Source organism: Podarcis melisellensis, assembly GCF_964234715.1.
Source record: "Podarcis melisellensis genome assembly, chromosome: 3".
Classification (NCBI taxonomy): Eukaryota; Metazoa; Chordata; class Lepidosauria; order Squamata; family Lacertidae; genus Podarcis; species Podarcis melisellensis.
In genome coordinates this window covers 17,395,845-17,459,243 of record NC_138530.1, presented here as the reverse complement: position 1 = coordinate 17,459,243, position 63,399 = coordinate 17,395,845, and the positions used below count along the sequence as shown (strand labels likewise).

Below are 63,399 nucleotides of genomic sequence, written 5' to 3'. Positions count from 1 at the left end.
AACGGCTAAGGGAGCTGGGCATGTTTAGCCTGGAGAAGAGGCGGTTAAGGGGTGATATGATAGCCATGTTCGAATATATAAAAGGATGTCACATAGAGGAGGGAGAAAGGTTGTTTTCTGCTGCTCCAGAGAAGCGGACACGGAGCAATGGTTCCAAACTACAAGAATGAAGATTCCACCTAAACATTAGGAAGAACTTCCTGACAGTAAGAGCTGTTCGACAGGGGAATTTGCTGCCAAGGAGTGTGGTGGAGTCTCCTTCTTTGGAGGTCTTTAAGCAGAGGCTTGACAACCATATGTCAGGAGTGCTCTGATGGTGTTTCCTGCTTGGCAGGGGGTTGGACTCGATGGCCCTTGTGGTCTCTTCCAACTCTATGATTCTATGATTCTATGATTCTATGCTTTTTGCCCCTGGGCAATTTGGCTCCAGGGACCATGCATTCGCCTCGTAAGACGCACAGACATTTCCCCTTACTTTTTAGGAAGAAAAAAGTGTGTCTTATGGAGCGAAAAATACGGTAAGTATATAAATAATTTTCACAAAAGTTATGCTGACAAATAATTTTATTTCTAGGCTTGAACCGTATCTGCATATAAAGACAAAACAGAAAACATAGATATACAATAGTGCTTTTAAAAAATACATAGAGAATGTATGCTGACTGAGGCCCCCTTTGGAATTGGAGACCCGAGCCAAGTGGCCCATATGACCCCCCCCTCTGTCCTCCCTGTACCCATATATTTTTAAAATCTGCTTTGGCAAGTACAGTAGCCGCCATTACATGCTGCCGGAATGATTTCTTCAGGAGCTGAGCTCTATAAAGAGGTGCTTCATTTCTGTTTGTTTTAAACTTTCAGATCGGTCACCTCAAATATTTTATCATGGAAGACACAAAATTGTAGACATGCTCTAACCAGCTAAGCTATATCATTTCGTATGAGTTGATGGCTAGAACTCAACCTGCTTTACAGATGTCTGCATGGAGAAACTCCAATGGGAAAAGGCAGCAGCGTCTGCACCAATTGTTTCTTATTCTTTCTTGAGATCTAATTATTTCTTCCTGGAGTGTGGGCTGCTGCTTGAAACCTTCAGCAGCAGCAATTAAAACAAATACAAAACGCAGTTCCCCCACTAATTTGTTTAAAGTAATTAGCTGAACATAATACGGAGTGGGTTTAAAAATAAAAATTAAAAATCCTAGGTACAACGACTCAGCATGACCTTTTGCACATCACTGATTCCGAACTGCGCCTTTCCTCCTATTCAGAGTCATTTCCACAATTCCCATGCAATGCTGCTAGAGCCATGATCTCAGTGGCAAAATCTGATAAGAGCCTCGGCAACAGGAACAGGACCAACAAAACATTTTATGTGAGAATGTGGCAGTGGCACACCCATTAAAAACAAATGGAATTAATTTATCCTCTCGATTATTTTTAAGGAATTCCCAAGGAAGTAACCAATTACTTGACGGACAATGCAACCCCAAGGTTGCGCATGGATGCAAGGGATAGCGAAGAAAGTTTTATCCAGTGCACGCCAGGCTCAGTGGCCTCTGAACTGAATCACTTTTAATTGCAAGTTGGAGCAAATTTCAAGTTTGAATGTTCTTCACACCACTGCAGCTAGCAAACTCCACCATCTCAACCCCATGGCATAGAGGAGGGGGGCACAGGGATGGTTGCCCTGGGTGCAAAATTGTTAGGGGATACAAAATTCCAACACCCAGCGCTGCCTCAATAGAGCGGCATGCTTCCATTGCTGGGCTCCATTGAAAATGGCTTCTCCTCATGAACCAGGAAGTGACCTCTCTGGACAACAGAACTCTTTTTTCTCTTGCAATATCTTGGGTGACGCAGACACCAATAGGCAGCTGAATGCTCATGTGTACTCAGTCTGTTTCCCACTCTCCTCTGTACAGCTCTGGGTGCTTTCAACCCACACTATGCCACTGTCTCAACCCACTGCCTTAGAGAGTTTAAAGGTTTCATTGGAAACGGAGTTGTTAGATACTAATGTTAAGAATATGTCTAAGATGTATAGTTTGTTACTGGAGTGGCATACAAAAGATGAGCAAGTAAAGTCGGTTATGATTGATTGGGCACAAGATGTGGGACATAATATAACGATGGAGGACTGGGAGAGACTTTGGAAGAAAGGGGTTAAGTTTACAGCATGTACAATGTTAAAGGAAAATATTATGAAAATGATGTATAGATGGTACTGTTAAACTGGCGAAGATTTACCATAACTGTGATAATTCATGCTGGAAATGTAAAGAAAAGGAAGGTACCTTCTATCATATGTGGTGGACTTGTTCCAAGGTAAAAGACTTCTGGGAAAATAATTATAATGAACTAAAAAAAATGATGAAATATACATTTATGAAGGAACCAGAGGCCTTTCTCCTTGGAATAACAGGTTGTGAATTGCCAAAAAAAAGATGTAAAAGTATTTTTGTATGCCACAACTGCTGCACGGATTTTACTAGCCAAAAAATGGAAAACACAAGAACTACCAACGGTAGAAGAATGGCAGATGAAGATGATGGAGTTTATGGAGCTGGCTGATCTCACCGGGAGAATCCGCGACCAGAAAGAAGAGGAACACCAAGAAGACTGGAAGAAATTTAAAGACTATTTGAATAAATATTCCAATATTAAAGATATGTAACCACTTGAAAGAACTAATTAGGCCGAGGATTAAATTAGGATTAAATAAATAAATAAATAAATGTACGATAAGAAAAGTCAGGAAATTTGATTATGACCGCAATATTGTTTTATGAAATAATGATATTGGAAACTGCTACATTTAATTACAAGGAAATTCAGATGTAAGAGATTAGAGGAAGACAAGTAATATGTTTATGAAGATGGATTTTAATTAACTAATTAAGTTTTAGTGTATGTGGTGGTATATGGGATGTTTGAAGTATTTTATGTTCTTTAATCTTTCTTTTTCTTTTATTATTGTTTATTCTCTTTTTTGTTATGTTATGCTTCTGTACGAAAATTAATAAATATTATTGGGGGGGGAATAGAGAGTTTAAAGGTTTCAGAGAAGCCAAGGATGATGAATTTTTGGCTCTGCAGATGTTGCTCAACTTTAGCTCCACCATCCCTGATCATTGCCCACGCTGCCCGACTGGGGTGATAGGAGATGGAGTCCAACAATATCTGGGCCCCATGTTTGAAGTGTGTTGGCTTCCCATCCCTGAATAAGCCATGTTCCTCAGTTCAGTAGCTTTTTATCTATGACCTCTGGAACAAAATCTTTCCCCTGCCTTTTGTCAAGGGGACAATGGAGTACAGTACAGAGAAGAGCGCCACCTGGTGGCTGTCGTGTGTCCTAAAGGAAACTGCAGCTCTTCTGGTCATCCATTTATTAAACCAGTCTAATCAATGGTTTGGCAGGGTGGTAATCCAGCAATATGTGGAGGGGCATGAAAAAGACCTCTAAGCTGCCTTTCAAAATATATTTCCAAAATGTCGCATAAAATACAGCACACAAACGAAAATCAAGATTCACAACTGAAATAGTAAAATTGGCCTATCGCTTCAAACCGTCCATTCCACCGTAAGCACTAAAACCCGACTTCGCAAGCCTTTGAAAGCAAGATCCAGAAATCTGTTGGGAGAACACAGAGGAGTGTCTCTTTCTCGCTGTTGTTCATTAGGCTGCCGGTGGAGCTTCTTCTTCTTGGAAATATTACCAAGATGGGTCAATATGACACACGGTTTGTGGGCAGAAGTCTGTGGACTCTTGCAATCACCCCCTCCCCCCAAAAAAAAATCTCTTCAAGGCTGGGCAGTAAATCGATGCTGGTTCATGATGCCACAGAAGAATGAAGGACTAGATAGAACACAAAAACACAAAGAACAAGTGTATCATTTTTATTTTTATTTTAAGTTCTGTACAGGAAAAACAAAGTACCTGCGGTTAGTGGTTGGCTCAGAACTTTTTTATATAAATTTATTTACTTGGTTTTTCAGATTAAAATTTTAGTCATACATCCAACATACAAACAAGATTCCAAAGAATCTCCTGGACTTCCTTCCTCCCCGTTGTGGCTCCTATTGTCAATCATTTCCTCCCGCATATTTTATAATACAGTGGTACCTCGGGTTACAGATGCTTCAGGTTACAGACTCCACAAACTCAGAAATAGTACCTCAGGTTAAGAACTTTGCTTCAGGATGAGAACAGAAATTGTACCACAGCGGCAGCAGCAGGAGGCCCCATTAGCTCAAGTGGTGCTTCAGGTTAAGAACAGTTTCAGGTTAAGAACGGACCTCCAGAATGAATTAAGTTCTTAACCCGAGGTAGCACTGTAATCCAAATCTTTTACCTCTCCACTGTGTCCAAAATTCACCATTAAACTACAAGTGTTATTCCAATCCTACTAACGATTTTAACTGTTTGCAATGGTTTTTAAGATAAATTATAGTATTTCCCCCATTCCTTATTAAAATTATGGTCTTCCTGATTTCTGATTCTTCCGGTCATTTTAGCCATTTCGGCATAATCCATCAACTTGATTTCTGGGACTTACCTACCAGGCTCAGAACTTCTTTAGCTTTTCCCTCCTGGATGATGTGCCGGTCATTCAGGGTAGCTCCTGAAAGGCTGCTTTGTGCTGAAGCACAGCTGAAGTTCAAAGCACACACATAGGCACACGCTCTGCAATGGCCACACACAGACCCTAAACTGTGAAACTCCCTCCCCAAAGGGGTACATGCAGCACCTTTGTTGTTTGCAGCATTCTGAAGGCGTACCTTTTTATCCTGGCCTTTGACAGTTAAAAGGTTTTTGCTTTGCAGGACGTGGAGGTATCATGGAGGGGCGGTGGTGGTCGGATCCCAAGGAGAGGAGAGGAGCTCAGGGAGTTGGGAGCTGGATGATCCTGGAAGTGTCAAGAGTCCAGGGAAATTGTTGGTCGTGTGGCGGATGGCAAGCTGGATCTCAGAGAAGAAGAAGAGTTTGGATTTGATATCCCGCTTTATCACTACCTTAAGGAGTCTCAAAGCGGCTAACATTCTCCTTTCCCTTCCTCCCCCACAACAAACACTCTGTGAGGTGAGTGGGGCTGAGAGACTTCAGAGAAGTGTGACTGGCCCAAGGTCACCCAGCAGCTGCAGGTGGAGGAGCAGGGAAGCGAACCCAGTTCACCAGATTATGAGTCTACCGCTCTTAACCACTACACCACACTGGTACCAAGTGAGTTCGCAGAGAACGAGTTCTGCTCCGGTGATAGCAGACATCCCTAGTGTCTGTTAGTTGGGGATACCTTTTCATCAGAGGGCATGGGGGGCTGGGAAGTGGCCACTCCAGCTGCATAGCCAATGAAGAGTTTCCAAACCACAAAAGCATTGCCAGACTGTGTTCCTGTTCTCATACCAAGTGTGTGGGTTTCTCTATCAATGCTGTTGTTGGGGCTTCTTGAGACCAATTGTCTATTAAGTTCGTGCGCCTATCCCAGGGGTCAGCAAACTTTTTCAGCAGGGGGCCGGTCCACTGTCCCTCAAACCTTGTGGGGGGCCAGATTATCTATCTGTCTGCCTGCCTGCCTGTCTATCTCTATCTATCATCTATCTATCTATCTATCTATCTATCTATCTATCTATCTATCTATCTAATCTATCTCTATCTATCATCTATCTATCTATCTATCATCTATCTATCATCTATCTATCTATCTATCTATCTATCTATCTATCTATCTATCTATCTATCTATATCTATCTATCTCTATCTATCTATCTATATCTATATCTATCTATCTATCTATCTATCTATCTATCTATCTATCTATCTATCTATCTATCTTCTATCTATCTATCTATCTCTATCTATCATCTATCTATATCTATATCTATATCTATATCTATCTATCTATCTATCTATCTATCTATCTATCTATCTATCTATCTATCTATCTATCTATCTATCTCTATCTATCTATCTATCTATCTATCTATCTATCTATCTATCTATCATCTATCTATCTATATCTATCTATCTATCTATCTATCTATCTATCTATCTATCTATCTATCTATCTATCTATCATCATCATCATCTATCTATCATCATCTATCTATCTATCTATCTATCTATCTATCTATCTATCTATCATCTATCAATCTATCTATTTTGGGGGAAATGAATGAATTCCTATGCCCCACAAATAACCCAGAGATGTATTTTAAATAAAAGCACACATTCTACTCATGTAAAAACATGCTGATTCCCGGACTGTCCGTGGGCTGGATTTAGGCGGCAATTGGGCTGGATCCGGCCCCTGGGCCTTAGTTTGCCTACCCATGACCTATCCCCCTCAAAAACCCACTGTTGGCTCCTCTTGCTCAGTTCTCGTTTGTGTCTCAGCAACTCCGATATCGAAAATGCCCCGCTCCCTATTGGATGCCGGGTTTTTACTCCCACCTTCCCTGCCATTTTGAACAGAGAAGAGGCGCAAGGAGCTTTTTTGTGAGCGAGGGCAGCCACAGCTAATGGAGGTGACTCCCCCCCCCCCCCGCTGATGGGGCATCCCATTTTATGGTCCTCTCTCCCTCTCCCCCTTGCCCCAGTATCTGTTGGATACAGCACAGCACACATTTTTTTGTTAGGGGCGCTTTATCATCGAAATTCCACTGGCCCCGAAAAGGTTGGCAACCCTTGATCCCCTGCCGCTGCTGCTTTAATGGGGGAAGCCATAAAAACAGCTATTATTCTCATTCATCTTAATCCAGAAGCACAGTGCAGCGCAGGCTGCATGCCTACAGGAACATCTGTGAAGACCTTCTGCCTCTATTGAAATTAATGAGGCTTCCACCGCGGATGGGAAAGCTCCCAATATACATGGTTCAAATCACCTGCATTTATAAGAGTTTGCTGGATCGTGGTGGATGCATTTTGGAACGACTATTACAACTGTAGCCCAACCTCTCTCTTAACAATAGGTCTTGTTTTTTGTTTGTTTGTTTGAAATGAATTCCTTCAAGAGCAGACTTTCAGGTGTTTTCTATCTCCCCTTTCTTACACCGCTAACAGGACTGGGTAGCGCTTTTCTTGAGTACAAGGCATAAAATTTATTACGGTCAGAGACCAGCTTGAGAAACACAAATAGAACTACAATCCCAATAGCAAAACATTTAAAAGAAAAGACATGTTTCTGGCAAGCTTGTGGATTTTATTTCTTTAAAATAGTGGTGCCTTGAAGCAAAATCTGGGTTGCCTCCAACACTGTGCAAGGAGACAAATAGTTTTTTTAGTGTGGCAGCGCCTAAACTATGGAACTCCCTGCTGACTGACAGGAGACGGGGGGCTTTGCTGTGTTTTCTTTGGTGCTGGCTTAAAACATTTTTGTTCAGTCAATTGACGTAGAATGCCGACTTCTGTTTTAACCTTTTAATGCTAACTTTTGACTTTAATTATCTTGCAAACGTCTTCAATGCCTGTCATTAAGCATCTTTTTAGCGACAGTTTTAAATTTTGTGCGTGGCCCGCTTAGAGGCTTTATTAACAATCAGACAGTATATAAATGCTGTGAAACAAATAAGTAGGCAGGACAGGATTTTGTCACAACTTTATTTTTGCCATGTTGTTTGACAGTTCACCCCCACCCCAAGTTACGCAAGAAAACAACCTGTTGGTTGCAGGCTCTCTCACCCCTCCACGGCCCGGTTCAATTGCAATAAAGCAGATGCAGTTATGAAATTGCAACCTTAGTGTATCCATCACTTGCACTCAACAGAGAGAGAGTGCCCACTGGAGAGAGGCAGCCAAGCTGTTTTGAGCCCCTAAGTTAGAACGAAACCTTCACACAGCATTTATCTTGGAAATGAATTCTAGGACTCTGTGTTGATGGTACATCTTCCTCGGCTTTTGGGCATCTAAATACGGACCCGGTCTACGAAGCTGTTCTTCTCACATTTGCCCAGACGTTCTTCTTCATTCCTTGCGCTGCCTTCACTTCACTGAACTCCAATTTGACATTGAGAGCTTCATCCTCAGGCTCCGGATCTTCTCTGATCGCCCCCTGTGGCTTTGCGACGACGACAGGAAGCGGGCCGCGTTCTTCACAGAATTCTACGACGTAGAGGCCTTTCTTATTGGCTAGGTTTTGGTGAGTTTCCTAGTTGGGGAGGGGAGAGGAAAGACAAACATTTAAGCCACAAGTAGAAGAAGTAGAAGAAGAGTTTGGATTTGATATCCCACTTTATCACTACCCGAAGGAGTCTCAAAGTGGCCAACATTCTCCTTTTCCTTCCCCCCCTACAACAAACGCTCTGTGAGGTGAGTGAGGCTGAGAGACTTCAAAGAAGTGTGATAGCCCAAGGTCACCCAGCAGCTGCATGTGGAGGAGCGGAGACGCGAACCTGGTTCACCAGATTACGAGTCCACCGCTCTTAACCACTACACCACACTGGCTGATCCATCCAATTTCAAACCGTAACCATGAAGATATTCTGCATAGTTGGCTCTAAGGCTTTAGTGACGAGATTGGCAAGTCACCTTTTTCTTCTAAACAAAGGAAGGGACGCTTTAGGATCTAGTAACTCAGAAACTGTTTTGGAAAGAAAATAGGCACCTGCTAGACACAGATAACCTCACATTTTATTATTATTTTAATATATATAAATATATATGTTGCTAGCCTTCATGGATGCAACAATGAGCTAAAAAATATCCAGGTGATATGAAACCAGAAAGAAAGCAAAGAAACTCAAAATCATTCAGTCTCCCCCCCTCCCCCAAGTCTCGTGATCAGCTCAATTAGCATGAATAAAGATTAAGGCTGATGTCCTAATACTGAAGAAATTGCAACTAAAGAATCATGGCAAGAAAAACTGATGGACTATGCAGAACTGGCAAAACTGACACATAAGCTATGGGACATGGATAACTGTGACTTTAAAGATGAATGGGAACCCTTTACAAAGTACAGAGAAACGAAAGACTGGAAACTGAGGGAAGCTGGGGGTGGGGTGGGGGTGAGTGGGTTTTATGTGGGAGGGTTGGGGGAGGGAGGAAAAATGGGGGAAAATTAAGGATGATATGTTTTTGGATAATATGTTTTGTTTAAATTTTCAATAAAATTATTTTTAAAAAAGAAAAAGAAACAAAGGCTGATGTCCTAATAAGCCTTAACTGTGAGAGTCTGTGTTCTCAGGAAGGAATGAGTGCATGATCCCTTGGACCCTGGACTGGTTTGCACACAACACTAAGCTAAACCATGGCTTAGTGCAAACCCAGAGAGGCGACTGCAGCTGCTTTGCTCCCCTCTTGCCAGGCTGTTGCACTAACAGTTTATTATAGAATGACGCAATGTATGATCCCAACCCCCAGTGCATCATCTCTTAACCATGGATAGCAAACTTTTGGGCAGAGGGCAAGTTAGAATGCAAAGTGGCAGTCTTAGCCTCTCCAATTGACATGCATAGGACTGTACTGTAACAAAACATGAGCCACCCTGGATAAGACCGGGCATGCCTTACCTGTTTTGCTAATCCCTTGAAGAGCGCTCGGGTGACATTGAGTAAATTCCTGGATCCATAAAGCTTGGCGTACATGTCTTGAATCCCAATAAGTTTGCACATGGTAATGATAGCTCGGTGGCAGTGAAGACCGTATCCTGGGGGAAGCAGTTAGTGAGCATTAAAGCAGTCCAGTAAAATAATTACTAAACAATTGCTTTCGGCATGGAATTACATTACAAATCACACCAGTTTGAACCATCGCAATCTGCACCTGAGCCTGAGATGGGTACAGATTGGACAGGGGTTCAAAAACTTGATGAAACCGCCCAGTCAATCCTAATTTACCTTCTCTCCTCCTCTGCTGTCACTAAATGCTTTCGCACAAATGTTTAAACTGCGGGCCGGAACATCAGTTAAGTGAATCATACTTTATTTATACCTGAGTGCACACTGAACCACCGCCTGCCCAAATATAGTTTGCAGAGCTCCGGAGACTAGACCTTCTTACATATCAGAGAATCAGACCCTAATCAGAGATGCACACAGCCCTGGGCTGTGATGTTGAGCAGATCTGAGACAGGGAAAGAACAAGAACCACAGGAACTGAGAAACTATGTATTCTTCCTTAAGGCCTGTTAGAGGTTTTAATTCAAGCCAGAAGGCTATGGCAAGGTGCAGTATCACCTGTGTTATTTTGGAGGTGTAGGAGAGAAGGAAGAGAGAAAGCGAGAGTAAAGTCCTATCCAAATATTGCACAGCATGGAGATTAAGTGCATGTCTTTCTCTCATCCGAAGACATTTATACCAACTGCACAACATGAGATTTATAGCGAGGTTTTCATAGGCCTCCAATTAAGGGCACTACTTAAAGGCATCGGCCACAAGTGATGCAAAGGGAGGACTGCCCTTCTGAAATAACTGTGCTTTGGCGGAGGAAACACTCCCATTGAGCTGATCTCGGTAACAGTCTGGGTAGCTAGAAATGAGAAGCAGAACAGTGCAGGCTGTGAGAATAGGTCTGAGGAGCAGCCAGAGCTTTCAAGAAGCTTAAAATGGGAAGCTTGCTACCAAAGCGACAGGATTTTGAGTGGCAATCATTTCATTGGGAGGCAACGTGCTTGTTAACGGGAGCAAGGCGATTTATTATTGAAAGCGCTGGTCACTGCTCTGTTGCTAAGCAAACTCCCTGCGCTGCTTTCATTTGTCATCTGAAAATGCCACTTGCTCAAAGCTTTTTATTCTGAAAAACTGGTCCTACAGGAGGCTGAGGGAATCGCCATCAGACCCGGATCCTTTGGCAATTCATTTTCACCTTTGGGGGGGGGGAGCTCTAAGCCTCTCTCCCCATCACTTTGAAGCCAACAGAGATAGGTATAACATAGGCCCTGTTTTGTACATTGCTGCCACTATTTCACGCTGAAGCGCTGCGGGATGTGCGTTAGGTACCATAATGCCGGTGATATGAAGATTGCTTTTCAAGGCATGATTTGGTTATGGGACAGAAGAATGCAGCACAGCTGCTGGAGGGAAGCAGGCAGATACGAGCTGGGTATCTTTAGCCTAAAGAAAATAAGAAATTAAAAGATGACAGTCCTCTTCAAATATCTGAAGGGCTGTCATGCAGAAGATGGGGTGGACTTGGTCTCTGTTGCTCCAGAAAGAAGGACTAGAACCAGTTTGGAAATTGCAGAGAAGCAGAACTCAGTTCAAGGCACACAGAGATGAATAGAGATCAGTGGCAGAGCACACACAGGAAGTCTCAAGCCCAGGACTTAGAATCTCTTGTTGAAAGGGTATTGGGTAGCAAACCTTGTCTGGAGTCTCTCAAAAGCTGTACTGGGGACAATACTAGGGAGGTGGACCAAGCAGCCTGGCCTGGCATAAGAACCTATCTATTCTTCCTTAAGGATCGTAATTCTTCTTCAATTCTTCTTAGGATCCTAACTCATTTCAAAAGTAACTCTTTGCCAGGCTGTGAAAACAGCCCGGTCCTTTAAAGGACACCTGAAGATCTCATTAAAACGATGCATCCTGGGCACAAATCTCAGCTAGGCTCTCTGCTGTGCACAACTGATCCCTACATGAGTGAAGGCTGCATTGCTCTCTTCATTTGAAAAATGTTATGAATGGAAAATAGGACACCCCTAGTGGCCCACACAGAGCACGCTCAGTGTAAACGGGACACCGAAGCCCCCATTCCAAGAGGGGGGGATCTGTGGCCTTGCAGATGTTCTTGAACTCTGCCATCTCCTACCAATTGACCATACTGTGACTGGTTAGGGCTGGGAATGTGAGAACATCTGGAGGGCCACCTCCCATTCCTGCCACACCTGTACAAAGTGGCAAATGCACAAATTTGGGTCCGTGTCTCCGGTGCTGAATGGGACGCGGGTGGCGCAGTGGGTTAAACCACAGAGCCTAGGACTTGCCGATCAGAAGGTCAGCGATTCGAATCCCCGCCATGGGGTGAGCTCCCGTTGCTCAGTCCCTGCTCCTGCCAACCTAGCAGTTCGAAAGCACGTCAAAGTGCAAGTAGATAAATAGGTACCGCTCCGGTGGGAAGGTAAATGGTGTTTCTGTGCACTGCTCTGGTTCGCCAGAAGCGGCTTCGTCATGCTGGCCACATGACCCGGAAGCTGTACACCAGCTCCCTTGGCCAGTAAAGCGAGATGAGCGCCGCAACCCCAGAGTCAGTAACGACTGGACCTAATGGTCAGGGGTCTCTTTACCTTTTTACCTCTGGTGCTGAGGAAAGAAAAGAATTTTCCGTAACCTCTAGCTCCACCCCTGCCTGCGGTCAGGTGCAAATATTTAGCTCCTATCGCAAAGTAACCTGGGGCAGCAGCTGACCGTTTACCATGCAAGCTGGCCAATTCACACCTGCTACAAAGTAACCTGCAGAAATGCAGTTTTTGAGTCCAAGGATGGAAAACGCGGCGCTTCCGAAATGGCAAATGTGGGACCGCTACCAAATGAAACTCTTGATAAATAGCTTTTCAGATATCGCTCAGACGTAATTATGTCGAAAACCTGATTCCATCTCCAAGCATGAAATTGATACTTTCTCAAAACAGCAGAGCAAATGGCTTTAGATGGCTATCGCTTGTTTTTCAATTATAGGGGTGGGGTGGGGGGTGTGTGGAAAGAAGGGGGAAAAGAGGGAAATATTAGCACAGCAAAGCCTGTGGCCTGCTAATAGACTTCCTTTCCTCCATTTACTGAGCACCAAGCTTGCCCTGCAGACTGGAATAATCTCGAAGAGCTGTCTTAATGGCTTTTTAACAAAATGCATTAGATCACACTTGGGGTTTTTTAAAGATTTATTTGCCTGAGTCACATGAACTAGCACAACTTAAAGAGGGCTGGGTCATTCTAAGCGAAAACCCCAGCACAGAACCATGGAATTGTTGAGTTGGAAGGGACCTTCTAGTCCAGCCCCCTGAATTCTCATTTAAAATGGTAACAGATTGTAAATCTGAAGGAACAATCAATGTAATGCTCCAGAAAGGAAGGAGACTTGAGGTTCCCTCTTGCATCCAAACCCACCTAAAAACACTGATAAAAGAAAGTACTTCTTCACTTGATCCCCTCCCTCCCTTTCCTCTTTCCTTTCTCCTTCTGTGATGGAACTCCTATTTGGGCACTTCCCTGGCTTTTTTCTGGCCCATGTAGGACCAGTCTGGATAGTTGGCCTTGGCAAAGATTTTACGTTTTCATCCCCAAAAAGTTTTTGATTTGAGTTTCTACTGCAACGGGGCTGCATTTTAATGTTGTATTTTAATCTTGTTTTTAAGCTGTATTTTAATCAATTGTTTTTATACCTGGTGTTAGCCGCCCTGAGCCTGGTCTTGGCTGGGGAGGGCAGGGTATAAATAAAACTTATTATTATTATTACGTACAGCTGAACTAGGGAACTTGCAGGAGGGAGTGACAGCCACCAACTTGTACGGCTTTAAGAGATGATTAGACACATTCATGTTATCAGTGGCTTCTAGTCATGGTGGGTGTGTTGTAATGGTTCCACTGTTAGAGGCCATATGCCTCTGAAAACCAGGTGCTGAGAAACACGAGCGGGCCGAGTGCTGTTATGCTCAGGTCCCGCTTGCAGGTTTCCCACAGGCATCTGGCCTGATTCAGCAGACTCGCCTTGTGTTCTTACGCAGTGCAAATTTCCTACCCAGGCAATCCAACACCTGTGCCATGAAAACCTGAATTCTGCAGGTTAACAACAGAAAGAATTAGAGGAACCATCGGAAATGACTATGAAAAGCAGTAGAGGGATGAGATGATCAGAGCCCTCCGAACCTGAAGCATGGGAAGTCCTATTAAAAAAATTATAATTTGGAAGATTATTTGGATTATTTGATATGTATAATTTGGAATATTTAATGTGATTTGATTGGATTGATAAAGTGGAACATTTAATAAAAACGAATTTAAAAAAGAAAAAGAAAACCTGAATTCTGCAACTGGTGGCAATGACACAATTTACACAATTGGTTATTTTGCTAGTCTTGGGGGAGGCCGTAAGAACTGCCCCTCTACCCTTGGCCAACTACTAGAAATCTTATTTAGCAACCTCTCTTGTATCTGAGGTTTCAGCAGGCAGTGCTCACATGCTTACGAGTCTGTTTTTTGCAATCGTAAGGATTAGAATTTGGCTTTTTACTCCCCTGTAAAAAACAAGGAGGGAAAGAGATTCTCGGGAAGTTGAATCCCACACCCCAGTGTCACATGGTGCATTTTCCTGTGCTCCCTTGCAAAATGACAACAGACACACAACCCTGAAAAGGAAAGAGGGCTGTGTTTTGCTCTGGAGTATTTTTTCGTGAGGTTAAGAGGAGTGGGGGCACTCGCTTTACAATCAGAGCTACACTGGTGTGGTTTGTGTGACTTTCCATTTGTATGACCCTTCACATTTTGGGAAGGCGTGAGATATATTTTTCAGTCATTTCTGAAATACCTAAATTAGTTGTGCCAGAAGAAAGAGCCCAAAAGGGGGAAAATGCATTGGATCAATAAACCCTTTCTCCATATTCTTGCATTTGGCGCCTTCCCCTCTTTCCTTCTTCCACAAGATGCTCCAGCAGAATTAACATTCAAGAGACAGCAAGAGAAAAAATCGTTTCATTGCACAGGTGAAGGAGTTCACAGTCAACAGAATGATGCCCGAGGCATCGGCAAGGATGAGCAATAAAACTTCCCCTGCCACCCCGACCTTCCACATATGGGAATTCTTAATGCTTCCATTTGTCAGCTTGCGACAGCACTCCTGACCTAAGTTCTGCGCATTCAGCACTGCCGCCTGCCCACTGAACCTATGGGGGGGGGGGGAATTAGAAATGCTGAAAAACAGAGTGCTGGGCTTCAATCTGGACAGAGCGACTGTTTCACTTTACAGGAAAGGTTCTGTTAAGAAAAGAAGACTGACCACACCGATTTGGACGAGAACACTTCTAAATTCCGCATCTGCCTGAAGGAGCGACTCCACCCCCATCCTTCTGCCTGGATGCTGAGGTCCAGCACCGAGGGCCTTCTGGCGGTTCCCTCATTGCGAGAAGCCAAGTTACAGGGAACCAGACAGAGGGCCTTCTCAGTAGTGGCACCCGCCCTGTGGAACGTCCTCCCACCAGATGTCGAAGAGATAAACAACTACCTAACATTTAGAAGACATCTGAAGGCAGCCCTGTTCAGGGAAGTTTTTAATGTGTGACATTTTAATGTATTTTTAATCTTTGTTGGAAGCTGCCCAGAGTGGCTGGGGAAACCCAGCCAGATGGGCAGGGTACAAATAATAAATTATTATCATCATCATCAGTTGCAGCTTTTACTTACCCTTGTTCTGCTTCTTCATCCGGATGGTTGTTTTCTTCACAGTGCTTGCGATATCGTGATAAACTAGAAGAAAAGGTAAATGTTACAGTAAGGAGAGTGCTGCTGGGTTTGACCAAAGGCTCTTCTAGCTCAGCATGGACAGAGGATCTAAGGGCAACAGCCCAGCAACTGGCATTCAGAGGTAAACTACCACTGATACTGGAAGTAGTACTGCAATTCACTTTCAAGTGCCAAATGTTCAGAGTATGGTACATGAAGCAGGGGCATCTGAACTGGACCAGTATTCCCGCAAGGCAGGGGGTTGGACTTGATGACCCTTGGGGTCCCTCTTCCAACTCTACGCTTCTGTGATTCGCATGTTCATTCAAACTTTTGGACTTGAGCTTTAGAGACAAGCAGACTAAAGGAACGGCAAGCTACGTAGGCTGTGTCAACAGAAGTCTAGTGTCCGGATCAAGGGGAAGTCACAGTCCCGTTCTATTCTGCCTTGGTCAGACCACCCCTGGAATACTGTGTCCAGTTCTGGGCACCACGATTTAATAAGGGGGATATTGACAAACTGGAACGTGGGCAGAGGAGGGCAATCAAGAGGGTCAAAGGTCTGGGGACCAAGCCTTATGAGGAACAGTTGAGGGAGGTGGGTGCTCTGGAGGGTAGGACATGAGACAATGGATTTAACTTACAAGAAAGGAGATTCCAACCAAACATGGGGGAAACTTTCTCTAGTAAGAGCTTTTTGACAGTGGAACGGACTCCCTTGGAGAGCGATGGACTCTTTTGCATTGGAGGTTTTTAATCAGAGCTTTGATGGTTGCCTGTTAGGGATGCTTTAGGGGTTGGTCTAGATGACCCGTGGGGTCCCTTCCAACTCTACAATTCTATAAGAAGAATTAATGCAACTAGCTGGCTTTTAAAACCTTAGGTAGAGTCTAAAATCTTGCAACTTACTTGTGTGATCTTCGTATCTTTCGATATAGTGCAAATAGTGGACAGCTCTGTTCTTCGCCTGGGGGGGGGGGGGAATCCAAGAAGACACTTTTCATTAAGAAATGATTATGTCAGATGACTGTTTCCATTTTACAGCGAGATCGAATTTAAGATAAAAAGGAAGCGGCTCAAAAATAAGAGCTATTTCTGCCAGTTACGTACCAAGCGGAAATGTAATTAGCTTGATAAATTAAAAGGGATAAAAATGCTTTTATAAAGTACAGTGGTACCTCGCAAGACGAATGCCTCGGAAGACAAAAAAAACTCGCAAGACGAAAGAGTTTTTCGTTTTTTGAGTTGCTTCGCAAGACGATTTTCCCTATGGGCTTGTTTCGAAAGACGAAACGTCTTGCGAGTTTGTTTCCTTTTTCTTAAAACCGTTAATACCAGGGTGCATCTGTGCTTCGCAAAAATCCGCAAGACGAAGAAACTCGCAGAACGAATTAATTTCGTCTTGCGAGGTACCACTGTACCACAGACTATGCCCAACCAAACTTGCCAGCCTACCTGCCCACACTGGCAATTGTCAGCTATTTGGGGGGTCTAAAAGGAACAACGGGCAAGATGTCCTGGTGTTCCAAAAGGGATTCCGCTTCTTTTGCTCCCCTCAACAGCTGCTGAAAAGCTGCTCCCGAAGGATAGAAGATCCTCAAGCTCAATTTTTTTTTTTGGTATACATGGAGGGAGGACAGGAACTGGAGGAGGGAGGCAATCTACAACACAGCTATGCCCTCCTTTGGCAAATGAGAGCAACAGATCCCCGGCTGGTTTGAGGCTGGCCTAAGTTTCCAGTGTTCTTCACATGGAACATAGGAATCTGCCTTCTACCAATTCAGACCATTAGTCCATCTAGCTACAGCACCATCTACGCTGACTGGCAGGGGGCCTCAGGCAGGGAACCTTTCCGAGTCCTACCTAAAGATGATAGGGATTGAAACCTGCAAGCACTGCAGGTGCTCCCATCACTGAGCTACATTCCGTCCCCCCAGTATGTTCTCATGCCAGGACAGAACCACGGCACTGTGTGCATTTCATGCATAAATACCAAGTAAAGGAAGACCAGATTTGAAGGAAGACATCTGAAGGCAGCCCTGTTTAGGGAAGCTTTTAATGTTTAATAGACTATTGTATTTTAATATTCTGTTGGAAGCCAGCCAGAGTGGCTGGGGAAACCCAGCCAGATGGGCGGGGTATAAATCATAAATTATTATTATTATCATTAAAGCTAAAGGTAAAGGACCCCTGACCATTAGGTCCAGTCGTGACAGACTCATCTCGCTTTATTTGCTGAGGGAGCCGGCGTACAGCTTCTGGGTCATGTGGCCAGCATGACTAAGCTGCTTCTGGCGAACCAGAGCAGTGCACAGAAACGCCATTTACCTTCCCGCCGGAGTGGTACCTATTGATCTACTTGCACTTTGACATGCTTTTGAACTGCTAGGTTGGCAGGAGCAGGGACTGAGCAACGGGAGCTCACCCCGTCGCAAGGATTTGAACCTTTGACCTTCTGATCAGCAAGTCCTAGACTCTGTGGTTTAACCCACAGCGCCACCCGCACCCCAACATCATCATCACCATTATTATTACTTTTCAAAGTACATACTTTCCTCAATGCAATCATCCTGTCCGTTGCTTTTCCCAGTGCAAAACCTGAGGGGTGCAAACAGATTGGTAGATTGGTTAGTAGACAAATGCCGCATGTGGAAATCTGCAAAGCACTTGCAAACAAGGAGGCCTCCTCATATCTCCGCCCTTCGCCCCACCGAAGCAAGTGGCGGTCCTGAAGTGCTTTTGCATTTTCAGCTTGGCTCCCCCCCCCAAAGGACGCTAAAACTGTCCAGAAATGTGCTCAAGGAATCAGATGGCAGTTGCGAAAGTCTTCACCTCTCCCTTCTGTCTGTGGAACGGCTTGCCAGCTTTCAGCAAAAGGGAGGAAAAAACCTTACTAAATGTGCCCTTGGCTCCTTGGTCAATCTACTTTCCGTGCAATTAAACGGCACAAGTCTTGGCTTTCATGGAACAGCGTGCCACCGGGAACCACAGAGCGTAATTATGGAATCGTGTGTTGGAAGGGTCCTCCTGCGATGCAGGAATCCCAACTAAAGCATCCTTGACACATGGCCTCTGCAAATTAAAAGCAAAGGACCCTGTATTAATCTACATCTCGAGAACAGAGCCAATGAGGGTGGCTTTGCTGCTGTGCTGTAATCTTGGCAACAGCCTTAGATTCTTACTCTCCGAGGAAAAATAAATTGGTGCCTGATGGTGTATTTTAGAAGCTGCTGCAAGAGAAATGTTATTTTCTTGCTAAGTTTGTATTTAACAATGTTCCAAAGAAAATTGCTGACAGTTAGGAAAAAGCCCCCTTACCAGCAGTCTTTTTAAACAGGGGCAGCCAAACTTTGTGCCTTGCAAAGGCCAAAGTGTCCTTTCGAGTCAGAGGACAGGAAACAGCCTTCCACTCGGGGGCAAAACCCTCCTCTCCTGGCCAGTTCCTTGGCCTTTCCACGCTTCAGGCAATACTGTGTTCTATCTCCTTCCACCCTTGTAGAAATTCTCCCCCTTCCACCCCTTGGGTGATGAAGATCGAAAATAACTTGGGCATGAGATACGGAAGATGATAAGACAAAAGCACACATTCAAGGGCTGCGGCCAACACAGAGCACAAACCCTGGATGGAGACGCACACACCAAAGAAACAGAAACGCAACCGAAAAGAAGTTATAGAAAAATAGTGTGTTGCTACGGTTATGAAATGAACAGAAGCTGCCCTCTGAGAATGAAGTGCTCACTTACCAGCAATCCCATTTCCATTTCCAACCACCACCAGGGCACTGACAGATTTTCTCCTTCCTTCCTTGGCTGTCATATTAAATACATTTTTCAACTGAAAAAGAGAAAGAGAGAGAGAAAATGCAGGCAAAGTTGAAGATTGTTGATAAGTTAAAATAAAAAGAGGATGTTTGCAGCAAGACTGTTCTGCTGGATGCGGCCTCTTTGCAAATCAAGATTCATCATTTTGACAGTTCTCTTGATATGGGTGGGTTGTTGGGAGCACGGTCATTTTCTGAAGAGGTGTGTGGGGGGGAGGACAGGCAGATGGGAGACTCCTATGCTGCCTTCCTAAAATGGTAAGGAGATCTATTTGGCCTTGTGTGCATTGCATTTTATTTCCATGTTAGGCCTTGTTTCTCTCTCCTTATTGGTGTTAAATGATTGTTGTTTAGTCGTTTCCGACTCTTCGTGACCCCATGGACCAGAGCACGCCAGGCACTCCTGTCTTCCACTGCCTCCTGCAGTTTGGTCAAACTCATGCTGGTAGCTTCGAGAACACTGTCCAACCATCTCGTCCTCTGTCGTCCCCTTCTCCTTGTGCCCTCCATCTTTCCCAACATCAGGGTCTTTTACAGGGAGTCTTCTCTTCTCATGAGATGGCCAAAGTATTGGAGCCTCAGCTTCAGGATCTGTCCTTCCAGTGAGCCCTCAGGGCTGATTTCCTTCAGAATGGAGAGGTTTGATCTTCTTGCAGTCCACAGGACTCTCAAGAGTCTCCCTCAGCACCATAATTCAAAAGCATCAATTCTTTGGCGATCAGTCTTCTTTATGGTCCAGCTCTCACTTCCATACATCACTACTGGGAAAACCATGGCTTTAACTATACGGACCTTTGTTGGCAAGGTGATGTCTCTACTTTTTAAGATTAAATGATTAGGTTAGTTTAAACCAGGGATGCAGGAATATGGGGCCCTCCAGTCCCCATCCGCCCCAGCCAAGGGATGATGGGACTTGAAGTCCAACGACACCAGGAAGGCCACAAGTTCCCCATCCCAGGTTTAAAACTTTTATTTGCATAGTGCTACCTGTTTATAGTGTTACCTGGGAACGGTTGTCCATTTGATGCTGTAAACCCTTTCGGATACCATCTTGTGGAATGGAGGCATAAGAATAAATTATATGAACGGACATGTCTGGCTCTTTTACCATCCACGGAGTGTTTTTATGCACATCCACACACACCCTTTAATGTATCTCTACATCAACACACCTCTTTTCATGGTCGCCAACATATCAGTTCAGAATGAAACAAAGCAAGCGAAAACAATCAGATCTGTTCAGCTGTACAACTTATAAGGGCTGCAGGATTCCACTTGCAGAACTGAGACTAAATGCAAGACAGAATTCCACTTATTCTTTTTAAAAGTCATCCAGGACCCTGCATGGATATACGGGCAGGAGAGCGGGTTGGTGGATGCCTTTCGTTTGATTTCTGTGAGGCCGGTTCAATGGGTAGCCATAACTTCTCTTTGCTAAGGCGTCTGCTTGGTTAAGAAACCAGACGTGAGACATTTGAAGTTCTCTTCCCTGCAGTACTTCACTCAAGCTTCACACTTCGTTTCTAATCAGTGTGCTAAAGAAATATCACTGCGCAGGATAAAAGCAATAATGCGGCGAGACATCAAACCCTGCTCTATTTTGCTTTCTAAGCTGACATGTTCCTAGAGTGCTCTCCCAGCGACAGGTTAACGTGCTGTGTCATTTGAGGGAGGAGTTCTCAATTTATTTATTTTTCAGTTGGCAGAACAGATTCTGCTTGAATCGGCAGCGGCTGAGTCTTGTGTGCTAAAATGCAACTGATGGGAGTTAGAGAACTGCCACCAGATTTCCAGAACAACAAAGACAATGTATTTATTTAGATTTTATAGGCCAGCCTTCATCACTGATCCCAGAGCGCATGTCTGTCTGTCTGTCTGTCTGTCTGTCTGTAGCATCTTGCATTCATCTCTTAGCTCTTCTCCAAACCCACAGAAACAGGTTCATTTGAATTTTTGCTTGGGCAAGTAGTGATCATGTTGTTTGTTTTCTCTTTCTTTAATATTTAGGATAAGTTATTATATAGCTGGAACACAGCAAAGCCTTTAACTAGGTTGGACTATGAAAGCAGACTTGCATAATAGTTAAAAGTTTTGCACGCCATAATTATTGTTTGTAAAAATTAAGTTGCATATTGGTTTTCTGAGCAGTGTTAATACTTTAGCTGCATATTTTGCTTCCCCATATAATCAGTATATACTGGGTGGCATTCAGCGAAGTCTTACTCAGAGTAGGTCCACTGAAATTAATGGACCTGTTAATAATGTTTATTAATGTCAATGGGCCAAACTTTGTCAAGCCTGGCTGAATACCGCCCACTTACTTTTCCCCTTCCCCAAGATTCATTCATGTATGAGCCTAAAAATAACGAAGAGAAATCGGTAGCACAGTACATCTGCTATATATTTTGGAAAGTTGGCTGCTTGTTGGCTAAGTATTTGGACATTTCTTGAGAATTTTTGTTCCTGAGATAAAGCAGTATGTTTCCCCTCTATATTTAGATACAAGTGGGCCCCACTCTAAACCAAGATGGCAGGCCGAACCTTTCAAAACTGCACCGATTTTAATCACCGATTTCAGAACCGATTTTTGTGTTTCTTTGAATTCCCAAGCAATGGTAGATATGGGGCTGCTAGTATCTTTCATAAACCAAAATGGTCACTACCCTCTCACCAACTGAAGGAAATGGAGACCCTCACTGTTACTACCCTTCTATTTTCAAGTGTAAGACATGCTCTGCTTCCTGCAGATTGGGTGCTAGGATCTTCTCTGCTTCAGAAATGAATACTCACCAGCAATGCACCATTTCCAATACCAGCCTTTGTGCAACGGAACTGGAAGGAGCACTTGCTGAATCATTCAGATTAAATAGACACGTTTCCTAGCTGAGTTAAACTAACCAAACTCCCAGCTTCATCCAGCACCCAGCAACCGTATCCATAAAGTTAACACCTCCCCCTCAAAACACGGCACATCGGAAGCGTTCTCGATGATGACATGTTTCTAGGATTCTGCACTGCCTAGGGATGCCGTAACAGGGCACCACGCCTAAATGTATGCACTGATATGAAGCAGGCTGCACGCGCATTCTTTGTAGCTGCAGGAGGGAGGAAAAAGTAAAGGAAAAGACCAACCCAAGGGAGGATTTCAGCAGATATTATCTGCTGAACTTTGCCAATGAGATCCATGCATCACCGTGCTGTTTCAACAGGAGCACAGCTGAATCAACAAGTACTCGGCTACTGGAGAGTCTGCATTTGGCTTTCCCGATAAGCTATCTGGACAAACCCAGATCCATGGGAAGTCTGGGTTTTATTACTATGAAAGCTTTTCTCCTTTATTTCTTAAGCGTTTACTGGTGGATATCTGAAGTTCACAGGCTGATTTATGGGAGGAAAACAACCCCCAAGGCAAGAAAAAGGAGCTTTTTGAAAAACCCTTCTATGCAAACTTGGGTTGCTGCGAAAGAGTACTGCTCTCGATTTCCTAACGCTGGCTAAGAGATTGGGAGCAGCATAAGGAAACTGGGGGCAGAACAGAGGATCACAGGCTCTCCAGCATGAAACCCGCCGCCCCAACTCAAGGCACAGTCAAGGGTTACATCAATAACTCCACAATAGCAACTGGAACAAGATAAAAACTACCTAGTTTCTACAATAACACAAGCAGCCTGGTTTCTCTTTACTCCTCTTCTCCACCTACCAAAAAACCTATGTGTACGACCTCAGGATTGAAGCAGACCTGGCCAACAGCTAGATTTTTATATTTTCAAATATAGGGGTGGGGGAATCAACCTTTGACTGACACTTGGAAACAACAGCTGTTTGCTCCTCCTGCTCATCTTCCGCAGGTTCTACCAGAAGCCTGCATAGCACCTAGCAGAACCTCATAGGAACACAGTCTATCTCTTTCCAACATTGCATTTAGTCACTCACAGCCCTTGGGATGCAATCTCCACAAGTTCAACATCGGCCACTTCCCCTTGCTTTGCTTACCATCCAGCCAAAAGAAGAACTCTGTAGGACTTGCACATTATTCTGGAATGTTTTGGTTATGCTAATGAAAGGGTTTGCCCTAATACAGATTTTGGAAGCGACAGTGTCAATCACGGTTAACGCTAAGCAAGTTTTTCATGTCAACCAGAGTTTGAAGGTTAGGAAACCCTAGTTAAGAGGTCCAGCTGCCTGCTGTTAACCACAGTTATGGCAGATGAGGAAGAATTTATGCCAGCTGTGAGGATCAGATTCCAAGGCTTGCTCTTGATCTCTTAACCACTGGCCAGATTTCCTCTTAACTAGGATTTCCTTACTTCTAAATCCAGGAAAACGAGACTTCCTCCTTTTTTCCAGAAGGTGGCAACAGCAGCACATGGAAGGGAGTCAGGCTACTGGAGGGGAAAAACCACATACACACAAAATTACTCCTGTCAGCTGTTTCTGTGCAGCTCTGAAGGGAAATGTGCCCAGTCACCCATCACAATCAGACCCATCACATCTCTCTTAAAACTCTGTAAAGGCCTTTCAAGCTTGATAATGTGCACAGGCAGCCATGGACTGTTACTACATCAACTGTCCTGACATCAAAACAATGCATTTTTTTTTTAACCTACTGAGCTCTGGCAGAATTTTCTCCCCCTCTCTCATTCTGGAGTAGACAAAAGCAGCTAAAATGCCCCACTGCAAAAGCAATATCGATTTTGCAGCTTGTACAGATATATATTCTCATTCACATATATTGTCATATGAAGAATACAAAGTGGGGAGTACAGGAACATATCTGCTGTGGGAGGCAGCGTGCATCTGAATGCCAGTTGCTGGTTGTGAAAAGTGGGGAGTGTGCTCTCGCACTCGGGTCCTGCATGTGAGCTTCCCAAGGGCACTGTGAGAAAAGGAAGCTGGATTCATATGACAGCTGCCTAGGTAAGTATAAGCTATGGTTTTTCTTTTTTTAAAAAAGGGGGGGTGAGGATAACATGCACACTGCTATGGTCTGTCAGCTGAAGGAAAATCAAAATGTCTCCTTTCTACGTGGCTTTCATTTGGTACCTAGCTCAGCTGTTATCACGAGACTCTTAAGCTCAGGGTTGTGTGTTCAAGACCCATGTTGGGCCACAGATTCCTGCATTGCAGGGGGTTGGACTAGAGGACCCTCGCGATCCCTTCCAACTCTACAATTCAATGAATTTTAAGTATGGTGCTATGTGATGTAACAACCTTAGTTGAGCTGTGAAAAGGGGGGTGGGCGAGAAGACACACACACACACACTTAATCATGCCATAACTGCTCAGCTTGCTGACCAAAAAAAGCCTGGGAGTCATTTGGACTCACAGCTGTCCATGGAGGCACAGGTCAATTCTGTATCCAGGGCAGCTGTCTCCTAGCTCCATCTGGTACGCAGGCTGAGACCCTATCTGCCCGTGGACTGTCTTGCCAGAGTGGTGCATGCTCTGGTTATCTCCCGCTTGGACTACTGCAATGCGCTCTACGTGGGGCTACCTTTGAAGGTGACCCGGAAACTACAACTAATCCAGAATGCAGCAGCTAGACTGGTGACTGGGAGTGGCCGCCAGGACCCTGTAACACCGGTCTTGAAAGACCTACATTGGCTCCCAGTACGTTTCCAAGCACAATTCAAAGTGTTGGTGCTGACCTTTAAAGCCCTAAACGGCCTTAGTCCAGTATACCTGAAGGAGTGTCTCCACCTCCATCGTTCTGCCCGGACACTGAGGTCCAGCACTGAGGGCCTTCTGGTGGTTCCCTCACTGCGAGAAGTGAGGTTACAGGGAACCAGGCAGAGGGCCTTCTCGGTAGTGCCGCCTGCCCTGTGGAACGCCCTCCCACTAGATGTCAAAGAGAACAACAACTACCAGACTTTTAGAAGACATCTGAAGGCGGCCCTGTTTAGGGAAGCTTTTAATGTTTGATGCATTACGGTATGTTAATATTTTGTTGGAAACTACCCAGAGTAGCTGGGGAAGCCCAGCCAGATGGGTGGGGTATAAATTATTATTATTATTATTATTATTATTATTATTATTATTATTATTATTATTATTATCCTTTGACAGGAGAGCCACACACCAGGAAGGCGCTGCAGGCCATATGCTATCTGGCACTGTGGTTCACAGATCCTGACAGAAGGGCTCCCAGAGTCAACAGTAAACGGTGTTGGTTGGTGACTCTTCCTCTTAACAGGCTCCATGCTTTAAACTCAGCAAATATAGCCTAAGGGTTCTTTAATGTCTCACGGTGTGAAGATCAGAGGCAGAAGGTTGGATAGCTCAGTCAGTAAAGCATGAGACTCTTAATCCCAGGGCTATGGGTCTGAGCCCCATGTTGGGTGAAAGATTTCTGCATTGCTGGGGGTTGGAATAAATGACCCTTGGGGCTCCTTCCAAGTCTACGATGCTATGATAGCGGCTCTGGCATGGCTGTCCTGTTATGACAAAAAGAGCTGGAGACCGAAGTTGAGAAACACTGGCAAAAGGTTTAATTTACCAGCACTGCAGAAATGTGAAGGGAGAAACAAGGTTTATAAAAGGGACATCTCTGGACAGCAAAAGGTTACTTTAAGGTTACTGCTCAAACTGTTTTATTCCACCTTCTGGAGAACATGGGGAGAAATCTATATTTAATTAGGGGAAGCAGGCAGGAATGATTATGAAAATGCAGGTTATAGCTTTCGCTGACACTAATAAGCAGGTTAAGTGCTGCTTCGTGTTATCACCTTCAATAAACTTTGACATGTTCAGTCTCCCATTTCAAACAATGAAAAAGAGAAATGGAGGGATCTGAACAGAAGGGTTTATTATCAACTAATCAGAGTCTCTGGAGTTTCAACCAGGAATGTTTAGGAGCCACAGAGGAACCAAACAGGGTTGCAACATCAGCACCTGTGATTGGTCAGCAGAATGCTTTCTTTGGATTGGGCATGCCTGGTACAACTACTGAGTATTCAGCTGACAAATCAGCACCTTCTGCATTTCAGGCTCAGCCCAAATTCTTGATTTCGCTGTGGCTCACAGATATAGCTCTAGCAAAAGCACTAGAACACTCTCTCTCTCTCTCTCTCTCTCTCTCTCTCTCTCTCTCACACACACACACACACACACACACACACACACACACTCCGCTGTTTGGAGCTGACAGTGCACCCCTTTGAAGTTGTCCATCTGCAGGCACAGTTTGGAATCAAAGCATACCCCAAAATTGATTCCCACCCCCCACCCCCCATGCAGACAGCCTGTCGAGGAAAAATATCCATTTGCGGGTTCAGCTTGAATTCATTTTTAGCATTATTCCCATTTCTCCTGTAACATACTGTTCTGCCCTTCAGATGTTCCCACCAGCATTAAGCTTTCAAGATTTGGCAAAATCAAAGAACACACACACACACACACACACCAGACCCTCTGCACAAATGGAAGTTTCATTAGAGAGAAGACCCAAAATCTCAAAACATGGCCGAGGGAGTGAACGCTTAGCTCCTCAGATAGGGGTTTTCAGGACCCATCCTATTCCCATGACTGTAATTCGTCTGAAATGTTGTGACCTGCCCTGGGACCTGGAGGCGAAAGTGGGCTATAAATGTAATAGTAGCAGCAACTACAGCATACAAATATAAAAAGAGCCCTGCAGGATTAGGCCAAAGCCCCAATCTAGTCCAGCATTGTTCTCATAGTGCAAAGCCCCAAAACGGGAACCTGAATGAAATAGCATTCTCTCCATTTATGATTCCCAGCAAGTGGAGTTCAGGGACATACAGGCACCCACCCAATTACACGTGTTCAATTCACACGCAACTGCGCACATGCACAGGACTTGCTCTCAGGATGGCGCAGGCCGCGCAGAAGCTGCTGATGGCCATCATCACCCAAGGGCCCAAGCTTGTCTCTGCTGCTATCACTTATTCAAAGCCTCACCTGGCCACTTTTTGGTATTGGCTCCCTCAACTCCTGCTGAAATTCCTAAGGCTACTGATGGCATGAAAGGATTGCTGAAGAGCATGCAGTCTAGCCACATCAAACAGCTTGCTGTCAAGGAAGCTCTAAGGAACGGCTTGGTAGCTAGGTAAAGGTAAAGGGACCCCTGACCATTAGGTCCAGTCGTGACAGACTCTGGGGTTGCGGCGCTCATCTCGCTTTATTGGCCGGGGGAGCCGGCGTACAGCTTCCGTGTCTTGTGGCCAGCATGACTAAGCCGCTTCTGGCAAACCAGAGCAGTGCATGGAAACACCATTTACCTTCCCACCGGAGCGGTACCTATTTATCTACTTGCACTTTGACGTGCTTTCGAACTGCTAGGTTGGCAGGAGCAGGGACCGAGCAACGGGAGCTCACCCCGTGGCGGGGATTCGAACCACCAACCTTCTGAGGTTTAACCCACAGTGCCACCCACGTCCCTTGGTGGCTACTGAAGTGCTAATGTCATTTTACATTGGTGAAATCATAGGCAAATGTGGCCTGGTTGGCTATGATGTTTGAAAGTTTTTGTTTTTTTAGTCCTAACAGTGTCTTATTATTAAATTACAGCACTGAGATGAAATTGTGGTGGTATCTACAAATATCATTCTGACTGGGGCAGAATCAGATAATGGTGATGTGAATGCTGACAAGGATCCCTAATTACTCCTCCTCTTCCTCCTCCTGTTGGGGAGCAGGGCAGGCACTATATATCACTTGGGAAGAGAGGCAAACTAATGCCAGTGTACTGGAAGAAGCAAAGATCACCAGTGTTGAAGCAATGATTCTTCAACATCAACTTTGTTGGACTGGTCATGTTGTGCGGATGCCTGATGATCGTCTTCCAAAGCAACTACTCCATTCCGAACTTAAAAATGGAAAGCGTAATGCTGGTGGTCAGCAAAAGAGGTTTAAAGACTCTCTCAAGGCAAATCTTAAAAAATGTAGCATAAACACTGACAACTGGGAAACACTGTCCTGCGAGCGCTCCAGTTAGAGAACAGCCTTTATCAAAGGTGTCAGGGGCTTTGAAAACGCTCGAACTCAGGACGCAAGGGAGAAAAATGCTAAGAGGAAGGCACACTTGGCAAATCCACACCATGATCAACTCCCACCCGGAAACCAATGTCCCCACTGTAGAAGGATGTGTGGGTCCAGAATTGGCCTCCACAGTCACTTATGGACTCATTATTAAAACTGTGTTTATGGAAGACAATCTTACTCAGCTACAAGTGATCGCCAAAGAAGAAGTGGTTGACTATTCAAATAAATGCTATACAATGAAAAAAGTAAAAAACGAACATATGCGCAGGAAATTGGCGGTGGGGGGAGAGACCTGAAGAGTCTCAACAAAGCTCTGTGGCAACTCTGGCGGGTGAGGAGACCCTCCCCAGAGCCCACCTGTACTGCCTTCAACAGGGGAGGTAAAACATAACCATCGTGGCTTGCGGTCACCAAATGCTTTTGCAGAACAGCAGCTGCCCAGCTGCAAAGGAAATGCTGGCTTCAAAATTTGCCATTGCTAAGAGGACAGTTGCTTAATTGCTCAGCAGACCTCTGGGTCCTTAGGATACTCTCCTTTCATTTGCCTTTGAGCAAAATCCCAAGGGACTTCTTTGTGCTTTCATTCCACACACTGGCTCACTTACTATTCATTAAAGTTTGCTTTTCTCACTCAGCTGCTGTTTAAAATCGCTAGCTCTGCAATTTCGCAAGCCACCATCAAGCGCTACTTTTATGCCACGGGCACAAGGGTGGGCGAGGACGTTTCTGGCCGAGTTGTATTTTAGGGGCTCAAGGGCGAAGCCACACACACTGGGCCGCAAATGAGAAAAGTCTGACGGTACAAATTAGAGAAGAGTTTGTGCCGCTGTTTAAAACGGAACGAGACGCCAGCGACGACAACCAACCCTGCATGCAAATATTAATATCTTCTTGCACGAGCTAGACGTGCTAATCAGTGTTTACAGAAGGATAGCATTAGGATTCTTTGTTCATAAAACACTAGTAATGCTGCTTTGGCATCTTTGTTCACAAAGGGGTTTCTTCTACGGTATAATTAATTTTCAGGGAAACACTGATTAGCGTAGGCCAAAATTCAAGCACTCTGGTGTGCTCCCCTTCCCTTGCTAACAGAAATGGAGGCAAGCAAGTTGAGAGGGAAGCCTCCTCCCCACCCCAGATAATTGTGTGCAAACTCCTACCACCTTATCGTATGCATTATCCAAAACCTAGAGCACAGAGCACACATTTACTGCAGAAGTTTGGGTAACTGTAGAGGATTCTTAATTACCCGCTGCAGCCTATGGCGAATGTCTCACTCCCAAGGCATTTGAAACATAATGCTTTGCCTGCCAATAATGTAGGAACCCGAGGAAAATCACATGCCCCCCGCCGTTCTTAAAAGCCCTGCCGCACCTATTTAAATCTAACAAAATTGCCACTGGGGCAGGGTGGCAAGACAGTGCAGTGCGTCACAGCTCTCTTTATTAACTTAATATAATCTAGTCTGCTTGGTGTGAAATTTTAAACTTAAATCTCGAAGCCGAGCTGCCTGTAAGGTGGAGGAAGGAGTCTCGTAGGTGCACTGGAACTGCCACTTCGCAACTGGGAAGGAGTCTAAACAGAACAAGAGCCTTGCCTAATTTGCCACAAGGTTTCCTGATCACATCCATCTTCCAAGGACAGGATGCTTGCTGGAAAGAAATGTGTGCATGTTGCTCCATCTCATCCTCCAAACTTCTGCTGAGAACATGTCCACATGTGTCATTTAGCTACCAAGCTAGGCTAATGGTGCTGCTACAGCTTGGGACAAAAATACCGAAAGAAATGTCTCATTTATTATATTCCCAACCAACAGCTGTGCTCTGCAGGAGACGACCTCCTGCAGATACCGCCTCATCCTTCCTTTATGATGTAAGAATTGGGTCTATAGCGTGACAGCACCTATTCTTAAGCCCTCCTTCCCGTTTACACATCAGAGAGGCCCCCTGAAGTCCTTCTTTTTCCAGCAAGCCTCTTAAGTGGAGATTTTAAAAATCTCACTCTCTACCTGCATTGGATTTGAAGCTGTTTTCATATATGCAATGGCTTTAACTGCTTTTTTTTTTTACACAGGCAATTTTTTTATATATAAGAAATGGCTTTCTATAGGATTTTACTGCACTGTGAAATCGCTTTGAGGTGCTTCACGGGAAGCGATTCATAAACGAAATAAATAATCATGATGAAAATAATATATGCACCGACTAGTTTCAGAGCTGTTTAACTGCCATGGCTCCTCACCAATGTGCCCTGTAGATCGACGAAGGGGCCGTCCTCCTCTTCACCCTGCGATTCATAGGAAACTGCCTTATACAGTGGTCAACCTAGGTCAGTAGTGTCTAAACTGATGGGCAGCAACTCTGCAGAATTTCAGACCAGGGTCTCTCCTATCCCTGCTGTCAGGGAATGGCTGGACGCTGAGGAGTGGGCACTGGGAGAAACAGGGTTTGAGACCGACATGGGAGAAGTCAGAGGCAGGAGAAGCTGCAGGCCTGGAGAGCAGGTGAAGGAGGAGGGGGAGGTTAGGCTGGTGTGGAATCCAGGGCTTCCACACCTCCTCCTCCTCCTCCTGCTGCCACCCCTCCTGTTCCACTGCCTCACAGGACCTCCTTCTTCTTCTTTGGCGATCACTCGTAGCCGAGTAAGATTGTCTTTCATCAACACGGTTTTAACAGCGAGTCCGTAAGCGACTATGGAGGCAAATTCTGGATCCACATGTCCTTCCACAGTGGGGACATAGGTTTTCAGGAAGAAGTAGATCACGGTGAGAGTTTGCCAAACGTGTCTTTCTCTTAGCTCGTTTCTCCTTTTCGCCCCAAGTTCCTGCCTCTTCAAAGTCCATGACACTTTTGGTAAAGGCTGTTCTCCAATTGGAACGCTCGCAGGCCAGTGTTTCCCAGTTGTCTGTGTTGATACGACATTTTTTAAAAATTAGATTAGTATTTAAACATCTTCTGTTGACCACCAGTATTTTGCTTTCCATTTGTAAGTTCGGCATACCTCTGGTTACGTACTTAATTTGTTCCGGAGGTCCGTTCTTAACCTGAAACTGTTCTTAACCTGAAGCACCACTTTAGCTAATGGGGCCTCCCACTGCTGCTGTGCTGCTGCCGTGCGATTTCTGTTCTCATCCTGAAGCAAAGTTCTTAACCCGAGGTATTATTTCTGGGTTAGCGGAGTCTGTAACCTGAAGCATATGTAACCCAAGGTAGCATTGTAGTTGCTTTAGAGGACGATAATCGGCACCTGCACAATGCGACCCGTTCAACGAAGTTGATGTTGAAGAATCATTGCCTTGACACTGTTGAACTTTGCTTTGACAATGGCGAGTTCAGTGACCGAACCTCTCTGTTGCTGCAACTGCCTCATCAGGTGCACACCTAGTAGTAGCTGAGAGATGTCGTAGGACTGATGGACATGCCTTTTCCTAACTTGTAAGTGCGCTTTTGACAATGTTTAGTTGTTTAGTCGTGTCCGACTCTTCGTGACCCCATGGACCAGAGCACGCCAGACACTTCTGTCTTCTACTGCCTCCTGCAGTTTGGTCAAACTCATGCTGGTAGCTTCGAGAACACTATCCAACCATCTTGTCCTCTGTCATCCCCTTCTCCTTGTGCCCTTCATCTTTCCCAGCATCAGGGTCTTTTCCAGAGAGTCTTCTCTTCTCATGGTGGCCAAAGTATTGGAGCCTTAGCTTCAGGATCTGTCCTTCTAGTGAGCACTCAGGGCTGATTTCCTTAAGAATTGATAGGTTTGTTCTTCTTGCAGTCCATGGGACTCTCAAAAGTCTCCTCCAGCACCATAATTCAAAAGTACCAATTCTTCGGCGATCAGCCTTCTTTATGGTCCAGCTCTCACTTCCATACATCACTACTGGGAAAACCATAGCTTTAACTATACGGACCTTTGTTGGCAAGGTGATGTCTCTACTTTTTAAGATGCTGTCTAGGTTTGTCATTGCTTTTCTCCCAAGAAGCAGGCATCTTTTAATTTCGTGGCTGCTGTCACCATCTGCAGTGATCATGGAGCCCAAGAAAGTAAAATCTCTCACTGCCTCCATTTCTTCCCCTTCTATTTGCCAGGAGGTGATGGGACCTGGCTTTTGACAATAAAGAGTTAATTCCTCACCCTGGACATTCCTGGGATCTTCTGCATGCAAAGCAGATGCTCTATCCCTGCCAGGCAGTGTAGACAATACTGATTTAGATGGACCGATTGCCTAAACTGGCTAAACTTCCTGTGCTGCTCCTCTCTAATCAGAAATGGATGCTCAGATACTTATTTATCATCTGCTGGCGGCAATGGATCTGACACCTCTCTAGATACAGCACTGGATTTCTTTGTGCGACTAAAACATAAAAAGAATGGCACATACAGTTGACTAGATCCCTGTATTACCGTACGCCTGCTGCTCACTCCCTTTGTATTTGGGAACCTGTCACTTTCCATTACTCACCCTTCTTTATTACTTGGAGAGAAGCACGCAGTAATCTTAAAACCGAAGCATCTCAGCCCGAGATGTCTTGTATTATTTTTTTTAGGGTGGAAAATAAAACCCAGCTTTACAGTTGCAATAAAAATATGATTCTCTACAGGTATATAAAACAAAGAAAGGGGGGGGGAGGTTTCACTGCCCATCAGAGGCAATTAGGCCTCAAACGACTAAGCTCTCATAACGACTAAGTTAGAGCTGATCTGCAATAAAAGATCTGTGGCCCTGAGCATCTTGCACAACACAGCCCCTCTCTTTTGGAAGTGACTTGCTATTCTAAAACCTCTGGGGAGGAAATTGTAGCAGCTTGCTTAGTTGCCTGAGGGATTAAGGACTGAACATGAACTCCCCCCCCCCTCGGCTTCCTCTCATCTTTCCGCTAAAGCTCCCTCCATGTCAAAATAAGTTTCTTTATAAGCTGCTCCCACCCTTAGGCTGAAGGAGGCATGCCAATTTCAGCAGTTGTGGCGATCACACAGGGTCCCCGGACATCTTGCCGTCTATTGATCCCTGTGCCACCACTTTATTTCTCGCTGCCACCACCCAGGCCTGACCTGGTACAATACTGAATCCAGTCAGGGTTAAATTGGAACATAAACTTCTGTTTATTTATTGCAGTTTAACAAGCGTGTGGTTTCATAAACAGTATCGGCCAATTACAATCATGGAGTGCCTATCCAGACCTATAACTTCCGCTACCTGCTCTCACTCACTAAACCACCTCTCAGATATTTACTTGTCTTCCTAGCCCCCAACTGTTCCTGACTCAGCTTATTTCGCTACACTAACTCAACCTACTCACAGACTCTATCCCAATTCACTCCCACTCCAACCAACCTCCCAACGAACTCCCCCCTAACTCCCCCCTTCATCCCTCCCAGAGCTGGTTTTATAGTCCCTCTGACTCCACCCCCCTGGGTTCTGATTGGGTAACCTGTTTAACTATTTCATCTCCAGCACTCTCACATGTTAACGTCACAGCGGGTTCATAGAATCGCAGAGTTGGGGGGCAGGAATCTCAGTTAAAGCATCCATGAGAGATGCCCATCCAACCTCTGCTTAAAAAACCTCTGAGGAAGGGGAGTCCACAACTTCCAGTCTGTTTCACCTATTTGCCTGGTCAGGAAGGGATATGTGGGCAGATAAATGAATTCAGATTTCACCAGAAATTAGTAACAGGATTAATTTTTGTGAATGGATTTGTTCTTCTGAGATACACCCTCAACCAACCCCTCAAAAGATGGGAATTTAATGATTATTCCTCAATTCCTTCTTGATTGACGCCTGAATTTGTTGTTTGCAATACTGTATATATATATTCCTGCATTTTTCTGTGGGTCGTTTCACCCACAGTCTTTTCAGAACTGATGTTTTGAGTTGTCCCTAAGGAAACATGCAAGATAAAATGTTTTTACACAGAAAAAAAGAAAGGAAAATTGCTTAGTGTTACTGACAAAACACTTTTGTGAGAAAGACAGTACTGAGGGTTTTAGAAATGTTACTTGCCAACAGGTCGACGCTGAGTAAAACTTAGCTGCAATACCACCCCACAAATTGGGGCTCAGTAATGTTAAATCTGTGTAACATTAAAGTCAACACATTGCAAGAAAGAAGGTTAAGGATGTGTTGAATTGTACCCCGGACAGGAAGTTCACACACAGGACAAGGCAACATTAACTGTTGTCTCTTTCTACATTCCTGATAGCCACATGATAATGGGATGATTGATTGATTGATGGTGGTGGGGAAGAATGAGTTGATTTTCTTTTGCTTCATTGTGAATCATGTTTTTTTTTTTTTAAAAAAAGGTGAAATTTATACTTTTAATCTCATTTTCATTTTTAATTATTTTGCTTCCTGATCTTTCGTGGATGCTTAGATTTAGTCCTTTACTATGGCTTTTCCTTGTATTTTTTAGCAGCTGATTTTTATGTGGCAATGTTGCTTTAGTTAAGTTTCATTTAGTTAAGTAAATAAATAGGTACCGCTCTGGCGGGAAGGTAAACAGCATTTCCGTGCGCCGTTCTGGTTCTCCAGAAGCGGCTTAGTCATGCTGGCCACATGACCTGGAAGCTGTACGCTGGCTCCCTCGGCCAATAAAGCGAGATGAGCGCTGCAACCCCAGAGTTGGCCACAACTGGACCTAATGGTCAGGGGTCCCTTTACCTTTACCAGCTGCTGAAAACTGCAGGAGGGGTAAGTGCTGTTGCACTCTGGTCCTGCCTTCATGCTTCCTACAGGTTGGCCACTAAGAGAACGGGATGCTGAGCTAGACAGGACCCTGGCCTGATCCAGTAAGCTCTGCTTATGTGAGTCTCCACCCCATGCCAGCCTACTGGTGGCAATCAGTTCTACTCACTTCACCAGCTCTAACAAGAACCAAGTGCAGCACATTACGCTGTAGTTACAGAACTGAAAGTGCAATTAAGGTGCCAGGCCTCCTTTAGCACCCTGCATTTCACTTATTGCAATTCCTCCATCTGCCCACCCCAGAAATAATTGAAACGCTGCCGGAGGATACTCATACTGCTTTGAAATTCAAATTTCAGCCCACGTGGAATTGTGATCCGAGTTGTTGCTAGGTGCCTTCGGCGAGCACCTCGGCTTTCCTCCCAGTAACGATAAGCGAAAACTGGCACGCTATTGAAAACGCTCTAACCCTGGGTTCAACAATCTGCTGACCTCAATACAAAAGTTAATTGCGTATGGGATGCAATTTCAAGCTGCTCTCAAAAGAGAAATCGCAACACACATTCTGAAGAGGCGACAGAAAAGAAAGCAGGTTCAGAAAGGCTGCAAAATGTTTTACGAAATCTGAAATGCAGCCTATGAGTATCTTCACTAATACTAAGCTATGAGCTAGTGGCAATAGGAACACCCTCGCACAGTGTACTTTTTTAGGAGTACACCTATGATGTACACGTTTGCTAACAAGTACCTCATACAGGGGGACACAGGTGGCGCTGTGGGTTAAACCAAAGAACCTAGGACTTCCCGATCAGGTCAGTGGTTCGAATCCTCGCGACGGGGTGAGCTCCCGTTGCTCAGTCCCAGCTCCTGCCAACCTAGCAGTTCGAAAGCACGTCAAAGTGCAAGTAGATAAATAGGTACCGCTCCGGCAGGAAGGTAAACGGCGTTTCTGTGCGCTGCTCTGGTTCGCCAGAAGCGGCTTAGTCATGCTGGCCACATGACCGGGAAGCTGTACGCCGGCTCCCTCGGCCAATAAAGTGAGATGAGCGCCGCAACCCCAGAGTCGGCCACGACTGGACCTAATGGTCAGGGGTCCCTTTACCCTTACATCATTTAGGAGCTGTGACTAACTGCAAATTCCCATAGATTACACATGCAAATCGAATCCTGGCTTTGGGCAAAAGAACGATTAGATGCCACACAAAAGCAATGTTTCGGCATTCGAACAGGGGCAAGTGGTCACTCACTGAAAGTTTAAAAAAAAGCCTTTCTGAAAGTGAAAGGAGGGTCCGTCAGGGACATATGACACACCAGGCTTGGGAAATGAAAATAAAATCCTCCGAATGCATAGTTTGTAAAAAGTCTATATATAAACAATCACATAATTTTTCAAAGGAGGGTGTGAAGGCGTAAGAGAGGGGCATGGCTGGCAAAGAGATGTGGTTTGAAGAGAGTCCACAGAGCCAGGCAAAAAGGCTTGCATGGCTGTATTTGGTTATTGGGTCTGAATTCCCTGTCCCTGGATGACATGAATGCACCAGGTAGAAGAAATCCCTAGCTAATACACCTATGCAAACAAGGCAAAGGAAAGGTGGGATGGACTCCAAGCTACTTATTGCTTTTCCAAGAGCAGAGAGTCAAAAGTTGTTTTGTTCATGGCTTCGTTACCAGGGTAAAAGAACGTAAATTAGAAAAAACATTTGCAGAAAACCCTCTTTTTCTCTCAAGCTTGGACCAGATGATTATTGGGTCCCTTCCAACCTTACAATTCTATAATTCTAGTGGCTAACCTAATGGTTGACTTTGCAGCTTTGCAGCCTTTGAACTCTATCCAAGAGTCCTTTGAACTGGGCGCTGTGGCAGAGCCAAAGGAATAGCACACTTTTCTCCACAGCTGTAATAACGCTACTTCAGAATTCCCCAGCTCCCATTATTAGTGAGTTATAGTCAAAGGACAGTAAGACCAGAAGCATTTTGTGTTTAAGGTGCGAATCCCTGCAGATGTTTTGCAGCGCTTACCTCAATCACTCTGGAGTCGAAATCTTCGTATGTTTCTGTCGGTAAAGAAAATGCGAGTCAGAGATGTACAGCTCACATACACATAAATGCATCATCTCCATATAATATAGCTGTATAAAGATGTTACCTCGCCTAGGTCTGATTCAAGCATGATCAGGCCATGCAGAGTTCCCAGGGAAGAGGGATTGATTATTAAACCACTACGGGAAGTATAGCTCTGTGAAGGAACCAGGGGTCTCCTATCAACTCTCAGCACCTATAACAATCTACAGTTCCCAGGAATCTTTGGGGGGAAGCCATGACTGTTGAAGTGGCATAGGTAAAGGTAAAGGGACCCCTGACCATTAGGTCCAGTCACGGACGACTCTGGGGTTGCGGTGCTCATCTCGCTTTATTGGCCGAGGGAGCCGGCGTACAGCTTCTGGGTCATGTGGCCAGCATGACTAAGCCGCTTCTGGCGAACCAGAGCAGCAAACAGAAATGCCATTTACCTTCCCACCGGAGCGGTACCTATTTATCTACTTGCACTTTGATGTGCTAGGTTGGCAGGAGCTGGGAATGAGCAACGGGAGCTCACCCCATCGCGGGGATTCAAACCACCGACCTTCTGATCGGCAAGTCCTAGGCTCTGTGGTTTAACCCACAGCGCCACCCGTGTCCCTCTGAAGTGGCATAATGGTGCTTAAATAGGTATAGAGGAGATGGGGCCCAAATTTCAACTCCGCTTGGGCGTTTGCATTTGTGGCAAAGGGAAGAAGAATGGGAGAGACAAGGAAGGCAGTTTTATGAACGTGGTGAGTCCCAATGTTATTGTGCTTCTCCTGCTGATTTTCCACTGCTAAAAGCTCTGCAAAGTGTTAAAACTAGCATGCCATGTTAGGAAGCGAACAGATTGCATACAGACAATGACATTTTCGGCTAAATTTAGAGCTGCCTCCTTGCACACGCTATCGGCCAAAGGGATACCGTAAGCTGGCTGAGCAGTCGGGCATAGATGGCCGAGTGTTTTAAGGTCTAACAGGAGCAGCCAGGCTATAAACGGCTCACATGTACCATGCCGACACCACAGCAGGGTATTGTTTTAGAAACGAGCATGCTGAGTGACCAACTATCAAACGGTTTGCAAGGATTCAAATCAAACAAATAAACAGGCTCAGGTCTTATCCAACACATGTTGCTCGCACAGTGACAGAGGGAAGTTGTGGGGGTGGTTTTTTTTGGGGGGGGGAGACGCACGACCACCCCAGGCACTTCAAATCAAGTCATGTCTCAGAGTTAACAGCCATCTTGCTCTGCATTTCAATTGAAAAGGCTGCCAGGGGTGGGGAGCCTGTAATCAGTCCGATGCAATCACTCCAACATCTCTGAAGAGTTAAGGGAACAGCACTGAGCCAAAGTACTTTGCACAGACCGGGCTTCTAAATGCTGGCCGCACAGCACCCATTCCCACCCAGTTCTGCCCACTGCAGGTGTTAGGGACTTGCTCCAGGAAACTGATGGGGCTGCAGTGGATGTGCTGGAAATGAGGGCAGCATTCTGCAAGGCTGCCAACTCCCACTGGCAGGCAGGCAGAGCATGGCAAGCAGCATGTCACATCAAACACATCGCTCTAAAACGCCAGAAACCTCTCTGAACCCAAAGCACCATAGCTCAGCGGCAGAGCACATGATTTGCATGTAGTCGCTCCTGAGTTCCATCCCCGGCAGCTCCAGCTCAAGAAGATAAATTGTCTGCCGGAGACCCTAGAAAATCACTGCCAGCCAGAGAAGTACCTCTGCGTTAAACAGATCGACTGCCCAAGTCACTGTACAGCCTTCTATGGCTCTTTAGGCTGACGAAGAAAGGACCACGGCTCCGTGGAAGAGCTTGCATGCACAAGGTCTCAGGTTCAAACCTTGGCATCTCCAGGCAGGACTGGGGATAGCTCCTGCCTGAAACCCTGGAAAGCTGCTGCCGGTTAGTGTAAGCAGTATGGAGCTAGATGGGCCAAGTATAAGGCAGCTTCCTAGGTTCCTGTTATTATATTTTCTTGGTCTTATTTCATCTGTATATTTTTCAATTGTCCATTGCAAACCGCGTTGAGCAGTCAGGCAGGTTGCCCACATATTTTTTGTAAGATAAAGTGGTTCCTCAGGTTAAATACTGAATTCGTTCCGGAGGTCCGTTCTTAACCTGAAACTGTTCTTAACCTGAAGCACCACTTTAGCTAATGGGGCCTCCTGCTGCCGCTGCACTGCCAGAGCACGATTTCTGTTCTCATCCTGAAGCAAAGTTCTTAACCTGAGGTACTGTTTCTGGATTAGTGGAGTCTGTAACCTGAAGCGTATGTAACCTGAAGAGTATGTAACCTGAGGTACCACTGTACTCATAAGTTCAGATGACAATTGATAGTCATGCGAAAACGAAAGTACCCCCTCTTTGAATTCTGTGATTTTACATATTGGGACATAATAACAACCACCTGTTCCGTAGAAGGCCTTCAAATTAGGTAAATGCAACCTCGGACGAACAAGAACACATGGCACATTACACTGTATCGTGATTTATTTAACAGAAGAGAGTCTTGAGGGCTGGATAGAGATGCCTGGAGGGCCATACATAACCTCCTGAACCTGAGGTTCCCCATCCCTGATCAAACTGTAGCTTATAGAAACCTTTTCTTAAGGGAGTTATAAGCAACCCCAATAGTGCCTTAAGAAAAGCAGATGTTCTACCACTGAGCTACACAGACATGCACGGAATAAGTTTTATGAAATGCACAAATAAAACAACTAGAATGCACCTAGTTATCTTACCTCCAGTAGGACTTGGATCTGGGGGTCCTAGGCTGACACCTCCCCAAGATCTTCCAGTCCATCCTCTCTCCCTCTTCACCTTTATCTTTCTTTTCCTGTCAAACTCTTCCCGCAGACGGAGCTTTTCTGCTTGCACCTTCTCCTGCTCCTCTTTATCCCGCTGATCAATGGTCTGGACCGCTCCTTGTTTCAGTACTGGAGCGTTGAGGCCAGGCCAGAGGAAACCCGAGCGTCCTAAGGCAGACGGAGAGCACAAGAACGACTTAGAGTACTTTCCAGATCACAGCTGTAACCGTGAAATGAGCTGTAGCTGTACAACAAGCATCGTCCGGTGTTAAGATTCAACTGCTTTTTAGGATGAATGGGGTGGGGAGCTAAACTACAATTAAGGAAAACAGCGTGCACTAAGTATATTGATAATAAATACATTTTATTTCTCTGTTTGTGGATATATAACCTGCTTCAGCTGACAAAGCAGTGTGCACTGAGATAGAACACAGAAGAGGATGAACTCAGTAAACCAAAAGCAATAAGCAACATTTATTTAGCCAACCTGGGGGTGGGGGTGTCCCATTTTGGGACTGGGGGACTGGATGTATTTGAAAACAAATAAAAATACAGTATGCACAGGTCTCACTTTACAAACATTCGCTACGTGAAAAAAATCACTTATACGAACATGCAGAATTACAGTGGTACCTCTGGTTATGAACTTAATTCATTCCAAAGTTCTGTTCTTAACCTGAAACCGTTCTTAACCTGAGTTACCACGTTAGCTAATGGGGCCTCCCGCTGCCGCTGTGCGATTTCTGTTCTTATCCTGAGGTAAAGTTCTTAACCCAAGGTACTACTTCTGGGTTAGCAGAGTCTGTAACCTGAAGTGTTTATAACCCGAGGTGTTTGTAACCCAAGGTACCACTGTTGTACCTGAACCTCACTGTGCACACTGCAGAATCAGATATTCGCACAGAGTATTTTTTACTTTCTTGTTTACACACCTCCTAGACTTAGCATTCTGTGGCTAACTATGTCCTCCTAGAGCTGGCTGGTTATGTGTGTGCCCTCAATAGGGTTTCAAATTATTTATATGTATTACTTCTGCAAACTATGGGGTCCCCCCAAGCATGCAGATACCTCGCTTTCGTATTTCAGCAGCCCTGGTTTGGTGTTGAGTGCTGATGAGAGTGGAGCTAGAGTTCACTCTTAGAGGGACCCAATATGAATGAAGAGGTTTCTGGCCTCTTGTGGATTTACCTTCGCCAATGATCTGGCCTCTATTGAGATCCTTCTTCAGCTTCTTCTTGGTTCTCTTCCCTCTTCCCTTCCTTCCACTGGCACCGCTCTCTGCCAAAACGCCTTTCCAGAGCTGATCAGCCGTCACTGAAACAGATATTGCACACAACTCATCCAAATTCTTAACAGCAGCAATTCAAGGGTGGGGTGGGGAAAACATGCTCAGGTGTCATTTAATCTAAGGTATGCCAAGCCGACTGTGCCTTGAGAAAGTGTCGAAGTGTCACCGAGAGACCGTTTGCAGGGATCAAAAACGAGGTCACGGGCATCTTGGGTCTGTAGCCTGACCTATTAATGCTCTGGATGGATAAAGCTCACATTTTCTTCATAACCATCTTGAATCATCATCATCATGGCTTGCTGAATATGAATGCCTACCAAATCATGAGTGTGTGTCTGGAAACACGGCTATGAAGATGGGCTGCAGTTGAGCAGACGAGTGGCTACCAACTTCAATACCCACTCTTGGGAACATAGGAACCTGCCTCATACGGAGACCATTGGTCCATATAGCTCAATGCTGTCTAACATGACCGGAAGTGTCTCTCCAGGATTTTAGAAGTAGGGCATTCACAGCCCCACCTGGAGATGCTGAGGAGCTTCTGAATGCAGAGCAGATGCTCTGCTGAATTTACCTCCTAACTGGCTTTGCTCTCTGTCCCCCCTCCACAAGGTTAAGATTACTATAATGAGGGGGCAGGTCCAGAAAGCTCAGGCCAGGTCCAGACAGGTCTTTCTCCATGTGATTGCAGAGACGTATACAGACCGAGAATGACTGCAGTGAGGGTAAAGGTAAAGGGACCCCTGACCATTAGGTCCAGTCGTGACCGACTCTGGGGTTGCAGAGCTCATCTCGCTTTATTGGCCGAGGGAGCCGGCATACAGCTTCCGGGTCATGTGGCCAGCATGACAAAGCCGCTTCTGGCGAACCAGAGCAGCGCACGGAAACGCCGTTTACCTTCCCGCTGGAGCGGTACCTATTTATCTACTTGCACTTTGAGGTGCTTTCAAACGGCTAGGTTGTCAGGAGCTGGGACCGAGCAACGGGAGCTCACCCCGTCGTGGGGATTTGAACCGCCGACCTTCTGATCAGCAAGTCCTAGGCTCTGCGGTTTAACCCACAGCGCCACAATGAGGGTAGGCTGTGTCAAAAATTACTTGCAAATCGGTTCACAGATTTCCTCCATCTATTCTTTGCTCAGCTTCCTTTTCAGTAACAGTTTCTTCTCAGACCCCAACCCAGACAGGGACTCTTATTTTCCTCTCACATCCCCTGGCATCCTGTATCTAACTTGTTTTCCTCCCCTCCCAGCAGCCACATGAACCATCACTTCTTAAAAGGGAGCAGCCTTGCTCCCTCGCCAACCCTGCTGCCTCTCCATCTTCCACAGTCAAGGCAGAAAGGAATGGAAACAGAAAGGAATCAATTCACAGCTTGTGGTGACAATGCCACTATGTGCTCCTTCCAGTCTCCTGCAACACCTCATACCGTGACAGTGCCCAGCCGGCGTCAAAGGACATTGATCACTTCGTGTGATTTCCCCCAAATTCCCAGCTCTTGAGCTCTTAACTAGCCACAGGGACACAGAAGAGGGCCTTCAAATGTTTGCCATGGAAACCAAAGGATGCATGAGGCATTCGGCTCCTTATGGTTAAATATCACAAAGCAAAAGGGCACAGATTGTGACAAGAGACTGATAACACGTTGTGATGGCTGGATAGCACCTCCAGGCTGCATGCTACCTCCCAAGATCTGAAGCAGCATGCCTCTGAATGACAGCCGCTGGGGCATTATAGGGGGAGAGAGCTGTGGCACTCAAGTCCTGCCTGAGGGCTTCCCATAGGCATCTGGTTGGCCACTCCGAAAACAGGATGCTGCTTCCAGATAAGGCTTTGGTCAGATCCAGGAGGGCTTATCCAATCGATCCAAAGCATGGCCTTGGTTAGGCTGCCCTCAACCAGAACCAGGGCTTTTTCGGATGTGGCCCCGATCTGGTGGAACGCTCTGTCACAAGAGACTAGGGCCCTGCGGGACTTGACATCTTTCCACAGGGCCTGCAAGACAGAGCTGTTCCACCAGGCCTTTGGCCAAGGCACAGACTGACCGCCTCCTTTGGTAATTCTCATAGAATTCTAGCCCAACGGTTGCCATTAATTTGATTCTGAATTAATTTTAGAATGAAATGAATGCTGTGTTACAGTGGTACCTCAGGTTACATACGCTTCAGGTTACAGACTCCGCTAACCCAGAAATAGTGCTTCAGCTTAAGAACATCAGGATGAGAACAGAAATCGTACTGTGGTGGCGCGGCAGCAGCGGGAGGCCCCATTAGCTAAAGTGGTGCTTCAGCTTAAGAACAGACCTCCGGAACGAATTAAGTACTTAACCCGAGGTACCACAGTACTTTTGTTGTTGTTAGCCGCTCTGAGCCCAGCTTCGGCTGGGGAGGGCGGAATATAAATAAAATTTTCTTCTTCTTCTTCTCTGCCAGCTCAGCTGGGACCCTCTGTTATTTTGCTCCTCCTCTCCAAGTTCAATCACATGCAAAGGTGCCTCCGTGCACTTCTTTCCCTCTTCCCTTCACACTTGTGTACTGGGTGTAATAAATGTTACCTTAAACCAGGTGTGGGGAAACTTTGCCCCACTACAGGTTGCTGAAATACAACCCCCTATCACCCCTGGCTATTGGCTATGCTTGCTGGGGGACGATGGGAGCTGAAGTTCCAGTGGTGTAGCGTGGGCTGCTGATGCCCAGAGCAGGGAAAGTGTTGTGCCCTCTTAGTGGACTGGGCAGCTGGGGTGGAGGCGCCGGCCAGAGGATGGGGTGTGCGGAACCTGCAAGGCACATGGCTGCTGGTGACAGTGGCTGCGTGCCTTTCTCATCCTTCTGGCTTGGGAAGCCCAGGAGACAGGGGGCATGGGTATTGCGCCCCTCCAGAATTTTGCTCCTGGGGACACTGCCCCTCTGCCCCCCCAATGCTACACCACTGTGTAGTTCAGCAACATCTGGAGGGCCAATGATTCCCAACCCTTGTCTTGAAGTGCGAACCACGCTGAATATAAAGAATAAGCAAATAAATAAAGAGTTGGGATCAACTTACGGCATTTATATATATTAATGACTATGTTCTCTCACCACTGTTGGAGGAAGCATTCTCTGAATACCAGTTTCTGGGAATAAAAAAATAAGTGTTGTGGCACAGGTCCTGCTTTTGGACTTCCCATAATCCTCTGGGTTGGCCACTGTGAGAACAGGATGCTGGACTAGCTGGGTTTTTGGCCTGATCCAACAGTACTTTTCCTGATGGTATCAAAAGCTGAGGAAAGGTAAAAGAAAACCACTTCTCCGTCCGTTTCCTAAGGGCTTTAACAAGAGCAAATGAGGCAGCTTTGGTACTCTATCCTGGCATGAAGACAGACTGAAAAGGGCCCAGGTAAATTATCTAAACGTGCCTGCAGTTGGATCATCACTACCCACTTCAACACCTTGCCTAAAAGTGGGATATTGGTGACTGGGTGATAGTTGCTCAGCCCTTGTGGGCCCACACAAGTCTTCTTAGGGGCTTATAGCACCTCCACAGTCTCTTTTTTATTTTTTTATACATTTTTATTGGTTTTTTTAACATATCATTTCCAACAATCATATAACATAACTTCGTATCTTATACAATATTTTAGACTTCCGTCAACACCTCTGATGATTTTTTGTTCTTTATCACTTATTCTGCATTTCTTAATTTCTCTATTACTCTTAATTATCATTAACTAATAATTCTCCTCATAGTCTTTCTTGCAATATTTCAGATAGTCCTCCTTACAAAACGTCTTGCAGTCCTACTAGCATAATCTGTTCATTACAGTTACTTTTCAAATCGTTCATATATTTACTCCAGTCTTCTAAGAATCTCTGGTCTCATAGGTTTCAAATCCTTCCTGTTAATTTATCTAATTCTGCATAGTCCATCAATTTCATCTGCCATTCTTCTTTCATCGGTAATTCTTCTTGCTTCCATTTTTGTGCCAATAATATTCTTGCTGCTAGCACCTCCACATTCTCAGACTGCCACAAATCAAACTGATCCACAATAACCTGACCAGATGGTGCTTTGGATGCTTCCTCAAGACTTTGTCATCCAATTCTGCGTGAATCTGAGCAATTTCATCTCTGGCCACACATTAGGCCGCTGATGCACTAAGACAGTCTCATGGTTTCCGTGGAGGACATGAAGTCCCGAGCGAGCACATCAGGACATGTGCAGCCTAAGTATGTGTTCAACTCCCTCCTACTGAAATCAATTTGGTACCCAGTTACGTAGGCTCAGTTTCAAGGGCTTCAATGGACAGGTTAAATGGATACAGGATGGTGGCCTGAGAGGGGAGAAAAGCTACGCAAATGTTGTTTCTGGTTATAAGCCGCAGCACCTGTTGTTTACAAGACTTACATTTATTGAAGAAGCTGCTGCGCCTGCACGGCTGCACTGTCACGTCGCGGAGGCCGGAAATGTAGCAATGCGTCTGGAAAGCACATGCCAAGGTAGCATACTGACAATTGACTCCAGACCCTGGGATCAAGGCGCAGCCTGGGGAGAGAAGCAAAGAGAGGTTAGCCTAACCAACAGGGCTGTCACCCAGTTAAAGAAATGTTAGCTGACAAATTAAATTAACGTAAATAAGATAATACTTCTGAAGAAGAAAAGGAAGCACATTTTGCTTGTTTTTTTTTTGGACAAGTGCATGCACACGCCTTCTTAGGAAAGGGGGAATGTCTCTTCTAAGACAATCCTGCCACTTGCCGTTTTTGCATTAAAAATGATGAATGGTTTTTGAAACCCCAACTGCCTAATTCATTGGGGACACTATTTTTAGATTTATTAACAGAAATCTTAATAGGCTTTAGATCTATTAATCTAACTGATTGATTTATGCTGCATCCCCAGTGTCAAATCATCCCCATAAGGTACCCAGGGTGCCTTGAATGATGGTCAGGGGTGCCTTGAGCAACACCGGCCTCTGTCCCTCTTTCCTTCCATCCCTCCTGAGAGCCAGTGTGGTGTAGTGGTTAAGAGCGGTAGTCACGTAATCTGGGGAACCGGGTTCGTGTCTCCGCTCCTCCACATGCAGCTGCTGGGTGACCTTGGGCCAGTCACACTTCTTTGAAGTCTCTCAGCCCCACTCACCTCACAGAGTGTTTGTTGTGGGGGAGGAAGGGAAAGGAGATTGTTAGCCGCTTTGAGACTCCTGAAGGGGAGTGAAAGGCAGGATATCAAATCCAAACTCTTCTTCTCTTCTTCTCCTCCTCCGATGCCCTCTCACACCTCTGCCTCCCAAAGGGTTGCACAACTGTTTATGGCAGCAGCCCTGGCTATAAGCTCCGCAGGCGAATGGTGCCTCTGGGACTCTTGGGGCTGGCCAGAGGTTGCAGGCAGGCAGCTCAGAGACTAGGGGTGGCAGCAGTGGCTGCCTGGAGGAATCCCAAGCAGTAGGGAGAGGAGGCTGAGAGAACACTCCACAAGGGAGGGTGTTTGAAAAAGGGTGAGGGGCTGCCAGCTCTGCAGGCAAGGGGTGACATAGCTGGGCTCCTGAGCCCCACAGGGGTGCCGCAGAAAGAATGTAGTTGGTCAAAGGAGCCATGGACTCAAAAAGGTTGAAAACCTCTGCCATAAGGCATTTAGCAGAGCCTGGTGTATTAAACCAATGTTTCTGCAGCCTATATCAATCCAAACACTTTCCTTGGGTCCCCAGCTGTTATTGGACTATAACTCCCATCATCCCTAGCTAGCAGGACCAGTGGTCAGGGATGATGGGAGTTGTAGTCCAGCTGGGGACCAAAGTTTGAGAAACATTGGGTTAGAGTGCTGGCTTAGGACCTGGAAGACGAGGGCTTGAATCCGCACTCAACCACAGTGCTCAATGGGTGAGCTTGCACCAGTCACTGTCTCTCAGCCTATGCACAGGGTTGTTGTAATGATAAAATGGGGGAAATGTGGTAAATGAATGAATGCCCACTGCTTGCCCTTGGTGGTGCACCTTCCCATGATCCTTGTTTGTGGTTTACGCTTGGGTTTCTGGCTCACCTGGCCTAACAGCCAGCTCTCCATGGGCACTGAAACCCAACTGCCTGGTGCTTAACCCTTATTAAGACATGACGGAAGGCGAACAGCGTTCGGTGAAAACAATTTCAACAGAATTATCATGATGGAGGGAGAGGGAGCCAATTCCAATGAGAAGTCTGATAGCAGAATCGGAGAAATGAGGCAAAGACAACAGTTTACAACAGGTGCCCAATAAAGAAATTGATTTTAGCTGGATGAGGATGGGAAAATGCACAGAAAGCCGATTAGAAGGAAAAGGAGCTACTGGATAATAAACACAAGAGTTATAAACACCGGCAGGTCACTGATTTCAGTGCTACATCACCAGGCACCACAGTAAACATCATCATTAGTCTTAACTAGGGTTGTCAACCAATTAAAGACTTTTTGTTAATCAAGCACTTGCCTCTTAACCAACAGCGTTTTCGGATCCCCATAGCCTCTGCTTTCTATAGGTTTCCACTAAGAAGTCCATGCTATGAATAGTTAGGCAACCTTAAGACCAGGAGTGGGGAACCTCTTTGGCTTCATGGGCCAGATCCTTATCAGGATTGCTCTCATGGGTGATTAGCAGAAGAACAGCAAAAGCAGATTTTGCAAGCCCTTATGGCCACCATGAGGTGTGGGAAGGGGGCGTTATTAGCTTTTGTTTGTTTCGCCTTGTTTTTATCATGTCTTTTGTTTTCTTATATTGTATTTTCTTGTTGTGAACCACCCTGAGATCTACAGATGAAGGGCGGTATACAATTTATAATTAAATAATAATAATAACAATAATAATAATAATAATAATAATAATGGGATAAACACATACTGCCTGTTACACAATGTTCTGAGGGCCTCACAATTCTTGCTACACTTGAGGACATTTTTTTTTAATCAACATCGATTTTATGTGGCTACATACCTAGAAAATTGGATGATTTTTATTAATGTATATGTTTAAATTAAGATGATGTATGAATGGTTATTGTATCTTAATATCAGTTTATTGTTTCAGGTTTTTTCCATTCTCCTCTTCCCTCTTAGTCCCCCCCCCCCCGCTTTCCCACCATTATACTTTCTTTGTTAAATCATTAATTCAAAAACAAATAGCAAGCAAAAATAAATTAACCCATGAGGCTTGTGTGTAATACAATAACTCTATGAACTCTATTCTTAGAACAATTTGAGGGTGGCAACACAAGAAAGGGCCTTCTCGGTAGTGGCTCCCCACTTGTTGAGTGCTCTCCCTAGGGCGTTAAACCTGGTGCCATCACTATCCATGTTTAGGTGCCAGGCAAAAAAACAACAACACATTCTTATTCATTCAGGTCATTGCTCCACAATTTTTTGACTTAGTGGAATAGGGTTGAGCTGGATCTGCTGTTTTATATATATATCTCATTGGTGAGCATTTTAGATTGTTTTTACTCTTGGCTTTCATGCTTTTCTTTACTGTTTGTTTCTGTAAGTCACTTTGAGTTTCACCTTTCTGAAAAGAGCAACTAATAAATGAAAACAGCAACACTAATTAAAACACTTCACAGAACAAGTTCAAATGTCAAGATCCATGTTAACAAAACCCTTCAATAAGTTACAAGAATCACAGAATCATAGAGTTGGAAGGGACCCTCAGGGTCATGTAGTCCAACTTCCTGCAATACAGAAATGCTGATATGCTCTGCTCTTACTTTAAAAATAGACTTGCATTAAAGTTAGTTAGCTAGAACACCAGGACAAGGCATGACTGGGTTTTGGGTGGGGGAAATGAGGGCAAGATTCACAGCAAGTTTCAAAGACCCATTTTTTGATTAAATTTCAAAGAAGAGGACTGCTCTTTGTGGCTTCACATTAAAGCAGGAAGACTGAATGGATTGGCAAAGCTGGCACTGAAGAAAGTGATCTTCTCACTGGAAGAATCCTGGAATCCCAATGAGCTTTGGGATTCTCTGAAACACAACTGGGAACTACTGGTTAATAGCAAGTCGCCTAATATGCAGAACTAATATGGGAGCAACAGAAATAGTTATGGCTGATGAATAACCACACAGGAAGGTGGAGGAACTCCCGCAGCTCCTGCCTGTCTATAAATTGCTCCCTTTCACCAGGACTGTGAACAGGAAACACCTGGGCTGAAACAGCTGCAATGTTCTGGGAAAGTTAATGTACAAAGAAACCTGATTAAGCTGCAAGATTGCAGCTCTAGAAACATCCAGTCCTATTAATTTTAATCTTCTAGCGGGCAACAAACTCCTTCACCTCAAGTTTTCTGTATCTTTTATCTGATCAGAATCCCAAAAGGCAAAATGCTAAATTGCATTACAAACAGAATTACACTGAACAAGAAGCCCCAAGGGAATGTACAACCCGGTTAATCACAACCCTGCATAGTGCATGTTTCACCTCCTTTCAGGGACACAATTGCTCAAATGCCTTTTACTTCAAAATATGGCAACGCCTCAAATTAATGGGTGGCCTTTATTTCAGAGAATCCTAGCTCAGGGGTGCCTCAGGCTCTCAATAACAGTTCTCCCCAAGTGGCATATGGACAGCCCATGGGACTCATAGGGCACTCGTATCTATGGGACCGCCTCTCCTGGTATGCCCTGCAGAGGACCTTAAGGTCCATGAATAACCATAGTTTAGAGCTCCCGAGCCCTAAGGAAGTCAGACTATCCTCCACCAGCGCCAGGGCCAGGGCATTTTCAGTGATGGCTCCAATCTGGTGGAATGCTCTGTCGCATGAGACTAGGGCCCTTCAGGATTTAACCTTCTTCCATCGGGCATGTAAGAGAGAACTATTCCGCCTGGCCTTTAATTTGAATTCAGCCTGATCTTTTATTTCCCTTCTCTTCCTTCCCCCTCCCCTTTTATGAAGATCACCTGCTCTGAGACCCCGCAGCAAATTCTCCCCTGGCCTCCTCGCTGGCTCATTTCAGCCAGCTAGCCCTGGGGATTATCTAACTGATTTTTGAATTTTACTGTTTTCACGAATTCATGCTTTTATACTGCATTTTATGCTGCTTTTATAATTAAGTGTTTTAAAGTGTTTAAAATTTGTTGTTAGCCGCCCTGAGCCTGGTTTTTGAACCAGAAAGAGCGGGGTATAAATAAAAAATTATTATTATTATTTATTATTATAAAGGACTCTGTCCCAGCCAATTGGCACTGGAAATAGCTGATCTATACATTCTTCAGCTGTCCCCTGTGCTTACTGACCAGTCCAGAGGTTCCCAAACTGTAAGCTTCATTCTGGTGATCTGTGGATTTGTGGTCGAAGTCAGGAGATGGCATACCCATCACATTAAACATTCAGATTGGTTTTTAATTGCACCTTTATTGCATCATATCTTATGTCAAAGAATTACAGCACTGTATGAGTTGGAATGGACCCCAAGGGTCATCTAGTCCAACCTCCTGCAATGCTAAAGCATTCATGACAGATGGCCATCCAGCCTCTGCTTAGAACCTCCAAGGAAGGAGAGTCTATCACGTCCTGAGGGAGACTGTTCCACTGTCAAACAGTTTTTACTGCCAGAAAGTACTTCCTGGTGTTTAGTCAGAACCTCCTTTCTTGTAAGCCATTGATCTGACTCCTACCCTCTGGAGCAGGAGGAAACAAGCTTGCTCCATCTTCCACGTGACAGCCCTTGAGACATTTGAAGATGGCTATCATATTTCCTCTCAGTCTCCTCTTTTCCAGGCTAAACATACCCAACTCCCTCAACCATTCCTCATAAGGCTTGGTTTCCAGACCCTTGTATTACAGCTTGAATTCCACAGAATATATACAAAAGAAGCAATTAAAAATACAGTTGCTGCAACAGGCAGAAAAACAATTAAGGGGTCTGCCAAGATCCTCAGCAGTTTTCAAGCGGTCTGTGGAAAATAAGTCTGGGAACCACTAAGTGAGATGACAGGGAAGGAGAGCTGTGGTGGCATCTCAATGTGGTGGAAGCTTCCACACACTGAGGTGGAGCAGGAAGGAGTAGGGGAGGAAGGCTGTGCATTGGAGTGAATTCAGGGTAATGCAGTGCTGGAGTGGAGATGAGTCCCAGGTCCTTCCCACTGCCAGGCCTGCTCTCCACCTGAGGCCTTTAATGTTGCATGCAGCGCTTTAGGGCTCCACGGTTGCCCACGGTTGCCCACTCTTACCCTAAGTAAAGAAAAGGTCCAAGCCTCTCCAACTGTAACTTCTTCTACCTCTTAAGAAGGGTATGTGAAGGAGCAGGGTCACTGTTGCAAACCGAATCAATATTTTAAGGGAGGGGGCAGTGTAGTAATATTTTTATATATAAATATAAGCCTACAATTTTAAGCAAATGTTGCTCATAAAAGCAAAGGAGGTTCTCCCACTGAAGGAATAGGCAAGCAGGTGGCCTTAGGGCAAACCCATATGCCAGCATCACCTTCTGACTTAAGAATAGTCCTTCACTTCTACCATTTACTCAAGTTTCTTTCTAGCACAGATTTCATCGGCTACTTTAAGTGCTTCTGAGCTCCTCTCCCACTTTTGCAGGAGCTGCTGCAAAAATGCAGTAGTAATTGTTCTTGCACGAAGTTTTTTTTTAATTAATCAATGATTATGTGGAAAAGGTTCTGAATCCTACATTATTTATGTCTCCTGTGAACAGATGCATTCAAATAGTTTTTATTCCAGTTCATGTTACAGTGGCAGCTAGGCAATATCAGATTGCACTCTAGGTCTGATTCAAATGCAACAAGGTTCCTTTTTCTGTCACTTGTTCACAACAGTTCAATCTTCATAATGTAAACTCAGAAGTAAATCCTACTGAGTTCAGCAGAGATTACTCTGACTGGGGTTAGAATTGCAACCTTAAAAAAGAGAGACATGGCTATAGAACAGAACTTTTCCATGTAGCGTATGGACTTGGAAAACCTTGCCAGTTTCAAAGTTCATTTCTTGAAAAGGGGCAATTTTATAGATCTGGAAGCAGGCAGGTTGGGGTGTATCATTCTCCAAAAATAGCTATAATGGATGCGGTGACATTTAAAGCAGAAATAACATAGCTTGTGCATGTTGGTAGTGTGCATTAACGGAACTGGAGAAAGACTCTCAAATGATTTAACGGTGTAAACGTCTACCCAGAAGGCAGTCACATAAGAGCCGTTAACTCCCAAGTCAGCATATATAAGATTGCTGGGGCTATTGGGAGTTTCAGCTCAACAGCAGCTGTGGGTCACAGCTTTAAGTTCACAGCTGGGGGAGATCTGAACAGGAGACAGGAAGGGAACACATGCTTTGCATGCAAAACATTCCAGTTTAAGGAAGGCTGGAAAAGACCTAGGTTTAAAACTCTGAAAATCCACTGCCAGCCAGCATAGCCAATTGGTTACCTATGTGATGACCTCCAGGGGTTGTTTGGCTGCAAGTCAGTGTGGTTGTTGCTCGGGAATGGTGGAAGTTATAAGTCTTAAATACCTGGAGGGCCCCACATCTACTGAACTAGATGGACCATTGGTATAATACATCAGCCTCCTGCAGAGAAAAACTACGTACGTTTACAGGTGGGCAGGGGGGGGGGCTATGTTCAACAGAGCAGAGTGTTAGAAACTCAGATACAGTGGTACCTCAGGTTAAGTACTTAATTTGTTTCGGAGGTCCGTTCTTAACCTGAAACTGTTCTTAACATGAAGCACCACTTTAGCTAATGGGGCCTCCTGCTGCCGCCAAAGCGCGATTTCTGATCTCATCCTGGAGCAAAGTTCTTAACCCGAGGTAATATTTCTGGGTTAGCGGAGTCTGTAACCTGAAGCATATGTAACCTGAAGCTCATGTAACCCGAGGTACCACTGTATATAATCTAGGCGCCAAATGGCTCCTTCATTTATGCCCTTCATTCCTGGTGTCCTCTGGTCCATGGGGTCACGAAGAGTCGGACACGACTAAGGAACACCACACACCCCCCCACCCCAGTAGGGGCTGGAGGCGGTTTACAGATAAAAATAAGAACCGCTACTAAAACAGGGGGAGGGGGAACCCACCATTAAAAACAACTGATAAATATATTGCATATTCTCTCAACGGTCAGCCCCGTTGTACTCAATGGGGCTTTACTCCCAGGTACACGTGCGATCCTATCTGCACGGTCGCTTGCGAGGGAGGAACCCTCGTGACGGGGCCCAGTCTGGGGTTTCGCTGCCTGGCAGCTGCGCTACACCGAGGACCAGAAAGCCCAAGGCGGCGGCGATGGGAGGCGGCAGGATCTGGGCAGAGTCAGGCGAGGGGGACGTACGAGGGACACAAGCCGCCGCCTCGAAGGGCGAGAGCAGCCCGAGGCCAATAGCATCCCGACCCCGCCGAAGAAGCAAGAATAAGTAAAAAGGGGGCTTCACCTCTCCACGCGGCTCTGAGGGCTCCGGCGCTGCAGGCTCTTTGAGCTACCACAGCTATGGCGGCCGCCATCTTGGCGGAGATCCTCCTCGGCCACCGTACTTGGTGCCCGCGCGTTTGCCCGAGATCTTAAAATCTCCAGGACGCGGCGCCCATCACAGGCTCCGTTTCGCGGCGCTCAGCACGGCGGTCAGGGAGGTATGAGGGAGCGGGCGAAGCTCGACTCGCCTGCCCATATTTTCAGAGTGCGCTGCAGGCAATACTGAGGACAGCCCCTCCTTCCCGGTGGAGGGGGCCTTCCCGTTAGGACCCGAAGACTCCTCTCCGCGCGTTAGGTAAAGACAGCCCAAAGGGGGTCAACAAGCCGCTTGTGGTTTTCAATACACTTCCGGGGGGTGGTTCGGAAAGCCGCTCCTGGAATCTCCCATGTGCGGGGCTGCGAGGGGCAGCTGCCCGCGCAAGGTAACGTGGAAAATGCCAAAGAGGTAGATGGAGCAGTGTCGTTAAGAGGCTCTTTTTCAATTGGAGTGTTTTGAAAGCAGGATCAAAAGGGGTGCAAGGGAGCCTGGACTGTTTCTCTGGCTTTTTATTTAATTAAAACATTCATAAACCCCATACTTATTTTTAAAACTCCTTGTGTTCTGAACAAAAAAACAGTGAACAGCATAATTAAAACAAAAATACAACATAAACCCAGTAACACAGCTCATAAAATCATATAAAAACAAATCAAGGACTGCAAAAAACTATCCTGTGTGTCAGTTACAACCTGTCTTCTGCATCTCACCTGGAGTTCTGCTCCTCCTACTCCCTGCTAACTGACTCCAAGGATTCCCCCCAGCCTGTCATTCAAAGTTGAAACCTTAAACCAGGGGTAGGCAACCTAAGGCCCGGGGGCCAGGTCCAGAGCAATCGCCTTCTCAATCCGGCCCGCGGATGGTCCGGGAATCAGCATGTTTTTACATGAGTAGAATGTGTCCTTTTATTTAAAATGCCTCTCTGGGTTATTTATGGGGCATAGGAATTCGTTCTTTTTTAAAAAATACCTGTATAGTCCGGCCCACCACATGGTCTGTGGGACGGTGGACAGCTGAAAAAGATTGTGACCCCTGCCCTAAATCCTGGCCTTTGCCTCTGCCCACCAGCACCCAGCAAGGAAGGGCCCCACTCACCCATACCTTTGTTCCCTGCTAATGTGGGTTTCCGTGTTTGGCAAAGTTTAATCAAACCTTGATCAATTCCAACTTTTACTAAATCCAGGCATTACAGTGGTACCTCAGGTTAAGTACTTAATTTGTTCCGGAGGTCTGTTCTTAACCTGAAACTGTTCTTAACCTGAAGCACCACTTTAGTTAATGGGACCTCCTGCTGCTGCCACGCCGCAGGAGCACTATTTCTGTTCTCACCTTGAAGCAAATTTCTTAACCCAAGGTACTATTTCTGGGTTAGCGGAGTCTGTAACCTGAAGCGTATGTAACCCAAGGTACCACTGTATGAGGATCTGGCACCCCCACAAACCCATAACAATACATTTTGTTGGAAAACAGATGGATAATGTGAGGTTATCTTCCTCACTCTGGATCTTTTGCATCAATCTGTGGTAATAAACTCCGTGCTTGTGCTAAAAATATGTTTAATGCTTGCAGTGCTAGGTGATATATATATATAAAAGCTGGTCCATCACAAATTATAACAGATAATTTCCTTCCACTCCTCCCCAACCCCCTGGTTATTTAGTTTTTATAACTAGTCTTAGATTATTTGTATCTAATTAAGTTTCTGCTCTAATGGACACAACTGGCAAAAGCTGTGGGGAGAACAAAGTCCAGTAACTGGACAACGAAAAGTGCCGGTTGCAAACTGGTTGTTTCACACAATCCCTTCCCTAGCCTGAATGGATGCCTGCTTAACTTCTTTATCTTGTTATGGCAGGTGCTTGAGGTGACTGGCTGGGAGAGCAATCTTTTCTATATCAAGATGAATAGCTGTGTAATGCTTTGCTGTCTTCAGGTAGGGAAGTCAGCTTCAAAACTGTTGAACTTTTTGGGGGGAACACATGCTTCCTGGTTCTGTTGGCAAAAACCCAGACATTTTGCTGATTTTTTGAATCACCCTCCCCCAATAGTTTCACCATTTGACTCTGTACATGTCCAGGACATATGGCAAACTTGCTTACGGTTGCATTTTAAAGAGAGTCAGTGTCGCACCAGTGGCTGGCAGAGCAATCCAAAAACCAGAAGAAGCCAGAATCATTTACGCCACTGTAATTTACCCCATTTGCAGATAGCAGTGCCTTTAAGAACACAAAGACTGCCATTAAGAACAACTGACCAGGCAGATCTTGTCCTTCCCTCAGCTGAGAAGTGGACAGAAACAGAAGAACTGAAAGAGGGAGGTTGCCAGTATAATAGGGGGTTTGATGTCAGCACATTAAAAGAGGTGTCCTTTTAAAACAGAGGTTTTGGAGCAAGGGTTTCTGGGCATAAGATGGCAGGGGCAGGACTCCATGTGGCTGGAGGAGGCTGCACGCAGAGACCTGGGAGGCTATCTGGCTGGCTGATTGATTGATTGATTGATTGATGCTTGGGACCCAAGCTTGCTGAACCTATAAGAGAAGTGAAGAAGTAGAAGAGTTTGGATTTGCTATCCCGCTTTATCACTACCCAAAGGAGTCTCAAAGCGGCTAACATTCTCCTTTCCCTTCCTCCCCCACAACAAACACTCTGTGAGGTGAGTGGGGCTGAGAGACTTCAGAGAAGTGTGACTAGCCCAAGGTCACCCAGCAGCTGCATGTGGAGGAGCAGAGACGCGAACCCGGTTCACCAGTTTACGAGTCTACCGCTCTTAACCACTACAAAAAACAGGTGATAGATACTCTTGCGGTGCAATGTTCTGCTGCACTCCTTCCACTGAAACTCAAGTTTTAAATATGTGTAAAATAAGCCATATTGCATAAAGACACAGCAGTCTCTGCTATGCCTCATTCCCAAGGGACACAAGCCCTCCTGGTTAAGTGCCAAGACCTTTGGAATTTTGCTGCCAATGTTGGGGTGGCCTGTAACAGTTTAATTTTCCCTAAAATGCACCTTTTGCAAAGCAATTTCCCCTTATATGATGCATTTCGGTACATCTTATTTTCACAAAAATATTCCTTTGTACACACAATTTGCCACAGTATATGCATTTCACATTGCTTGGCAGGAGAACCACGTTGCAAAATTTGGAAAAGTGCAAATTTTGAAGGATACCTGTGTTATGTTTCACATACTGTTTTGAGAAATTTGAATTTGGTAACTTTACGTTTAAATACGAATGAAGCTGAATTTCTCCCCTTACTCCCCTACATTTCTTGCAGGAATACTGCCACCAGGAAAGAAAGCAAATGGTCGCTTAATTCAGTAATTGCAATCACGGTCGTTGTAGGAGGCCTCAAGAAACGAACCAGAACCTTTTCTTTCTCTTTCTGTGGTTTGAAAAATAAAATAAAAAGGCGAGGCTCACAAAGCGAGAAAGATAATCCTCACTTTGTCATCTGAATGGCGAAGGAGGCAAATCTTAATTTAGCTGCCTCGTGTGTTCTCTCCTATGGAACCGCATTTCTCGTTGATGCAGCTGAGGCTTTGCCTGAAAGGGATTAAGGAAATCAGCCCTAGCTTTGCTCCCGGTATTTTACATAATGGCGTGAAGTTTAACCAGTAAAAGTATCAAGAGGCGGTAATGAGGCTCTAGCAAAAGTAATAATTTCCACTATTTGTGTGTGGTGTCGTAAATTAACTTCAGATTAAAGGAGAGAAAAGGAGAAGTTGAGTTCGGAGTGGCGTCTTGCATGCTTAAGAGAGATTTTGCAGAAAGCTAGAAAACTCATGCTGGCGAGGGAGATGTAATGTGCGATGGAGCAACTTAATAGAGCCCCGAGGTTTATTACCTGAGCTAGATCAGTAATGAAAGGACGTGGACCAGCCTATCCTATTAAGGAGCAGCAAACCGTGAGAGTACATAATGTTTGTATCTCAAGTACTTTGTGGGATTCCCCCCCCCCCCCAGCAGCTGGAGAAAATTCTAATACTAGCAAGCTCCCCCTTTTTAATAAGCCTTTGGAGAATGTAAAGTTAAGGACAGATGCAGAAAGCGGAAGTAGAGCAGCTATATGTCGTGTTCTACAGAAGATACCAGCATTTGACAGCATTGCCTATTGAGACGGAACAAAAATAACTCACAAAGGGAGAGCTGGAGAGGCCTTGATGTTGCCCACCAGCTCTCAGCACCTGATAACTGACTGAGCAGCATATAGTCCCCACTATACTGAGATGTACAGGGACACGGGTGGCGCTGTGGGTTAAATCACAGAGCCTAGGGCTTGCCAATCGGAAGGTCGGCGGTTTGAATCCCCGCAACGGGGTGAGCTCCTGTTGCTCGGTCCCTGCTCCCGCCAACCTAGCAGTTCGAAAGCACATCAAAGTGCAAGCAGATAAATAGGTACCGGTCTGGCGGGAAGGTAAACGGTGTTTCCATGCGCTGCTCTGGTTCGCCAGAAGTGGCTTAATCATGCTGGCCACATGACCTGGAAGCTGTACGCCGGCTCCCTTGGCCACTAAAGCGAGATGAGCACCGCAACCCCAGAGTCGTCTGTGACTGGACCTAACAGTCAGGGGTCCCTTTACCTTTACCTGTGGTGAGATGTATTGTATTTCTATTTAAATCATAACAATGGGGAAGAGAGATTTTGTGCTGGCCATCAGGCAATGGCTTTTCCATCCTGCCTTGCCCCACCCTCCAGCCCCAGGAGCCTTTCCCAGACCAAAACTTTAAGACAGGGTCTCCCAGACTTGGGTCTCCAGCTGTTTTTGGACTACAATTCCCATCATTCCTGACGACTGGTAGCTAGGGATGATGGGAGTTGATGTCCTAAGGCTTATTTGTAGAAGGAACAGTTCTCATCAAAGCTTTTGCCTTCCTGACTTGAGGGAACATGCATGATAGTTACTGTAATTTCCCTTTGCCCTGTGCAGAGACTTCTTAAAAGACCATATACTGAGTCATTGGTCTCCGAAGTCCATTTCAGGGGCCTAATACGGCCCTCTGGTCAGTTTAATCCGGCCCCTGCGGCAGTTTATTTCCTGGGGTAAAATCCTTAAAAAACCTCAACAACTCTTCAGCCCTAAGAAAAGCTCAACAACTTTGGGGTAAAATCATTAAAAAAGGTCAACAACCTCAGTCCTAAAAAAGGTCAACAACTTTGGTTGGCTCTTTGGTCGGCCCTCAAGGCCCTCCAGTTCATCACATCTGGCCCTCTTTTAAAAAAGTTTGGACACCACTGGATCTAGTTCAGTATTGCTTGACACTGGCTGGCAGGGTTTACAGGCAGGAGGTTCTCCCTGGACTGGTGTAGGGGATTGAATTTAGGGCCTTCAGCATGCAAAACAGATGCTCTCGCATGGCTGTTACCTCACCAGGGATCTTTTCATAGAGCTTTGTTTGCACATTCATCGCTCTCAGTTCATCACAGAAGTATCTCAGGTGCGCCACTGTTCCTTCAACACACAATGCCTTTAACAAGAAGAGAAAATAGCAGATGCCCGTTCACTACTTTCAAAGGGATTAGCCAGCTTTGGGAGCAGTTCACCAGAGGCAACAGTTTTCTAATTTTCAGAAAAAGGCACAAAGGTTTCTAAAAAGTTACGCTGTTCTTCATAATTTAAAGAAAAACCACAGCTCCGCTGCCCCCCACCCCCGGAGTGCAGCATCTGTTTATTAAGACTCTACAATACGATCACAAAGAACTGTTTTGTTCTTGAAACATGCTGAGAAATTGCACAGAATGAAAAGTAAAGATGATGCGGAAAGTATGGTAGCAACCGTTACCAACGTGCATTGTTATCGAGAGGCTGAAAAGACATTGGCTGCAGAAATGGAAAATCACAATCTGGATTATAGCATTTCTGCTGCTATCCCATTATTGGATGCTTTGCCCTCACAGGCTACACTTTTAGGGAGGCGAAAGGGGTTCTGTTTAGATATACACTTTCCCTCCATACACAACAGGAGGTGCAAAGATTGATTTTCAATGTGCAGGCTCAGAACACGGGAGGAGCCCTGCCAGGTGAGGTTGACGGCCCCTTGAGTCCAGCATCCCATTCCTACAGAGGCCCACCCAAATGCCTATGGGAAGCCCGCTAGCAGGACTGCGGCACAATAGCACTTTCTCATCTCTTTTTCACCTCAGCCAACTTCAGCATGTGGATCGGTCCATAGTGAGAGAGCTAGAGGAAGGCGTCTAAAACATACAGGGAGGAGAAATCTGTTGCTCTCCAGATTTCGTTGGACTGCTGTCTCCCATTAGCTCCACCTAGGAGGGATGGAGGGACATGCCAATTTCAACTCAACTGTTTCTCAGTTTGTTCTTTTTAAAAAATCACCAGCATTTGAATACGCACAATCTCCTAATCAACAGTGTGCATGCACATATACATTTCTGAGTGCCATTTTGCCAAATATACACATTTTTGTATGCAGTTTATCCTACTATAACACATTTTTGCATGTCATGTTCATTGAATATATGCATTTTTATCACACACACATATATGCATGCATTTATGTATGTATTTTTTAGTTTGAATTTCATAGCTGTTTAGCTTCACATGTTGGTTTGGGAAGAGCAGCTACAAACGAAACCCCAGGTTTCTTTGAGGGAGCAATGTGTGTTTGTTAAAAAGACTACGATGCCACTTTAAACAGTCATGGCTTCCCCCAAAGAATGCTATGAACTCTACCTTGTTAAGGGTCCTTAGAGTTTTTCGGAGGAACCCCCCCTCTTCGCTTCATAGAGCTACAACACTCAGAGCGGTTAAACGATTGACCTCCTCTTCTCCGGGAACTCTGGGAATTGCAGCTGTGCGAGGGGAATAAGGGGTCTATTAACAACTCTTAGCACCCTTAAGAAGCTGCAGTTCCCAGGACGCTTTGGTATAAAGTGTGCTTTAAACGTATGGTGCAGGAAGCCATGAATAATGTGCTTTGAGTTTATGGGGCCTTGTTTTCCTTCCCTTTCCCAGAATTTTTGCCAGTGCAGATTTGGAATGCTAAAGCACCCTTTAGCGGCTCGATAGTGCAAACTGTGTTAGAACGAACTGCTGCTTTGATGCTAATGAAAAGAAACCTCCCGAAGTTTCAGTTATTAAGAAGTCATCATTTGCTCTGCAGGGCCTGCTGACTGCAGAACAGGCAGTACCCTTGGTCCGGGTAGCAGGTAGTGGTCTCGGAGGCAGCAGACCAACCAGGAGGTTTAATTTAAATCTACATGACTGGATCGTAGCCCCAGATCCTGTTATTTAGTGTTTGGGATCAATTCTCTTAACACGTGGAGGAATAAAGCCCTAAATGGCCTCGGCCCTGTATACCTAAAGGAATATCTCCATCTGCATTGTTTATTGTGGACACTGAGATGTAGCTCCGAGGGGCTTCCAGTGGTTCCCTCACTGTGAGAAATGAGGTTACAGGGAAGCAGGCAGAGGGCCTTCTTGGTAGTGGCATCTGTAGTGTGGAATGCCCTCCCACCAGATGTCAAAGAGTTGCTTGCATATATAGTGATATATTAAACATTTTTTCCTTTTCCTTTTAATGCAATTTTTATTTTTCCTTTATTTGATTCCACTGAAATACTTTCGATAAAACAATAGAGAAGGTAAAGGAAAAAGACCCCTGGACGGTTAAATCCAGTCAAAGGCGACTCTGGGGTTGCGGCGCTCATCTCGCTTCAGGCCAAGGGAGCCGGCCTTTGTCCACAGACAGCTTTCCAAGTCTTGTGGCCAGCATGACTAAACTGTTTCTCGCTTCGGCAGCACATATACTAAACCGTTTCTGGCGCAACGGGACAGCATGGTGAGTGCCAGAGCAGCTTGCCAGCTTTTGAATCTGGAGACAGAGAGTTAAACTACATTCTGTGCTATTCATACTTTGAAAAACAAAAACAAATCATGGTTAAATTGCCCACTTTTATGGTGAAGAAAAAAACAGCTGCAGGCCCCCATTTAGAAAGTACTGGCGACCCAGATTAGCCCCAATATTCTGTTAACAGTCCAGACGGAGCTCTTGTGGTTACTTCTTCTTCAGGAAAAGAAAATGTGGCCAGTCTGTCTATCTAAACTATAATAATCTACAGTGGGTCCCAGAGAGAGGGACGGAAGGAGAGAGGTGTGAGATGGCTGAAAACAGTTTCTTAGGAGACCTGAGATGATGTAGTGGATCTCCTGCTTGCCTTCACTGAAGCCAATAATTTGCAAATAAGGCAAATCTGTAAGCCTTCGACACAATCTTATGCATGGGTGTGCAAGTCTCCAAAGCAATCTTCAGTGCAATCGTATGTAGGTCTGCTCAGAATTATGTCCCACTGAAGGGGCTTGGTGTCAGGTAAGTGGACATCATCTCAAGTTCCCCACCAGTGCAGGAGAAAAGTGCTCTGTAAACCATGTAGTGCTGCCATGGGACTCATCTTGGAATTAGGGAGTGCATAACCACCTTATCCTTCCAGATCATTACAAAACCAGAACCTTACAGAATTGATCCAGGGATGGTGTGGGGAGAGGAAGAAATGTTCTGGTAGTCTCAAAGATTCTAGCTAATTGGTGCCCATCACAGCAGATTCTTCTGGGGCAAATTGAAGTAGGAAGCCATACTTTTTGGGGGGGAAACTCGCCTTGGGACAGAAAAATGTTTGGAGGGCAGCAACTGCACCATCAAACCCCTCTTTAAATGTTACGTTTACCTTCACCCTGATGTGGAGTAATACATTCAGCTCATTGAACTCACCAGAGGTGTCACAAATGAACCCTAGCAAGTAAAAAAATGAGGAAGGCCCTATAAAGGAATCCAGAATGGCTCTGTTGCACGGTAATGATCAGGTTAGCGGTAGGTCCTTAAGAGTGGCTACCATTTATTGTGGTGTTGTGTGCGTGCACATGTACACTCACAGCTGATTTTTCTGATGATAGTGATGGAGAACCACATCTGAGGCAGACCACTCCTGGGCCTTTATGAGGTCCTGAGGCACTTACACTTGCTCCAGTATGCTATTTTGTGGATTGGGACCTACAAGGAAACCTTTATCCCCCCCCCAGCCTGCGCAGATGACGCTGTAAAATTAGATGTTACAAAAGAAAAACACACATAATTTTTAGTATCTGTTTCTGTGAGATGTGATGATTTGTACTTTAAATCCAGGCCCTCTTGTAAACACTTGGATCTCGAGCTAATAAATAATGGGACGAGGACCAGAAGATACAAAGACATATTTTGTACAATGTGGGGGTTTGGGTTCTGTGTAATTGGCAGTTCTTTGCACTGCAATTCAGAGTCCCTGTCAAGAAGCTGAAAATGTATATGCCTTGATGTGACAGATTTGGGTTGATAGCCTGAATTACTAAAGAAATAAAAATAAAAATGAACGCAACACATCTTTCTCTCGAACGTGGCATGTGTTGGGATCTGTGATACCTATGTGATATGTTACAGGTTGGCCTGCGGGCTTGCTTTCCTGTAACAATTTGGAATTGGGTTGTAGCTGCTCGTCATTGCCAGTGTCCAATAGATAACTCTGATACTTGTGTTCTGTACATAGCATTCTTAGTGTTAAGGTTTCCAGTGGTTCTCAGCCTGTGGGTCCCCAGATACTGTTGGACTACAACTCCCATCATCCCTGAGCTCTGGCCTTGCTAGCTAGGGGTGATGGGAGTTGTAGTTCAACAACATCTGAGGACCCACAGCTTGAGAAAGGCTGGTTTAGACTTACTATGTTGTAGGTTTAAGTTAAGTCTGCTGCAACTGGATTTCTTATGGACAGTGCCAATCCTGAATGTATTGGATTTGTGACCATTATGCTCATTTGCCTTCAGTAGCAGTAAAGCTCTGCTGGATGAAATATGATTGCCTCTGGTCTATCTTTTGGGGGAAGGCTGCAACATGTTCAAGCTTTTACTCTGTTAACTCTATGTTGAGATC

General features: G+C 45.2%; 1 protein-coding gene and 1 long non-coding RNA gene across 2 annotated transcripts; one reads left to right on the top strand and one right to left on the bottom strand.

Annotated features, from left to right (window-relative positions):
- Window positions 1–7,577: 7,577 nt before the first annotated feature.
- MRPS5 (mitochondrial ribosomal protein S5) lies at window positions 7,578–53,562 on the bottom strand. Its single transcript, XM_081904254.1, has 11 exons — window positions 53,406–53,562; window positions 45,417–45,554; window positions 40,935–41,060; window positions 39,681–39,914; window positions 36,886–36,920; window positions 19,105–19,195; window positions 17,912–17,958; window positions 16,270–16,327; window positions 15,322–15,384; window positions 9,505–9,641; window positions 7,578–8,141 (listed from the first exon to the last, which is right to left on the bottom strand). Exons 1-11 carry the CDS (start codon window positions 53,473–53,475, stop codon window positions 7,917–7,919), a joined length of 1,224 nt encoding a protein of 407 aa, XP_081760380.1. The 5' UTR covers window positions 53,476–53,562; the 3' UTR covers window positions 7,578–7,916.
- Window positions 53,563–53,698: 136 nt separating this feature from the next.
- Window positions 53,699–57,192, top strand: LOC309366111. Its single transcript, XR_014166515.1, has 3 exons — window positions 53,699–53,888; window positions 55,336–55,413; window positions 56,759–57,192. It is a non-coding gene; the product is annotated as an uncharacterized lncRNA (long non-coding RNA).
- The last annotated feature ends 6,207 nt before the right edge of the window (window positions 57,193–63,399 follow it).

What these genes read in the sequence shown, in the direction of transcription:
- MRPS5 (XM_081904254.1), bottom strand. Translation starts at nt 53,475, where the DNA reads ATGGCGGCCGCCATAGCTGTGGTAGCTCAAAGAGCCTGCAGCGCCGGA. An exon ending in CAGCAGCTTCTTCAATAAAT is followed by an intron (nt 41,061 to 45,416) that starts GTAAGTCTTGTA and finishes TATCTGTTTCAG; the next exon opens with TGACGGCTGATCAGCTCTGG. An exon ending in TCAAGGGATTAGCAAAACAG is followed by an intron (nt 8,142 to 9,504) that starts GTAAGGCATGCC and finishes CTCCCCAACTAG; the next exon opens with GAAACTCACCAAAACCTAGC.